General features: G+C 52.0%; 3 protein-coding genes across 3 annotated transcripts; 2 read left to right on the top strand and 1 right to left on the bottom strand.

Annotated features, from left to right (window-relative positions):
- Positions 1-14619: 14619 nt before the first annotated feature.
- LOC309684967 (olfactory receptor 14I1-like) lies at positions 14620-15555 on the top strand (the record flags this gene model as incomplete). Its single annotated transcript, XM_082500800.1, has 1 exon — positions 14620-15555. The coding sequence occupies one exon, from the start codon at positions 14620-14622 to the stop codon at positions 15553-15555; it is 936 nt and encodes a 311-aa protein (XP_082356926.1).
- A 6130-nt stretch (positions 15556-21685) lies between these two features.
- Positions 21686-34459, bottom strand: LOC309684966 (olfactory receptor 14J1-like; the record flags this gene model as incomplete). The annotated part of the gene is made up of 2 exons (XM_082500799.1): positions 21686-22293; positions 34141-34459. The coding sequence occupies 2 exons, from the start codon at positions 34457-34459 to the stop codon at positions 21686-21688; spliced, it is 927 nt and encodes a 308-aa protein (XP_082356925.1).
- A 26245-nt stretch (positions 34460-60704) lies between these two features.
- On the top strand, positions 60705-61640 carry LOC309684965 (olfactory receptor 14A16-like; the record flags this gene model as incomplete). The annotated part of the gene is made up of 1 exon (XM_082500798.1): positions 60705-61640. The coding sequence occupies one exon, from the start codon at positions 60705-60707 to the stop codon at positions 61638-61640; it is 936 nt and encodes a 311-aa protein (XP_082356924.1).
- Between the last annotated feature and the right edge of the window lie 9037 nt (positions 61641-70677).

The raw sequence follows: 70677 nt of genomic DNA, 5'->3' as shown, positions 1-70677 counted from the left end.
CCATTCTACCATCCTGGTTCCTCAGCACTGGGAGTGCAGACACTGAAAAGCCCTTCTGCGTTAGAAGTAGGTTCCTCTAAGTCAAGCGCCAGGACTGGCTCCTGCCCCCACCATGCCCACACACCCACTGCTGCAGGGCAGGGCTGACTCCTCAGCAGCCAACAGGCAGAGGCCCTGCTCCTCACAGCACACTCAACCAGCACCAACCAGAGCTGCAGGACCAGTGATGAAGGAAGGTCACCTGGAAAAGGAATGGGGTTTGTGTGTAGCCGTCAAGGGTCTAAGGAAAAAGGCTTTGATTTTCATCAAAAAAATCTCCCCTAACTCTTCATTGCCCGTTCCTCTAAGGATAGGACCACATGCCCAGAGGCAGCAAATGTCCAACAGCAGCTCCATCACCCACTTCATCCTCCTGGCATTCGCAGACACACAGGAGCTGCAGCTCTTGACCTTCGGGCTCTTCCTGGGCATCTACCTGGCTGCCCTCCTGGGAAACGGCCTCATCATCACCGCCATCGCCTGCGACCACTGCCTCCACACCCCCATGTACTTCTTCCTTCTCAACCTCTCTGTTCTTGACCTGGGCTCCATCTCCACCACTCTCCCCAAAGCCATGGCCAATTCCCTCTGGGACACCAGGGCCATCTCCTACTGGGGATGTGTTGTCCAGCTCTTTTTCTTTGTCTTCTTGATTGTAGGGGAGTATTGCCTTCTCACCGTCATGGCCTATGACCGCTACATTGCCATCTGCCAACCCCTGCACTACGGGACCCTCCTGGGCAGCAGAGCTTGTGTCCGCATGGCAGCAGCTGCCTGGGGCAGTGGGTTTCTCTATTCTCTCCTGCACACGGCCAATACATTTTCACTGCCCCTCTACCAGGGCAATGCCCTGCACCAGTTCTTCTGTGAAATCCCCCACATCCTCAAGCTCGCCTGCTCACATTCCAACCTCCAGAAGGCTGGGCTGCTTGTGTTTGGTTTTTCATTATCTTCAGTCTGTTTTGTTTTCATTGTGGTGTCCTACATGCAAATCTTCAGGGCTGTGCTGAGGATGCCCTCGGGGCAGGGACAGAACAAAGCCTTTTCCAGGTGCCTCCCTCACCTGGCTGTGGTCTCCATGGTTATCAGCAGTGCCACATTTGCCTACCTGAAGCCCCCCTCCATCTCTTCCCCATCCCTGCACCTAGTGGTGGCATTCCTCTATTTGGTGGTGCCTCCAGCAGTGAACCCCCTCATCTACAGCATGAGGAACCAGGAGCTCAGAGACGCACTGAAGAAACTTCTTCAATCACTTGTCTTTCAGCAGTGCAGCCCATGTCTCTTCAAAAGTGATTTTGAATTCCTATCAGCAACCTCCTGTGCTTTGGGCATTTTACCTGTGATAGTCCTGTTTGCCCAGGAGTGTCTACATCCACTCCACTTCTCCAGAGGCATGAACCCAGCCTGACCAGTCTGACTGAAAGGCCTTATACGTGTGTCTTTCATGATGGTAGAGTTTTTCTCCCATGGCACAGCTTTCTAATAAAAGTAGATTTTCTCAGTCCCAGTGTCTGGAGTTTGAGCTCTTCTTCCAAAGCTGAGGTCAGGAATAGGCTGAAGATTGCAGCCATGAGACCATGCTGCTGAGCTGGGGTTCGTCATGGCCTCAGGGGTGGATGGCACGGGCTGATGTGTTGGGGAATGAGTCTGTCCTGAGCCTTTACGTGTGGGCGCCCAGTTCCAATGGTAACGATGAACGACCAACAGGGACCTGCCTGGGACTGTCTCCTTGTGGCTTTTGGGCACCGCAGCCCACTCACCCTGCAGAAGAGCACTGCCAGCTCAGGGTCTTGTGGGGACCATGGGGATGGAGCTGGAGTGGCCAGCCAGGCCAACATGGACGCAGTCCCCCAGGAAAAGGGTCTCTGGGGACAGGGACATCCCTGGACACGAGCAAAGGAGCACCTCCATGCTTCCACAGGGGAGGTAAATGAAAAAAGAGACCTGTTTCTGCATGCATCAGCTCAGGGCAGTTTGCACTGTTGCTGGGGCCGCAGGAGAAGCCTGAGGAGCCCCTGGGTCAGGAGTCTTGTGGTGGGGAGAGGGGCTGGCTCAGTGGGGCTGCCAGCAGTTGGTGATAAGGGTCTCTTGGAGACAAATGCAGGGGACAGTGAGAGACACTGGCCTCTGTCTTCTTCTGCTATGGTTGGCCCTCAGCCCTGGGGCTGATGAGGAAGGCTGAGACCACCTCTCTCTGCTCCCCGGGACCTGCTGTGCTCTTCAGAGGGGCTGTGGCTGCGGGGTGAGTGCCCAGAGCTCTGCAGCACCCTGTGGTGGGGATTTCTGTAGGGCCGGCCCAGGCTGGACTTCTCTCCTGGGCTGGTCTGGGCAGGAAAGTGTCTGGGAGAGGAAAACACCTATGTAGAGCTCAGCGGTTGGGTGTGCAGGGGGAGGGCACCTAACAGGGTGCCCACAGGGCAGAGCCAGGTGACACGGTGAGGCAAACAAGTCAGCAAAGGTGCAGAAGAGAGGGGCCCGGTCTACGCCATGTTCCCTGGACACCCCGGGGAAGCTGCACGAGAGGCATTCTTTCTGACCACTCCACACACCGGGCTTTCCATCTCTGGCCGTACAGCCCAGCTCTGAGGAGGGACCTTTGCTTCATGGTCATCCCCATCCTTTGCAGCTTCGTGATACCCAAATACACTGCAATTATTAATAAAAAGGAAACCAGTTTCCTACTGACACTCATTACACACCAAATCCCAGAAGCTCTTGCCACTGCTGGTCCCTCAGCCAAGCCTGTTGTGAGACAGCTCTGGCTCCATCAGGTGCTCATGGCCTTGTCTCGAGAGATATTGCAAATCTACATTGTTGTAGACTCCGCCAAGTTGCCTGGGTCTGTGCTCCAGTGTATGGCTCTGAGAGATTGCTGAAAAAAAAAAAAACCCAAGCAATTCTCTCAGCCTTTCCTTGTATATAATGTGCTCCAGGCCTCGCCCATCTTTCTGGCCTTTGCAGGACTTGCTCCCGCCTGTCAGGGTCTTTCTTGTGCTGGGGAGCCCCAGACTGGACACAGCCGTCCTGATGTGGTGGTCCTGTGGTGGGTCAGCCTTGACCAGCTGCCAGACACCCACCCAGCTGCCCCTTCACACCCCAGACTCAAAAGGAGAAAAGGGGAAAATAAGATGCAATAGCTCACGAGTCAAGATAAAGACAAGAAGATCACTTATGAATTACTGTCAGGGGCAAAGAAGAGTTGACTTGGGGATGATCAGTTTAATTAATTGCCAATTAAAATGGATTTTGATAGTGATAAAATATAATATAATAAAAATATTAAAGACCATTCTCCTTCCCCACTCCTTTTTCCCAGGCTCAGATTACTCCATCATTCCCAATTCTTCTACCCACCCTGACTCTGAGACATGTGGGGGGTGGGGGTGGTGAATGGGGGGTTATGGTCAGCACAGAACCTCTGCATCTCCTTCCTCTTTACACTTTTACCCTTCCCGGCATGGGTCCTCTCCACAGGATCTCACCCTATTTCTGGTACAGGCTACGTGTTGTTAATTTCCTTCAGTCTTACTTCTCTCCTTTATACTCACAAAATCACAGAAATACGGAGTTTGGAAGAGACCTCTAGATATCACCGAGTCCAGCCCTCCAGCTGAGACAGGCTCAGCTAGATCAGCTTTTTCAGGGCTTGTCTAGGTGGGTTTGGATATTTCCACAGATGAAGACATGAAATACATGTTTCAGAAAGATGGGAAATTACAAAATAAGCACAATTAAAGAGTTTGCTAGTAACAGAATTAGACTACTGAAAGATAGGCCAGCTTTTAAGTGCCTGAAGCTCAAAGCCACAACTGGATTGTTGAGAGGTGTCTGAATGGTGAAAGAGGAAGGGGAAGGGAAATGTAGAGAGCAATCGCAAGTGCTTCTGTGCAGATGCACTGCTGGAAAGGTGCCTTCAGACATGGTCAGTTTAGTTAGGAAATATGAGAAAGATGAGGAAGATTAAATGCGGAGACTGAGAGAGGGAGTCCTGACAATGCAAGTACAGGGGAAGATCAATAGCTCTCCTCTTCCTATAAAATAAACTCATTTGATCGTATGGGAAAACACTGATATTTATTACAAGTATTCACTTATTAAGGTGATGAGGTCATGCTCATATGCATGTTAATATTTCTCAGGCTTCCAGGCAGCGCTCTGCTGCCTGACCATCAGTACCCAGTGGTGCCTCCAGAGGGCCCTGTGTCTCTGAAGCACCTGCCTGGGCCTGGCCGCTGTCCCAGAGGAGCTGCTGGATACCAGAGCCCCTGGGAAGCTGCAGCTGGAGCCTGGGCAGAGGGTCCCGGGCACCTACACTGGCACCGCGCTCCCGTGTCCCTGCCACTGCATCCCACCCCAATTTTATGATCACTTGCCTTTGCAAATAGAGGCAGCACACAAAATCGCTGAGAAATCACTTATTAAAACAAGACAAAACCAAGCAAAGAGAATAACAACACCAAAAATGTTTGAAGTTTAGAGTTGCAAGAGGAAGTCAACCAAAGCACAAATACAGGCTGGGTGCAGAATGGATAGAGAGAAGCCCTGAGGAGAAGGACTTGGAGGTGTTGGTGGATGAGAAGCTCAACATGAGCCAGAAATGTGTGCCTGCAGCCCAGAAAGCCAAGCACATCCTGAGCTTCATTAAAAGCAGCATGGCCAGCAGGTCGAGGGAGGTGATTCTTCCCCTCTACTCTGCTCTTGTGAGTCTCCACCTGGAGTACTGGATCCAGGTCTGGAGCCTCCAACAGAAAAAGGACATGGACCTGTTGGAGTGAGTCCAGAGGAGGGTCACAAAGATGATTAGAGGGCTGGAGCACCTCTCCTCTGAAGACAGGCTGAGAGAGTTGGGGTTGTTAAGCCTGCATAAGAAAAGGCTCTGGGAAGACCATATTGTAGCCTTCCATTACCTAAAGGGGGCCTACAGGAGAGCTGGAGAGGCACTGTTTTCAGGGAGTGTAGCGATAGGATGAGGGATAACGGTTTGAAACTGAAAGAGGAGAGATTGAGATTAGATATTAAGAACAAATTCATTACTCCAAGGGTGGTGAGACACTGGAACATGTTGCCCAGGGAAGTGGTGGATGCCCCGTCCCTGGAGGTGTTCAAGGCTAGGCTGGATGGGGCTTTGAGCAAGCTGGTCTAGTGGGAGGTGTCCTTGCCTATGCAGTAGGGTTGGAAGTAGATGGTTTTTAAATTCCCCTCTAACCTAAACCATTTTATGATTCCATGAAATATAGAGATGACATAAGCTCTCTGAGAGATCTCCTCCAGTGCTTGACTATCTTGATGGGGAGAAAGATTTTCTTCATGTTTTTCAGCTGATGCCCATTGGCCTTCCTCCTCCCATCATGCACAACAAGGAAGAGCCTGGCAGCCTTTTAATGCAAGAAGATACGGGGCAAGTCATGAAAGAGGATGAAGAGATTTGTCAAAGTGTTGGTGATGTTCCCCATTTGCAGGAGGGGAAACTGCATCAAGAAGGTTCGATTGTCCCCCTCCCCTTTCTTGGCCAGAAAGCCAAGGAGGGATAACATAGCAGACAGAGGAATTGGTAATGAGCCTGTCCAAGGCAGGTGAGATGAACCTCACTGGGGTGGTGGGGGTTGTTACAGGAGTCAGTCACACAAATGTCAGGGCTGTGAGGAGTCCCCACCTCATTTGGCCTCATGCACTCCTCGTACACACAGGGGTGTTTGGAGACACGAGTCCTTCCCTTCCACAGGCAGAGGCAGAGCATTGCAGCAGTCGTAGTGTCTCCCTGGCCTCCTGTTGCCAGTGCCAGAAGCTGGCCGGCACCTCAGCCCTGTGGTGTGTCCTCCTGCTCTTCACTCATCATTCCAGTGCTGAATTATGGGGGTTTCCGAGGGGACCTTACTCTCCAGGTGGAGTGACCTCAGGACACCGTCTGTCCCACAGTCCTTCATGGCACCCCTAAGAACAGCTGATGGCGTTTGTGCTCACTTGGGTTCATCTTACCACCCCCATGCAATGTGTAGGCTTCTGTCTCCTCTGTACAACGCAAACACGGTCTTCACACCTCGTCTTTCAATGTCCCTCTGTGGAGGGAAGAACAACCTCTCTGAGCTGGGCGAGAGGGCAGTGCTGGAAACGGTGCTTGTTAGTGGCTGCCCTGTGACGATTGCCCCGGGGCAGCTTCCCTGGGGTGTCCCATGAACAAAGGCAGAGACATCACCCTGCTCTGCTGCTCCTGTGTGTCCCTCCCAGGAGCCCGGGCTGTGTGAGGACACTGCTGTGTGCCCCTACCCTGCACGCTCACACACTTTAGCTGTACATTGGTGTTTCTTCCTCCCCAGCGTTTCCGAGCCCAGCCGTCCCAGCCCCTTCCCAGAAATCCCCACTCCTCTACCTTCTCCCCAGCCGAGCAGAGCAGCCCGGTCTGGTTGGGCCCTGCAGCAAGGAGGAAACGGAGATAAGTAGCAGTGTCTCTTCTGCTGTCATGTCCTGGAGATCCCATCCCAGGAAGCGTGCAGCCCCCGTTACCAGCAGCGCTCCCCAGGAAAGCACAGAGTCCTGGCCCCGGCGCTCCTCCGGCAGCTTCTGCTGTCCCAGCCGCAGGGCAACCTGGCCCAAGCTGGCACTCACAGCCAAGTGTTTCTCTTTCCATGTCTCCCCTGCACACACACCATTCCCAGCTCTTCTCCCAGGACATCCCACCTGCCCACAGAGCCTTTCCCAAGGTCAGCACGTCTGTGCTGGCTCAGCCAGTCATTGCTGCGCTCTGTCCCCATGGTCCCCACAGCCCTCGAGCTGGTGATGCTGCTCTGCAGAGCAAGTGAGCTGTGGTGCCCAGGACCAATGGGGTGATTCTGCTGGGCTGTGCTGGTCAGGCTGGGAGGCAGACCCAGCTGATGGTGGTCACTGCCACTGAGCACCTCCCACACAGGCTCTTATGTGGCCATGGAAGGTGCTCAGAGGTACCCTGCCTTACTCCAGTGCTGTGAGATGTGTTTGGGTGCTGCGCTGGATCCAGTCTGTGAAAGTTCACTGAGGGTAAAATGAATCACTTGCCAGACTCCTTTCCCTGTGCCAGCTGTCTCCCTCGTGGCTGCAGAGCTCTCATTTGCAGGCTTATATACAGACTTGGTGTGTTGTCTGTGGGTGACACCACAATGGACAGGCTCGTGCTCAGTCGGCACCATTCGCTGCTGACTCCCTGGCACACGCTGTCCCTGCAGATCCCTTGTGCTCTTCTGGCAGCTCCCAAGTCCCTCCAGAAAAACGCTGCTCTGCCATCAGCCCTATGAACTGCTGCAGAGCCCCAGGCAGGTTCGTTGGAGACCATTCACCGTCTGCATGGGCCCTGGCCACCAACAAGTAACACCTGAACCAGCCCTAAGTCCTTAGAAGGCCATCCTGGGACCACAGTCTCATCGCACTGAGCCCAAAGAGAACAAACAAAGCAACAAGGCTCTTTAGAGTCTATTCCTTGGGCATGTTCCTGAGAGCAACTTTGGAAGAAGACCGAAGCCTTCAAGCACTGTGCTGAGGACATCCCCTGTCATGATGGAGATGCCGTTATAGAGGTCAGCTGTGTCACAGAAGTGCTCATGGCCTGTCCCTGCCTGCAGTCACAGGACTACCACACAGCAGGACTGTGACCCCTGAGGCCTTACACCTACACAAGGGCTCCAAAGGAGAGCGTGGCAGTGGCAAGAGAGCAGCTCTGGCAAGACCGAGGCTGGTGCGCCCTGGCAGTGCTGCTGTGCTGGGACTCGTTCCCCTCCACCTCTGCACACAGGCACTGCCCTGTGTCTTTACAGAGGTCTCAGAGGAAGGATCTAAGACAAACAAGTCACTGCAGGGTCCTTTCTTTTGTTTGAATACACAGAGAGCACTGCATCTGAATTACACAGTCTGTGGGTCAAATTCTAGAGGTACACAATGAATTAGAAGTGGGAAGAATAATAAAATTTTGCTGAGCACAACATTATAACATGAAAAACAAAGAAACACACACCCAGCAAAAACCTGAGAAGACATTCTGGGCCTGTAATGAGTTACACTCTGAATGATGTGCAGAAGAAAACAGACACTCTATTGCTTCTGAAAAACATCCAACCATCATTTTTCTCAGAGCATCCTTGAGCTCCTGGTTCCTCATGCAGTAGATGAGGGGTTCACTGCTGGAGGCACCACCGAGTACAGCACTGACACCACCAGGTCAAGGGATAGGGAGGTGAGATAGACAGGGGCTTCAGGTGGGTAAACGCTGATGTGCTGACAAACAGAGGCCATGAGGAGGTGAAGGAGGAACATGGGAAAGACTTTGTGCTGCCCCTGCTCAGATGGTATCCTCAGCACAATCCTGAAGATCTGCACATAGGACACCACAATGAAAACAAAACATCCCAATGCTAAACAGATACTAACTACAATCAGCCCAACTTCCCTGAGGTAGGAGTGTGAGCAGGAGAGCTTGAGGATGTGGGGGATTTCACAGAAGAACTGGTCCACGGCATTGCCCTGGCAGAGGGGCAGTGAAAATGTGTTGGCCGTGTGCAGCACAGCATAGGGAAAAACACTGCCCCAGACAGCTGCTGCCATGTGGACACAAGCTCTGGTGCCCAGGAGGGTCCCGTAGTGCAGAGGCAGGCAGATGGCAATGTAGTGTTTGTAAGCCATGACAGTGAGAAGAGAAAGCTCTGCTGCAACACAGAAAAAGAAAAAAGAAAAACAAAAAAACAAACACCTGAAGAGCACATCCTGAGTAAGAGATGGCCCTTGTGTCCCACAGAGAATTGGCCATGGCTTTGGGGAGAGTGGTAGAGATGGAGCCCAGGTCAAGAACAGAGAGGTTGAGGAGGAAGAAGTACATGGGGGTGTGGAGGCGGTTGTCACAGGCGATGGCGATGATGATGAGGCCGTTTCCCAGGAGGGCAGCCAGGTAGATGCCCAGGAAGAGCCAGAAGGTCAAGAGCTGCAGCTCCCGAGAGTCTGCACATGCCAGAAGGAGGAACTGGGTGATGGAGCTGCTATTCAACAGCTACTCTGGGCATGGCGTACTGCTGAAAGAGGAGAAGACATTGACAAGTTAAGGGAGACATCTTTGAGCCATCCTGTGCTGTTTCCCAACAAATCCCCCGATAATGACTTCTTTTTCTTTGGCATACTTTCCTCCATTTCTGGGAGGACATGTGTTGAAGGACATGTGTCTGAAGGACATGTGTTAGGCACAAGGACTGAAGGACAGCAGTAAAATGATGAGGCTTCTGGGTCAATACTTCCTTCAGTGAAAACCCTGACACAGTGTCCCAGCTTTCCTTTCCATAAAACCCTCCCGGAGGGGATGATGGCCACAGGGCCATGGTCTCATTGAAATTACAGAGACATGGTGGGATAGCTCGCAGGACTGGAATGCTGTCAAGGACGGCTATGTACTGTTTCGGAAAGACAGGCCAGCAGGGTGAGGTGGTGGAGTTGCTCTCTATCGGACAACTGGAACTCATTGAGCTCTGCCTGCAGCTGGATGAAGAACGTGCTGAGAGCTTATCGTTAAGAATTAAGGGACAGGGAAATGTGGGAGACACTGCTGTGGGTGTTTACTACAGACCACCAGATCAGGAAGAGGAAGTTGATGAGGCCTTCTACAGACAGCTGGAAATAGCCTCATGGTCACAGGCCCTGGTTCTCACAGGGGACCTCAGCCACCCCGATATTTGCTGGAAACAACACAGCCAGGCACACACAGTCCCGGAGGTTTCTGCAGAGCATTGACGAGAACTTTCTGACACAGTTGGTGGGGAAACCAACAAGGAGAGGTGCACTGCTGGGCATTTTACTGACAAATAAAGAAGGACTAGTTGGGGATGTGAAGGCTGGGGGTAGCCTTGGCTGCAGTGACCATGAGATTGTGGAGTTCTGGATCCTGTGTGGATGAAGCAGGGCAAAAAGTAGAATTACAAGCCTGGATTTCAGGAGAGCTGACTTTGGCCTCTTCAAAGACATACTTGGAGGAATCCCATGGGCAAAGGCTTTGGCAGGAAGGGAGGTGCAGGAGAGTTGATTAATAGAAAAGGTCCACTTCCTCCAAGCTCAACATCAGTGCATGCCTATGAGTAATAAATCAGGCAGAGGAGGCAGGAAATCTGCATGGACAAGCAAGGACCTTCTGGAAAAACTCAGGTGCGAGAGAGAAGTTTACAGAATGTGGAAAAAGGGAGTGGCGACTTGGGAGGAGTATATAAACATTGCGAGAGTATGTAGGGATGCAACGAGGAAGGCTGAAGCCCACTTGGAATTAAACCTGGCCAGGGATGTCAAGGACAATAAGAAGGGTTCTCCAAGTGCATCAGTAGTAAAAGGCAGACCAGGGAAAATGTGGGCCTGCTACTGAATGAGGTGGGTGCCCTGGTGACGGAGGATGCAGAGAAGGCAGAATTACTGATACCTTCTTTATTTCAGTCTTTACTGCTAAGGCCGGCCCTCAGCAAACCCAGACCCAGGAGCGAAGAGAAAGAATCTGAGAAAATGAAGACTTTCCCTTGGTTGAGGAAGATCGGGTTAGAGATCATTTAGGCAAACTTGACACCCAGCGCCCTGATGGGTCACTCCCAGGAGTGTTGAGGGACCTGGCAGATGTTATTACAAAGGCGCTCTCCATCATCTTTGAAAGGTCAGGGGGACAGGAGAGGTGCCTGACGACTGGAGGAAAGCCAAAGTCACGCCAGTCTTCAAAAAGGGCAAGAAGGTGGACCGAGGAAACAGCAGGCCGGTCAGTGAGACCTGGAAAGGCTGGAGAGTTGGGTGGAGAGGAACATAATGAAGTTTAACGAGGGCAAGTGTAGGGTCCTACACCTGTGGAGGAAAAAACCCATGCACCAGTAAAGGTTGGGGGTTCACCTGCTGCAAAGCAGCTTTGCTGAGAGGGACCTGGGAGTCCTGGTGGACAATAAGTTGACCATAAACCAGCCCTGGTAGCCAAGAAGGCCTATGGTCTCCTGGGGTGGATTACAAAAGAGCGTGGCCAGCAGGTGGAGGAAGGTCATCCTTCCCCTCTGCTCTGCCCTGCTGAGGCCGAATCTGGAGTAGTGTGGCCAGTCCTAGGTACCCCAGTGCAAGAAACACAGGGAACTACTGGAGAGAGTCCAGTAGAGGGCTACAAAGATGTTCAGGGGACTGGAGCACCTCTCTTATGAGAAACAGCTGAGAGAGCTGCGTCTGTTGAGCCTGGAGAAGAGAAGGCTGAGAGGGGATCTCCTCAATGCTTATCAATATCTAAAGGGAGGGTGTCAAGAAGATGGGGCCAGACTCTTTTCTCTGCTGCCCAGCAACAGAATCAGGGGAAATGGGCACAATCTGGAACACAGGAAATTCCATTTGAACACAAGGATAAATGTCTTTACTTTGAGGGCACCAAAGCACTGGAAGAGGCTGTCCAGAGAGGCCGTGGAGTCTCCTTCTGTGGAGATATTCAAAAGCCACCTGGCTTCATTCCTGTCTAACCTGCTGAAGGTGACCCTACTTTGGCAGGGGGGTTGCACTAGATGATCTCCAACGGTTCCTTCCAACCCCTACCATTCTGTGATCCTGTCATTCCGTGGTCTTCTATGTTTTCTGTTGGCCAAAGGGATTCCCCACCAGCATCCAGGACAATGCCCGCAGATGCTGCCCTGTCTCTCACAATTGCTCCATTAGAGCTTGCAGTTCCCTGCAGGTGTCCTGAACCACCTCTGGCACCTCAGATGTCACCCGGTGTTTGCATTGGAAAAGCTCCCTCCTGGCCTCTGTCTCCATTGCTCACAGGGCACCTCAGAGGAGGAGCTCACAGCAATTTAGGGCAGCTGAGCTGAGGCAAGAGGAATCCCCCCTCTGGTGGGTCTGTGGGGTGCACTGGAGAAGCTGAATGTCCCTCCGGCCTCAAGAATACTGCTGAGGAACTCTGAACATTGATGCCTCCTGTAGGTCCACACACCCTGGCAGAGCAGAAATTCCTTCCCACTGCAGGAATCAGTCCGTCCAGGGTTCAGAGAGGGACAGTCAGTGATGACTTCATTCTGTTTCAAACTCTGCTCCCCAGGAGAGACCCCGCTGCCTTGGAGGAGCTGTCAGCCCTGGAGGCGCAGGGACACCTTGAGGGATTGGGGCAGTGCGGGGAGGAGGCAGAGAAAGTCCCAGCAGGTCCTCTGCTGCTGAGCTGGGCCGGGCTGCTGGGCCGGAGGGAGCTCCTGGCAAGCGGGCAGCGCTGCAGAGAGACAGCTCTGCCCAGGAGCAGCTCCTCTGCACAGCGCAGCAGGGCTGAGGGCACTGCCTGCAGGCAGCGAGGGCAGAGCAGGGAGGCGGAGAGAGGTTAAAGGCAGTCTGGAGAGGGAGGATGCTGAGGGCGAATGGGGGGAGAACTCTTCCCAAAGCAGAGCAGCTGCAGTAGCTGGAGAGATCTCCAAAAGCTGGCACCTCCCACAGCCCGTGGGATCTTTCAGGAGGACGCTCAGAACTTCTCTGCTGTGGAAGAAGAGGACATTCTCTAGATTGGGGCTTCCCTGCTGCACCATCAGAGGCACAGGGCATGACAGCTGCCTTCTCCCAGGAATGGTCAAAGGGCTGTGAAGGTGGGTGTGCAGGCAAGGGTGTGCAGGGCTGTCCTTGCCAGCAGGGTCCCTGCACTCCGGGGGCTGTGTGCCGGGCAGGGACTCTGCCACCTGCCAGGGTCAGCTCTCCGCCTGCCCAGAGAGCTCCCACGTAGCTTCTGTGGGGAGAAGCTGTGGGTGGAAGGAGCAACCCCTGGCAGGGCAGGGTCATTCTGCTTTGAAGAGGGTGCTGTGTGGGTCAGGGCTCTATACACCTCCAGATGACCTCTGGTCATTCCTGGAGGGACTTTTCAAGATGGAGTTCCCTTAATATGAAGGTAAATTTCTTTTGCTGTTTCTTCTCTTGGTTGGCTGGGTGGGCAGTGGCACATGTCCAAGAGGACTTTCAAATGAAAGATCAAAGGAGGGTTCATGTAGAGATAAGGAGCTTTCCTGAGTCTGTGTCTTTGGTTTCCAGCTCTGGGGGCTACAGACAGCACCAGCATCCCCTTTCCAGTCTCACCAGGGTCTGTGGGACCTGCCCTTTAGCCCCTGCACACACGCAGAGACTGCAGGGCAGAGCTGGGCACACGGGGGCTGCCATGGGGTCTGTGAGCACTGGCAGGGAAGAGATGTGGGGGCAGGGAAAGAGCTGCTGGCAGGGAGAGCTCCAGGCAGTGGAGATGGGCAGGGAAGGAGGGAGCTGCTCCTGGAAGCCCTGCTGCAGGGGAGATAGGGGCACCTCCAGCCACCCCTGCAGTGCAGATGCTTTCCCTGAGCCACCTAGCACTGCCCTCAGCCCTCACGGCCATGGGCTCTGGGGTGGGAGTCAGCTCTGTGCCCGGCAGAGCAGCAGGAGAGGCGAAGGGCATCCCTCCTGCCACGTGCCCCATTGCTGCTGCCCAGCGGTGGGGCTGAGGGCACCTGCCCTGCATGATCAGTGTCATGGCGGTGGTGTGCCCAGCAGGGTGAGTGTAATGCTGCCCTGAGTGCCCGGCTGCCTCTCCCCGTGCCTCTCCCAGCCAGACCCTCATGGGATTTCTTCTGGTTTCTCCACATGTCTCCTTTAAAGTTATCTTTTTATTGCTGTCAGCCTCCCTGGTGATGGGAATTTCAGCTGCAGAGTCCCACACTGATCTTCTTCCACTCCTGCCGGTGTGTCCATGGGAACCAGTGTCCCAGCTTTCCTCTGACCTGTGGGGCTGTGGGCAATGCAGGTTGTGGGGGTGGGGAAGGAGTCCATTTTCTCTCACTGAGATGCCAAAAACTGGGTATGTCCTTTGGGTGTCCATGGAAGCTGTGAGCTGCCCTCCAGGATGCCAACCTGTCCCATAGCACCTTTGTGTTATCGGAAAGCCCCACAGAGAAACACAGAGACTCTGTGACTGAGGAAATGCTGTTGGGTGGGTGAAATGAGCCGTGGGTGTCCTTGGCTAGAGGTGGGCTGCTGAGACTTGAGAAAGTGTGAGACATTTCATAGTCTGAGATGGATCCTTCTGCTCTCAGCAGTGTCTGATGGCATAATAGAAGAGGGTGATCCCCCTCCATCTCATGACAGTGCAAGATGGAGGGACAAACCATCTCCCCTGACTCTGCTCTCTGCCCCAGGCAATCCTCATGTCTCACAGCACTCACTCTGTTCTCCTGGAGTGCAGCAGAAATGCTGAGGGTTTCTGACATCCCAGAACAGTGCCCAGGGGAGGTGGGGGAGCTGTAAAATACCCAAAGCCTCTCCAACTGCCTTCTGCCATCCTGGTCCCTTAGCAGTGCATGTGCAGATGCTGACAAGCCCTTCTGCATTGTAGGTGTTTCCATCAGAACAGGTAGAACATCGGCACGGACCCCGGTCCTCACTCTTCCCAGGAACTCTTCCCTCCTCACAGCACAATCAGCAAGAGTAAACCAGAGCTCGAGTCAGGAAGCTGAGGAATGTCTCCTGGAAAAGGAAAAGGGCGTATTACAGGAGGGGCAAAGTCTATGGGAAATGGCTTTCATTTTCCTTAGGGAAATCTCTGGTAACAGACCTTGACCACGTCCCCCTGCCCAGAAGAAGCAAATGTCCAACAGCAGCTCCATCACACAGTTCCACCTCCTGGCATTCGCAGACACACGGGAGCTGCAGCTCTTGACCTTCGGGCTCTTCCTGGGCATCTACCTGACTGCCCTCCTGGGAAACGGCCTCATCATCACCGCCATCGCCTGCGACCACTGCCTCCACACCCCCATGTACTTCTTCCTCCTCAACCTCTCTGTTCTGGACCTGGGTTGCATCTCCACCACTCTCCCCAAAGCCATGGCCAATTCCCTCTTGGACAGCAGGGCCATCTCCTATGCAGGATGTGCTGCTCAAGTCTTTCTTTTTGGCTTCTTCATTTCAGCAGAATTTTCTCTTCTCACCATCATGGCCTATGACCGCTACATTGCCATCTGCCTGCCTCTGCACTACGGGACCCTCCTGGGCACCAGAGCTTGTGTCCACATGGCAGCAGCTGTCTGGGGCAGTGTTTTTCCCTATGCTGTGCTGCACACGGCCAACACATTTTCACTGCCCCTCTGCCAGGGCAATGCCGTGGACCAGTTCTTCTGTGAAATCCCCCACATCCTCAAGCTCTCCTGCTCACACTCCTACCTCAGGGAAGTTGGGCTTCTGGTGGTTAGTGTCTGTTTAGCCTTTGGGTGTTTTGTTTTCATTGTGGTGTCTTATGTGCAGATCTTGAGGGCTGTGCTGAGGGTCCCCTCTGAGCAGGGACGGCACAAAGCCTTTTCCACGTGCCTCCCTCACCTGGTGGTTGTCTCCCTCGTTATCAGCACTGGCATGTTTGCCTACATGAAGCCCCCCTCCATCTCCTCCCCATCCCTGGACCTGGTGGTATCATTTCTGTACTCGGTGGTGCCTCCAGCAGTGAACCCCCTCATCTACAGCATGAGGAACCAGGAGCTCAAGGATGCCCTATGGAAACAAGCCCAATGGATGCTGTTTCCCCGAAAATAACCTGCTACCCCTTCTCTGCACATTGCCCAGGGCTTATCTTAGATCATGAGCCTATTTTTTCTCTTGTCATAATCCTGCTTATTGATATTTTTCTGTGTTTATACTACTTGTTCTGAGGCTTGATCCTACTGGGTCTGACCCTTGCACAACACTGTGTCAGGTGTGGCTTGACAGATAACAGCTCCTAAATGAAACGGGATGTCTCAGGTAGAATAGCGAGAAAAGGGAAAAGCAGGGGAAAAAGAAAACATGGGCTGAGATAAATATTGTTTAATAGAACAGTAACAGAAAATAAAAGCAGTAGCAGTAACAATAATAATAATAGTAATAAAAATAGTAATAATAATAATAGTAACAATAATAATAATAATAATAATAATAATAAAGTATATCTAGAATAAAGTGATGCAAAACAAATTGCTGTCACCACACAATGATTATTTGCCCCTCCTGTCTGTAAAAGTAATCACCGATCCCTGCCCCCAAGCTGACTCACATTTACTTACTGAGCATGACGGCTATGGGATGGAACATTCCTTTGGCCAGCTTGTCTTGTCTGTGCCCCCCCACCCTCTATGGGAAGTTGAAAATGTCCGTGACTTAATATAAGCATCACTCAGCAACAACTAAAACAATATGTGTTAGCAATGTTATTCTCAAAGTCAATCCAAAACACAGCAGCTACCAGGAAGGATATTAACTCTATCCCAGGCAAAACCAGGACAGCGTCTGCCCCTTATTCTATACCATCTACCTCATGCCCAGGTCTTACACTTTTCCATAAATCACCACCATTTTCCTGTCTTTGATATATGTGTATATACACACAGATATCATTCCCTTAGTCCATGGCCCATCCCACTGAAATGTCCCTTGAGTTCATTTAGTCCATGACTTTGGGTTCCATCTGTTGTAACTGTCTTTCCTGGCAGGAGACGTGGTGTGTGGTGTTGAATTGTTGCGTGCTGCATCTGGAGCTCACAGCTGGTGTAGCCGGCATGCCCCATGCCCATCATCTGTGGGTTGAAGATGTCGATCTCAAGACAATTCCCGGGTGCCAGTTACTGCAGCCACTTCTGGTTCCATCACTTCTGCACTTTGCTCAGTTTCATCAAAGTTCATTCTTCATTAATTTAGGTCACTCTCACTGCAATGCCATAGATAGAGCATATAGCAACCATATCAGTGATGATATATAGTGGTAATTTAGCAATAAATATCATATCATTTGATTCATTGGCCATTCTCACCAAAATCAAATCCCCTTGAGGAACACATCGATCATCCCCATCCTCCCGCATCACCCACCAAGTGCACTCAGGGCCTTAAAAAAAGCAATCCCACAGAGAGTTTTGCCTTTGCTTGTGTCAGGAATAACCCAGACTGTCTTCCCGAACATATTCAGATCCTCAAATGTTCCCTAACCAGGTGGCCTTTGCTAAATGTGTATCCCGACTTTTGAAGGTCCCACCACCCATGGCTCTCAGTGTAGTTTATAGCAGTCCGTTGTATTGTTTCATTTTCCCAGAGGCTCGTGCATGGTAGGGGATGTGATACACCCGCCCAATGCCATGCTCTTTGGCCCAGGTGTCTATGAGGCTGTTTGGAAATGAGTCCCACTGTCTGACTCAGTTCTCTCTGGGGTGCCATGTCGCCATCAGACTTGCTGTTCAAGGCCCACGATAGTTGTTCAGGGTGGTGGCATGGGGCAGAGGGTGTGTTTCCAGCCGTCAGGTGTTTGCTTCCACCGTTGTGAGCACGTGGCGCTTGCCTTGGCAGGTTTGAGGGAGTGTGATAGAACCAATCTGCCAGGCCTCCCCATATTGATATTTCAGCCAACGTCCTCCATATCAAAGAAACTTTAACCGCTTGGCTTGCTTAAATGCAGCACACCTTTCACATTCGTGGATAACCTGTGCAATAGTGAACGTGATCAAGTCCAACCCCTGGTCACGAGCCCATCTATATGTCACATCTCTTCCTTGATGGCTTGAGGCGTCATGGGCCCACCAAGCTATGAATAGTTCACCCTTACGTTGCCAGTCCATGTCCACCTGAGCCACTTCAATCTTAGCAGCCTGATCCACCTGCTGGTTGTTTTGATGTTCCTCAGTGGCCTGACCCTTGGGTACGTGGTCATCTACATGATGTACTTTCACAACCAGATTCTCTATCCGGGCAGCAATGTCTTGCCACAGTTCAGCAGCCCAGATGGGTCTACCTCTGCACTGCCAGTTGCTCTGCTCCCACTGCTGTAACCACCCCCACAGAGCATTTGCCACCACCCATGAATCAATATGGAGGTAAAGCACCAGCTGCACGGGGGCTCACAGCCGGTCCCGGGTCACCCCTGCGCCTGTGATTTCACTTTGGGGCACATTCCAGAGCCACCAGACAGGCAGGGGTTGGGAGACGGTGTTGGAGGGAGGGCACGGACAAAGCGCTGTAGCACCTCCAGGAGAAGCACCTTCCACTGCCACAGGCTGTGACGTGGGCGATAGCTTGGCTCCCAGCGACACTCATCCTCACCCAGGGAGAGGAAGATGAGTGCTGTGCTTTGCACCGTCTTCAGTGAGCTTTGCCTGGAGGAGAGACTCTGCGATGTGGTTCTCAGCGTGGGTGGCATTGAGTTCAGTGATGAGAAGAACATCCTCTGTAGCTACAGTCAATAGTTCAGGTCAGTGCTTGGAACAAGATGGGATGGGGACACACAGCATTTCCCAGGCTGTGTCACGCTGCCTTAGTGTCTCTCCAGCGCTTCCCTCGGCACTGAACCTCTTTTCCAGCACTTCCCCACAGTCCTGGTGCCTTCCTGGACACCGGAATTCATCCCCAACCCAAGATCTCACAGCAGCGCTGGAAGCGGTGTCTGACGAACCCCCCGATGCGGTGCAGGGCTGGAGCTTGGCCAGCCGGGCTTGTCTGCCGTGGGGCGGGAGGTGTTCCTTCCCCACACAGCGCCATTCTCTGGTGGTCTTGTTGAAGCAAGGAGGGCACTGGCCCTGTGGCTCTCTGTGCACAGCTGGAGGCGGTGACTCCTTGTTAAAACAACCGGCTCGTAACACATGAATTAATAAACCCCACGGCCTCCCAGCGTGGCTACTGCGTGTGCCCAAATTGGTGCCCCAGGAAGGAGGCACAGGGGATAATAGGGTCTGGGTTTAATGCAGCAAAGATGCTTTTTCCCCCAGCACTGCTTTGCTTTTTTCAGGGCTTTGTTTTCCACCCGCTGCAGCAATGCCGGGAACGATGTCTATAAAATCCCCGGCACTTCACCTGAAATGATGCGGCTCATTACCAAGTACGCCTACACCGGCACAGTTCCGGTCAAGGCCATCAACGTTGAACGTTTGCTGATAGCGGCCGACCAGTTCAACGTCATGGGCATCGTCAGACTGTGCTGCGAGTTCTTAAAGTCCCAGCTGTGCTTGGAGAACTGCGTCGGCATCTGGAGATTCACCGAGTATTACTACTGCCTTTATTATTGACTTTATTATTGACCTGCGGGAAGCAGCCCAGGCGTTCATCCCCCATCACTTGGAAAGGGTGACCAGGGTGTCGAGAGAGTTTCTGGAGCTCTCCGTCAATGAGCTCCAGTGCGTCCTGCAGAAGGAGCAGCTCCGTGGGAAAGAAGAGGACATGTTCAAGGCTGTTCTGCAATGGATGGCTCACGACCCGCAGAACAGGAGGCAGCAGGTTGCAGTCTTGCTGGGCAAGGAAGAGTGGAAGGGGGGACAGAGGGCATTTATTTAAAGCAAAAATGTCTACGTTATTCTTAGCTTAGAAAAAATAAACTCAGCATTTTTGACAGTAAGGACTTTGCTTGAAACTTTTGAAATCCTGCCTTCACAAGGGTATAAATTTGTAGTTCATATTCACTGTACATACACGCCACTCACCCAAATCCCATTGCTTGTTAGCACGTGCATGGTTTCCGAAGGCACACACACTGACACTGACACTATGGAAATGATCAGGTATGTGTTGTCTATGAGTGCCCAGGCCACAGTTGTGTGAGGCATTGCACAAGCATCGGAAATCCTTGCCCAAAAGAGTTTGCAAACCACCCGTTCCTTTCGACTGGGCTCGAAAGGGGGACCATCTTGCATAGGGGAGGATGGCACATCGCTCTCATGTTCTTGAGGCAGTCCTATTCGAGTCATGGTTTCAGTCAGAGTCCTTCCTGAATGATCATTGCCTGGGAGGACAATTTGATTTCTTCCTCTAAGGCTGTCATACTGCCTGCCCTCATTAATGGCTTTTTCTAATTCTCTTGGCACATTTGCAGTATCCCTGATCATTGCCTGGGAGGACAGCACCATAAAGGCAGTCAAGTTCCTTCTGGGCCACCCCTGGGGACAATTCTCGGCCTTCGAGTATAACATCATGAAAACTGCAAATGGGATTGGGTCAAGGGCAGCTTTGGCTGCAGTGACCTTGAGGTGGCAGAGTCTGGGATCTTTAAGGTGGCTAGGAGAGCGCACAGTAAGCTCGCTATCCTGGACTTCAGGAGATAGACATTGGCCTCTTCAGGGATCTGCTTGGTGAACTACATTGGGACAAAGCCCTGGAAAGAAGAGGGGGCCATGAAAGTTGGCTAATATCCAAGCGCTACCTCTGCCAAGCTCAGGAGCAACACATCCCGGCAAAGAGGAAGTCAGGCAAAGACAGCAGGAGGCCTGCGTGGATGACCAAGGAGGTCCTGGTCAATCTCAAAAAGGAAAAGGAAGCCTACAGAGGGTGGAAGCAAGGACAGGTATCCTGGAAAGAATTGTCCGAGCAGCGAGAGATCAGGATAGGAAAGCTAAAGCCCAGGTAGAGGTAAATCTGGCCAGGGACATGAGGGGCAACAAGAAAGCCTTCTATAGGTATGTGGGTGACAAAAGGAAGACTAGGGAACACGTGGGCCCACTCGGGAAGGAACCAGGAGACATGGTAACCCAGGACATGGAGAAGGCTGAGATACTCAGTGACTTCTTTGCCTCAGTCTTCCCTGGAAAGGGCTCTAGTACTGGAATAGTCCTCTCCCAGTCACTTCCCAGCACTCCCCAGCCCCTGCACAGCTCTGCCCACCTCCCCTGCTCTCTCCCCAGGACAACCCAGCCCAGCAGCCCAGTCTGGACTGGCCCCACAGCACTGCCCGCCGCAGGCTGATGCAGAGCTCTGGGCACTCACCGCACAGCCCCAGCTCCTCCCAAGGGCACAGCAGCTCCTGGGGGGCAGACAAGGAGGTCAGCCTGCCCATCAGCCCCGGGGCTCGTGCTGGTGCTGAGGGAATGAGAAAAAAGAGGCTGGTCACTCTCTGCTTCTCTGGAATTCATATTGTGCCTCATTCCAAGCCCTGACTGAATTTGCCCCCTTCTCTCCCCAGTCAGCCCCATGCCCCAGGACAGCACAGCAGACCTGGCCCTGGGGTTCCCTCAGGCAGCTCCTGCGTCTCCCCACTCTCCCCTCCCTGTGCCTGATGAGTCCCTGCTGACTCCCTCGGCACTGCAGCGTCCTTGTGCGTGGACACATTGATTCAGTGCTTTATATTGGTGGACTTCACCTTGGAGGGTGTTTCACCTTCGGAGTCTCCATCCATTCTCGTCCAAGGGCAAGTGTTGAGTCCCTAATCCTGCACCTCCTCCCCCCTAAAAGATTCATTTCCAGAATGTCCTTTATATGCCATCAGTCCTGTCATACATGAAGAAGACTGAGGAGAGAATGGGAGCTCATGGACCGTCTCCCCTGCCATTGGGCACCAAGAAGAGCGCTTTTAAATCCAGAATATTTGGTGCAGTGGAACCCAATAGTACCATCAGCTTAGCTCCAGAAACATTGAAAACACAAGAAGAGACTCATTAAAATATTGATTCCTTGAACGTGTTCTTGGAAGGAACTTTGGAGGAACAGCCCATCCTTCAGGCACTGCACTTGGGAGATGCCCTTTTATTGAAGAGCTGTTATCTCTCAGGCCACACCTGACTCTGTGTTGTGCAAGGGTCAGACACAGTAGGATCAAGCCTAAAGACAAGCAGTGTAAACTCAGAAAAATATCTATAATCAGGATTATCACAAGAGAAAAAAGCAGACTCACAGCCTAAGATAAGCCTTGGGCAATGTGCGTGGAAGGGGCAGCAGGTTATTGTCAGTGAAACAGCGTCCATTGGGCCTGTTTGTGTAGGGCATCCTTGAGCTCCTGGTTCCTCATGCTGTAGATGAAGGGGTTCATTGCTGGAGGCACCACCGAGTACAGAAATGACACAACCAGGTCCAGAGATGGGGAGGAAATGGAGGGGGGCTTCAGGTGGGCAAACACTCCAGTGCTGAGAAAGAGGGAGACCACGGCCAGGTGAGGGAGGCACGTGGAAAAGGCTTTGTGCCGTCCCTGCTCAGAGGGGATCCTCAGCACCGCCTTCAAGATCTGCACATAGGACACCACAATGAAAACGAAACACCCAAAGGCTAAACAGGCACTAACCACAATCAGCCCAACTTCCCTGTCGTAGGAGTGTGAGCAGGCGAGCTTGAGGATGTGGGGGATTTCACAGAAGAACTGGTGCAGGGCATTGCCCTGGCAGAGGGGCAGTGAAAATGTATTGGCTGTGTGCAGGAGAGAATTGAGGAACCCACTGCCCCAGGCAGCTGCTGCCATGTGGACACAAGCTCTGCTGCCCAGGAGGGTCCCGTAGTGCAGGGGTTGGCAGATGGCAATGTAGCGATCATAGGCCATGACGGTGAGGAGAAAATACTCAGCTGAAATAAAAAAGAGAAAGAAAAAGAGCTGGACAGCACACCCTCCTTAGGAGATGGCCCTGGTGTTCCAGAGGGAATTGGCCATGGCTTTGGGGAGAGTGGTGGAGATGGATCCCAGGTCAAGAACAGAGAGGTTGAAGAGGAAGAAGTACATGGGGGTGTGGAGGCGGTGGTCGCAGGTGATGGCAGTGATGATGAGGCCGTTTCCCAGGAGGGCAGCCAGGTAGATGCCCAGGAAGAGCCCGAAGGTCAAGAGCTGTAGCTCTCGTGTTTCTGCAAACTCCATGAGGAGGAACTGTGTGATGGAACTGCCATTGGACATTTGCTGCTTCTGAGCAGGGGGACCTGTCCGAGGAGGAAAAGGTAGTGACAAACTGGGACAGACTTCTCTGAGGAAATCCCCATGCCATTCCTCACAGAAATCCCCCTCCCACAGCTGAATGAGGAATGACCCAGCTCATTCCCAACCCCACAAACTCAATGACACACTCCCTTATCAGGTAAAATACTACTTCGACACCTACTTTCCATGAGGACACGTCTGGGGCAGGACTCCCAGAGTCAGAGGCAGAAGAGAAGCTGACCCGCACCCCCTCCCCAACTCCTGAGATGCAGAGTTCAACAGACGGGTGGGGACATGAGGAGAAATGCGTCTGTGCTCTGAAAAAAGGAAGCGAGGAGAGGGAGTCAGGCAGGCGTGCAGTGAAGCCTTCTCCTCAGTGACAGTGTCTCCAGACAGCGACACTGCAGGGCACTTGCTTTTATGTTGTGCATCACTTGTAGGACACACTTACTTCTCCTGGACTGGAGATGCAGCTGCCGAGAAGGCATCTCAGGCTCCGGACCCTGTGGCTGTGGGGTGGGCGGGAGAGGAGAGCAGAGGCTTGCTGCGGAGAAGTTGTCTGAAGGTCAGGGGGCGGCAGGAGGTGCCGGGATCCCCCCTGCCTGAGCACTTCTGGCAGCAGCTCCCTCTCTGTCCCTGCCTGTGTCTGGGCTGCCAGGAGCTGCCCCTGCCTGGAGCTGCTTCTCTGCCCCCGGGTCTCCTCCCTGCCAGTGCCCCAGAGCCCATCCCACCTGCTGTGTGTTCAGCTCTGCCCTGCAGACCCCTCCTGGCAGCACAGCGCTGCCCGGGGGCATCTCTGGGTGTGTGGGGGCTCAGGAGCAGCTCAGGGAAGTGCTATCGAGAACGGGGGTCTTTGTGCCTTCTCCACAAAGGAGAATTCCATTCTCACCACCCACTGCCCACCCAGCAGCAAAGAGGAGAAATCCCACAGCACAGACTTGTTCTCTTTCAGGGGAAAGGTGCCTCGATATCCTTCTTCAAAAGGGCCCTCTGCAAATGTCCTGGGGGTGATGTGGATCTGGAGCAGCCCTGACCCACACAGGTCCATCTCAGCAACAGAAGGCATCTGCCTTGCTGGCAGTCACTCCTTCCACCCACACCTTCTCCCCACAGAAGATCCGTGGGAGCTCCCCGGGCAGGCGGAGAACTGACCCTGGCAGAGTCCTTGCCCCGGCACACAGCCCCGGGGTGCAGGGACCCTGCTGGCAAGGACAGCCCTGCCCACCCCTGCCTGCACACCCCTACGCACACCTCCACAACCATCCCCAGCAGAAGGCAGCCCTCGGGCCCAGTCCCTCTCACCGGGCAGCAGGGAAGCCCTGCTCTGGAGCACATCCTCCTCCTTTACAGCACAGAAACTGAGAGAGTCCTCCTGACAGAGCCCAGCAGCTCTCAGATGGACCAGCTTGAGGAGATCCCTCCAGGAACTGGAGCTGCATTGCCCGGCACCCTGAGACTTACCATGCAGAGGGCGGTGAAGATTTCTGCCCCAGTGAGGTCTCAGCACCCCCCACTCCCAACTGCCTTTAAGGTCTCTCTGCCTCACAGGTCTCCCCTCTCTGCCTGCAGGCAGTGCCCCCAGCCCTGCTCCTGGGCAGAGCCACCTCTCTGCAGCGCTGCCCGCTTGCCAGGAGCTCCCTCCATCCCAGACCCCTGGCCCAGCTCAGCAGCAGAGGACCAGCCCACGCTGGCACTGCCTCTGTCCCCTCTGGGCTCCCTGGAGGTGTCTCTGGGGCTCCAGGGGAACCGCCTGTGAAAAAAAATGATGCAATCTCTGATGTTCCCTCCGTCAGCTGGGGAGAGACACTTACTTCCAGCAGTGTTATTTCTCCCAGCAGAAGAAGAGCTGGCCATGAGTACCCCCTCTTCTTGTCCCATCAGTAGCACACACGGGGTCTTGGACTCTTAGTACCAGGAGTCCTTATGGCAAATCACTGCTTGCCTGGTGCCACAGCTGGGGGGCTTCAGCCCAAACGTGCAGCAATGATCTCAGCCAGGGGCACAGACAGGACGAGCTGGAGCAGTTTCTGTGGCAGACAGAGCTGTGACATGGTGGCAGAGCTCAGTCCATCTGGTCTTCAAGGACAGCCTCCTCCAAGCTCTGCTATAGTCCAGTTCGCAATTCAATCTAACCCCCAAAGGCAATTCAAGGGCACCAGAATGAGTGTTTACTCCTTCAGGAACAGTTTGAGAAGAAACAAAGCCACTGTGTGCCCACTTCTGAGTTTCAGAGAGCAGGTGGAGCTATATCGGAGATTCTCTACATCCTCTTTGCCTCACTCTGCCCCAGCAAGGTCTCCCAGGGCTCTGTGACTCGGGGCAGGAATCTAGAGGAACGCCACCAGCAGTGGATTGTTCCCAAGTCACCTTAACTAAGACAATCCTTACCAGTCTATGGGACAGGAGGGGTGGCAGCTGAGGGAGATGACAGGGTAAGCCAATGTGCCAGCGTGTTCAATGATACTCCGTAATCATTGAAAGGCCATGGAGGTTGAGGGAGGGAACATAGAGGTGCATAGACAGGCCAGAGGGATGGGCCAAAAGTAATATCATGATGTCCGATAAAGAGAACTCTGAAGTCCTGCCCTTGAGGTGCACTAACCCCGAGCAATGACAGAGGGCAGGGGCGGTGTGGCTGGGTGGCAGCTTTGCGGGAAAGGCTCTGCTGGTCCTTCAGTTTCATTAGGCAAAACAGCAGCCAGGGGCAAAGAAGGCCAACAGCATCCTTTGCTTCTCGTTCCATTCCCTGAAATCCCGAGTGCTTCTCTTTTATTCTCCTAATACCCTCCCAAAAGAACCGCCCACCTGTGCTGGTTTGAAATGAAACAGAACCCATTTTCTGTTCAGTAATTTGACTTTGCAGCCAAGCCTCCTTGAACTAACTGAACTCTCTGAAATTTAATGCATATTGTCCATAAGCTGTTGGCTCTCAGAGTGACAAAACCTGATTATCTATAATTGATGCCAAGGCATGGTATGCAGAGAGGCTCTTGCTTAGACTTTTTGCTATAACAACCAAGGGCAGCTCACTTTGTTATATGCCCCGTTGGAGGGTCGGAAGCGGTAAAGTGTAGAGGGGATGCACCTTTGGATAGGAGCAGACAGGACAGGTGACCCAAAACTGACTAACTTATCTAAACTGACAAGTCCTTTCTCTCTCTCCCTCCTCTCCTTGGAAAGAGAGGTGAGGGAGAGCATCTGTCGTTTGTCGCAGTGGCCAGGCCGGCCCAAACCACAACAAGAGTGAAGGAACTGCACTGTTGGACTGAAGGCAGTCCTTGCTCCTGCACACAGAATTCCAGCCACAAGTAGCTCTGTGCTCATTTAATATTTGGTTGGCTGCCTTGAGGAATTGCCCCTGACACACCCTTGGCTGGGCTCAAACAGCATTTTGTCTGGGAAGCTCTCCTAACAAACAGCCTCATCCCAACTTCACTGCGTGGTCTGTAAACGGAGAGGCAAGCCCTGCAGTCAAAGTGGAAGGTTTGTGGGTGACAGTGGTGACTGAAATGACCCACAATGCATCTTTGGTGTGGCTTTCTGGATGCTCAGAACCAATGGACCTCTGAAGGAAAGTCAATCTGGAATTGGAGCTTACAGAAAACACATTTAAAACTCTTTTCTACTGAGTCGCTTGGAGCAGCAAAATTCCTGTTAGTGTTTGCCTGTGTAGAGGCTGTATGGGAAGTGCACAGCATAAAACAGACCATGCAGCTTGAGCTAAAATATACGTTAAGGAGGAAAAGGATGTTACAAACTCAATAAGCAGGTGATTGAACCAGGGAAATGCCCTAGGAGATCCCACTGTCTTAAAGTAGCAGATCCCACTTCTCCAGCCTGTGAAGTTTACGTTAGTCATTGTAAAGTAAAAAAGGAAGCCGGTGCCATTGGAACCCTGTGGTGTGCCATGTATGATTCACAGGATCTCCTGAGAGAAATGGATGACGAGGTAAAGAATGTGAAAAAAAGACACCCGTAAATTGAAGGAGGAGGAATTTCCCCACATAAAGACAATCACCTTAATCAAAATTTGAGAGGAAGATCTCAGGGTAAACAGACATAGACCCTGGTTACAAATTAAACATCTGGACTTGGAAGTTGGACAAGCACAAGATTTAGAAACAGAACTAAAGGTTTTAGAAACTGAGCTACAGAAAGCTGGAACAGCAGCTCAGCTTTCGGCAGAGTAACATATAGTCATGAACAGAAGTCACAATCAATGCAGCGCACTTCCATCAGTCTGTGAATTCAAGAGTATGTCTAGGACAAGATCCATAGGGTCTACTGGGAAGGCCCAGGTTCTTGTGGGCTGGCACCAGGGATCCTGGAATGCTTGCCAGCAGATTCTCACACATCGGAAGTAGCCATTGGGAATAGGAGAAACTTGGCCCTATTATTAGTGGACACATGAGCATGCACGAACACTCTTCATGTATGGCAAACTCAGGCTGAATAACTCCAGAGTAAGACACTTGGAGTGGCTGTGAGAGAGCCCATCGTCTTGATCCAAGGTGGGAAAATGTCACCTTCCAACCTGGGCAATGGAAGGGATTAATGTGAAAAGACCCATCAGGTCAACCTGCATTGTAAGGGAAAGCAAATTTTCCTTTTCTAAAACAGACAGAAGCCCCCCCTTGCAAAACCAACATGGTGGCCACCACTGCCAATCTGCTGCATTAACTGCTCTACACCATAGAGTCTGATCTCAGCACTGACTTTATCACAAGAATTATGCATGAGCACTGCAAAGCCTAAACGTAAGATGTGCCACCCTGTCTCTGGCAACCCGTGCGGCAGAGGAGAGGGAAAAGCCAGTAACGGGGTTTGGATGTTGAAGGTGGGGTCCAGCAGAGATGAGGAGTCAAGGGAGTGGATGGGGAGAGATAGACAAAGGTGAGACAAGTTCTGATTTGATTGTGAGGCCACTACTGTTATAGGAGCATGACTGGCCAGCAGCTGGCCCCAGCAGTTTGGGGACAAGAGGTTTATCACAAAACCGCTCTTCCCAGCCAAGATAGGGTCAGAGGGAAAGAGGAGCGGCAGGCCAAGGGGAGATGGCTGGCATGGTGATGATTCTGAGGACACTTCCACAGCAGCAGCCTGGTTGGCCCTCAGGAGACATGCTGGCCAGCAGGCATGCTGAGGTCATCCAGCGCATCAGAGACCCCACCCAAGAGGAACTCCACCCTTGGGGAGGGGAGGGGGTGAGGCAGGTGGAAGAGGCCCACCTGGGTTCTGATCCTGGGGGCACCTCTGTTACATCAGCCTGACCAACCATGGCAGACAGAAGGGCAGGTGGGGCTCATGGCCACCTGGCTCAGGACAAGCCCTGACACTGGCAGAAAATCTTCTCCTTATCTCCAGGTTCAACATCCCCTCTTTCACCCAACACTTGTCTTTCATCCTCTTAATATGCACCAGAGGTGGAGAGCCTATCTCTGTATTTTTATGACCTCCTCCTAGGTTCTGACAGGCTGCAAGGAGGTCCCCGTAAGCCTTCTTTCTGCTCTTGACCTTCCTTGCAACCACTGGCTCAAGGGGAGCTTTGCCTTCCTAAAAAAAATGATGTCAACAGAGATAACTTTCTTCCTTGTCATGTCCTTGCTGTCACCTCCGGGCAGCTGCTTCATGGCCCCTGTCAGAGCCAGCCTCGTCCCTCTACTCACCCAGCCTCCCTGCCCCACAAATGCGTTATCATCACGGGAAGACCCATGGCGCATGAAGAGGTTTCTAGGGCAATCAAAACCACAGTCAGTGGAGAAAGGGAAACAAGGGTGGGCTCTTTGTGTGCTGTATTATGTTAGTGTAAGATATCTACCCATATAGACACACAGCAAAAACGGATCCTTCCAAGAGCTGGTCTGACACTTTCCATGTATCCAGAACCTGGCCCTGGGATCCCCTCGTCCCCCTGATCCCCCCCAGGCACAGACAAGCACACGCTCACGCAAATGGCTCTCTCTAGAACAGAGTCAAAGAATCATTGAGGCCAGGAGCAGGTCAGCGTCCACCTTCTCTGGGCTGCCCCTTCATGCTTCATTTTAGTCAGGACCTCCTTTCTCACCCATGCCAGGCTCCTGCCAGCTTTGACAGACTTCCTATATGATGGGGTGGACTGTTCTGGAGCTGCAAGAGTCCATCCTTGACTAGCAAAGAGCTTTCTGACCCCCTCTTCTCTGCAGGGCCATATCCCATGGGATTCTTCTGATCAGGTCCCTCAGAAGGCCAAAGCCTGCTCTCCTTAACTCCTGCTCTTGGCCTTGTTCCCTTCTTTCAGGAGCCTCATTTCTACCTTCTCACCCCTGACTGTGACATCCCTGACAGTGGGAGATGGGAAATTTTTTTTCTCCACTCTGGAGCACGTACGGAGACCCCAGTTCTCGTTAGCATTTGTCTGAGCCTCTTCTTATCCCCTTGGCATGCAGAGATGTCCCTGGGCAGTGCCCTGCTGCCAGGAGGGATCTGCAGGGCAGAGCTGAGCACACAGCGGGAGGGATGGGGTCAGTGAGCACTGGCAGGGAGGAGATGTTGGGACAGAGAAACAGCTCCCGGCAGGGACAGCTCCAGGCAGCCCAGACGTGGGCAGGGAGTCGGAGGGACCTGCTCCCACAAACACCTTGGGAGAGGGGACTTGGGCACCCTCCCTGCCATCCCCTGCAGTGCAGACACCCACTCTGAAGGAACGCCCTGGTCTCCTCTTCCACCCAGCAGAGCCCAACCCTCTGTCCCTCTCTTGCCTCCTCACAGCAACACTCCTGGCATTTCTCCACATTTCCCCTTTCTGCTGGTTTAGGGCAGCTTATCTTCTCTAGATGGGGACTTAAAAACATTGCCTTTTTATTTTGGGTGGCAGTATTTTGCTATGTTATCAGGTCTTTTTTAATGTTTCCATTTTCTGTCCCTTACGTAATGGCACCTTGCGAATTGCCGCGGTCAGACTCACCTTGGGACGGCGGGAGGCCTCTGTTGGACATTGTGTATAATTACACCTTGGGTTATATTATGGGCCATTTAGCAAGAGGGGGGATGTCTCTTGAGTTTTTGTATGTGCTGGTGGCATCAATAGCAACAGTTTTTGAAAGTCTGGAGTACCCTTGGAATGTTTTGGTTATTGTGCTTGGGTAATTAAATTTTGCTGGCTCTTTCTTCTTCATTGGTGTATCTGCAGTATAGGGAAGTATCCAGCGGCAACCCCATAGGCCCCCACAGCCAACATCATACCTGCACAGCCCCCTCCTGTCCCTGTGACAGACATTGCGCCTGCACAGACCCTGCCGTCCCCTGCGACACTCAGACCCTGCCAGCCCCCATGGCAGGCATCCATCCGATCCAGACTCCGCTGGCTTAGATCCCACTGGCTCCTATGTCAGGCACTGCACGGTATTTCTCCTGCACAGCACCCGCCAGCCCCCATGACGGACATTGCACCTCTCCAGTCCCTGCTGGCTACCATGACAGGACCCGCAGCTGCAACGAGTATTAGACAAGACATGCAATAGGACCAGATAACAACGGGCAGTCAGGGACATCACGCAATGAAGAAACAGAGGAAACCACTCCATCATTATCCCTAAGTGAGCTGCGGGACATACGTAAGGATTATGGCCATCAGGAAGGCAAGCAAGTGATTCCTTGGCTACTCGATTGCTGGGACACTGGAGCTGATAGTTTGGACTTAGATGGTAGAGAAGCCAAGCGGTTGGGACCATTGACTAGAAAATTGGGTATTGACAGGGTTTTTGGATGACCACCACAATCCCTTAGCCTCTGGAGATGACTCCTGTAAAGCGTGAGGAGCAAGTATCCCTATAGGGACGCTATCCCATACCACCCATCCAAGTGGACAACTATTGAGAGAGATGTTCAGAATCTGAGGGAAGTAGCTGTGCGGCAGATGATTTTTACTGATTTGGACAACCTGAAGACACCATTAGATCCAGATGCACTCAAAATTACCAGACCCACTTGGCGCATGTGGGTACGGAGAGCACCAGCGGCACATGCTCATGGATTGGTATTATTTTGCTGGAAAGAGGATGAGGCACCGACAGTGGGTCATGTGGATACTGACATGCAGCATTATGCACATAATCTTTTTCTGCCGCGCAGGACAGTGTTTCAGCATTGGACAGGTCACGTGACCAGGCCGCTGTCTCAGTTGAGGAAAAACCATAAATCTGCGGTAGCATGTGGCAGTGTATTGGACAACTGGTTAGATGATGTCCCTCGGCAGGTCAAAGCCTCAGCCATGGAAAAATTGTCTGAAAAAGCTAGGTGGGAACTTGATGAGATGTAAAACAGAACCAATTTTGTTCAGTAACTTCGCTTCTTAGCCGGGCTTCTTCTAACTACTGAAATTAACAGTATATTGTGCAGACAGTGTTCACTCTCTCAGAGTGATCAGACCTATGTTCACAGCGGATGCCCAGGCACGGTGTGCAGAGAGGCTCTTACTTATACTTATTGCTATAACACCCACGGCCAACCAACTTTGTGATTTGCCCCTTGGACGGTTGGAAGTGGAAAAGCATAGTGGGGTCCCACCTGCGGGGAGGAGTGGACAGGACAGGTGACCAACGGGGTATTCCATCCCATCTGCCTCATGCTCAGTATAAAAGCTGAGGGATCAAAGGGTCAGCGCTCTTCCTTCAATGGCCAACGTCTGAGGAGGACTCTGTATGTTCGTCTGCCTTTGATCCTGATCTTGAATCCTTATCTGGAATCCAGTTCCCATCCAGCACTGAGTCCAGTCTGGGACTGCCCCAGCGCCAGCCAGTGACGTGATCATCATCCTGGGAGCTTGATATGGTTTTGTATATATTTCATTATGGACTTTTTATTTTATTATTAATATTTCATTAACCTAGTTTAGGTCCTTCTAAACTCGTAAGTCCCTTTCTCTCTCTCCTGCCTCTCCTCGGTAGGGGAGAGCATCTGCCGTTCTGCCTGAGTGGCCAGTCCAGCCCAAACCTCAATACCTACACATTCACCCTCCATTTGGAGAGGTCCAGTTTCAATATCATTTGGAAATTGCTGATATCACTTAATGCGTAAGCAGATAAATGAAGAAAAGTGGAAGAAAAAGGAATCTCTTTTCTTTTCTTTTCTTTTCTTTTCTTTCATTTTTAAAATCATTTCACTTCTGAAATCTCTCAAATAAGAATTGTAAAGTGAAGAAAATTATGCTCAGAGCCTTGGCTTGTTAGGGCATTTTGCATGTTAATGAACTGGCCTCTTGAGAAGTAAAAGGCAGCAACAAAGCTCCAAGTTTCTGAGCATGTCAGTGGGCTGCACTGAGGGCCACCCCTGAAAAGACCTTGGAGGGAATGACCAGAAAAGGGACTGTCCCTGGAGGCTGGTGAAGCAGGAAGTCAGAGGCACTGCTTACAGGTTGAAAATCAAACATGGAAGTGGTTGTGAAAGCCCTTGACCTGTCTCATCAAGCGGGATGTCCAAGCACTGACCCCCACACCCTGGGAATGGGGATCCTTTCCCACATGGGAAGCTCAGGGCTCTTCCTGGGAGCAGTGAGATGAAGGGGTGTGTGATGCCAAGGGCAAGACACCTCTCAAGCCCTCTGGAGGGTGGGGTGGAGGCAACAAGGCCCCATTGATGTAAGTAACTGGAGTGCTCTCAGGGGCCTCAGTGGAAGAGACCACAACCATAGTCAAAAGGACAAGGATTTCAGTTCTGTTGGGGGGTCCCAGCCCCAACAAAGGGACCATACCCCCCACAGGCTGTTCGACACTTCCCTATGCCTGTGGCTGTTTCTCTGCAGATGTCAACCACCACCCCTGCTTCCCCACCCCACTCTGACCCCATGCTGTCCCAAGCTCTACTGATGACTCTGTCTTCACTATTTCTTCAAACACAAGGCTGTCATTTTCTGAGGTTTTCCTAATGGCTGTGAGTTCCCCATAACCTGTGCAGCTTCTTCCAAAGCCCTCCTAATGCTCCTCAGATGCCAAAGATGTCTCAGCTCATAGACTCATTTGAATCCTCTATTTAGCTCCATGTCATTGCACGGAACTGCATATCCTACTGCTGCTGCCTCAAAGACAAAACTAGATCTATTTCACTTCAGTATGACACCCTCCTGATATCCCAAATCTGGGTTTGTTACACGGTGTGCAAGCCAATAACACACAGAGCAGAGGTATTTCCAAGTTTATTCCATTAATGCACAGAAATGGGGTGCTCAGCCCAAAACGGGAGCAAAAATTAGCTTCAAAAGACTCCACTTCTATGCATTGATGTTTACATATTCAAACAATTCATATATATATTCACAGTTACTCATTGTTATTCTCTTCAAGGATTGGTTGAGATTTCTTTGCTTCCCATGTAAATTAGTGCACAGACTCTGTCTTCTTCTTCCATTGTTCTCTTTTGAGTAGGTGGAATCATTTGGGTGGGTGGTCAGTGAGTCAGTGGTCGCGATCTCCCCCTGGCAGAATTACCTTTTACCACTTCTCTGATCTTGGCAGTTCCAAGAGGTTTTCTGGGTTCGCTGACCCGCCCTACAGTTCATCACTCTCTTGACAGGAATCCCCTGCTTCTCAACAATGCTACATTGTCTGGTGGTAGTTCCTTAACTGAGTCATAGATAAATCTTTCTCTATTTTCATATTAGGTAAATTATTAAATAGAGTTGGGGCAGTACAGAGGACTTGAGCAGCAGCAGGTTTCCTTGGTTGCTTCAATTACAATGACATTTTACATTTCATTTTCCTAGTTTATGTCAATTTTCCTGCAACAGAGAGAGCTGCCCTGTTATTACAGAGATGCTCCTCAGGAAGGCAGTTCTGATGCTGTGATGACACAGTAACCGAAGGCCTCACTATTATCCAGCACAGTAGGGACAGCCTGTGAGGAGACATGGGCAGCTTACTGCTGCTGAAGGTGAACCCATTGAACCCCTTTCTTCAATGCTTCTTTGAGCTCCTGGTTCCTCATGCTGTAGATGAGGGGGTTCACTGCTGGGGGCACCACCGAGTACAACACTGCCACCACCAGGTCCAGGGATGATGAGGAGATGGAGGGGGGCTTCATGTAGGCAAACATGCCAGTGCTGATAAAGAGGGAGACCACAGCCAGGTGAGGGAGGCACGTTGAAAAGGCTTTGTGCCGTCCCTGCTCCGAGGGGATCCTCAGCACAGCCCTCAATATGTGCATGTAGGACACCACAATAAAAACAAAACACGCAAAGAAGAGACAGGCACTAACCACAATCAGTCCAACTTCCCTGAGGTATGAGTGTGAGCAGGAGAGCTTGAGGATGTGGGGGATTTCACAGAAGAACTGGTGCAGGGCATTGCCCTGGCAGAGGGGCAGTGAAAATGTATTGGCCGTGTGCAGGAGAGAATTGAGAAACCCACTGCCCCAGGCAGCTGCTGCCATGTGGACACAAGCTCTGCTGCCTAGGAGGGTCCCGTAGTGCAGGGGTTGGCAGATGGCAATGTAGCGGTCATAGGACATGGCTGTGAGAAGAGAAAAATCTGCACCAAACAAGAAGGAAAAAAAAAAGACCTGTGCAGCACATCCTGCATAGGAAATGTCCCTGGTGTCCAAGAGGGAATTGGCCATAGCTTTGGGGACGGTGGTGGAGATGCAACCCAGGTCAAGAACAGAGAGGTTGAGGAGGAAGAAGTACATGGGGGTGTGGAGGCGGTGGTCACAGGCGATGGCGGTGATGATGAGGCCGTTTCCCAGGAGGGCAGCCAGGTAGATGCCCAGGAAGAGCCCGAAGGTCAAGAGCTGCAGCTCCCGTGTGTCTGCAAATGCCAGGAGGAGGAAGTGGGTGATGGAGCTGCTGTTGTACATATCCTGCCTCTGGGTATCTGTTATTGTTACTTGTGGTTATCTGTTAAGGAGGAAAAGACAGTACTGAGTCAGAGCAGACTTCTCCTGGCAAAATGGATTGCATATGTCTTTGCAGCCCCACATTCAGACCCTCTTTTCAGGAGCACCTCTCTGCAGCTCCCTCACTTGAGCTCTGGCTTTTGCTGGCTGAGGCTGCCACTGGGAGCTGGGCAATGGGCTCCTGAGGAGTCCTCCTTGCTGTGCAGCACGAGGGAAGTAGGACAGCAGGGCTGTCTCCAATTAAATGTAATTGTGTTATATCAAAGAGCTTTTCAGCGTTGTTGTCGGCAATTTGCCCAACTGCACAGCAGAGGAGAGGGGATTTTGTTTTCTCTGTTTTGTTCTGGTTTTACCTGCCACATTTCGGAGCGGTTTGGGATGGCCGAAATCCCTGACATTTCTAATGCACTCCAGGTGAAGTCTTGTGGGTCCTGAGAGGCAAAGGGATGGTCCCTTAGTGCAGAGAGAGGAGAGCAGTTCTGCCCATCAGTCCTCTTCTCCGCTGCCCTGTGCTGGCAGCTTGCAACTGGAGGAGGATCCCTCTGAGGTGTTGCCATCAAAAGAAGCAGGACACTGCGGAGAAGAAAGGAATGCAGGTTCAAAGGGGAGATATACAGGCTCATTGCCTTTTCTCATCTCTCCCCTCCCAGACTGGAACCAGGAGGGATCATTGCAGCTGCCCACGTACAGCTGCCCAGCAGCATTTCCATGGCCTGAGCACCGAGATGTCTTCTCCATGTGGATCCGAGGGAGCACAGAGATACTATGGGAGAGCTGTGCCCTTCTGGAGAGCACCCTGCAGCCCCACAGGACTCCTCAGGGAAATAGTTGATGTCCTTAAGTTGCCTGGAGGAGTCCTGGGCACATTGCTCCCACAGACACGACTGCAGAGCAGGACCCAAAGGGTCGGCATCTGAACGGGAGCTGAATCTGCCACCTGCAACCCCCACCCCCCGCACTGACTCAGTTTATCCTCAGTTTATCCAACGGTGAGAACAAGGGCAGCTCAGGCAGGAGGGGACGGCAGTGAAATGCCACAACACTCCCGACAAGGGAGGAGGGACATGCTAGGCAGATGGCAATCCGGGGTTCGTCCTTTGCTGGGCTCTGGCTGCTGCAGGGTCAATGCGTGCCCGAGACCCCGTGGGCTGGAGAGCAGAGATGTACCCCGGTTGGGAACGGAGACCAGGCAGGAGCTGCCCAGGGGAAGGTGTCTGTGCTGCAGGGACAGCACGGACGGGCCCACATGCCCCTCGCCAGTGTTTCAGGCAGCAGCTCCCTCTCACTCCCTGCCCGTGTCTCTGCTGCCAGCAGCCCTCCCCCTGTCCCCGGCTCAGCTCCCGCTCAGTGCTCACAAACCCCGTCCCACTGCTTTGCGCCCACCTCTGCCTGCAAACACCTCCAGGGACGGGGCACTGCCCAGGGGCACCTCTGAGTGTGCGGGGGCTAAAGACCAGTTCACAGCGAACCTGATGTGGCTGCTAAGGGGAAGATGCTGCTGAGTTGGTGTGCTGCCCGAGAGGTCCTCTGAAAAATATCATGAGGTAGAGCTCACCTGTGCTGCTGCTGCACTCTCTTGAGAGCAGAAGCACCATGCCCTGACCTGCTCATCCCTACCCTACCATGCTGGGGTCACTCCTTCCACCCACAGCTTCTCCCCACAGAATCTCCGTGGGAGCTCCCCGGGCAGGCGCAGAGCTGACCCTGGCAGAGTCCCTGCACCAGCACACAGCCCCCGGGGTGCGGGGACCCTGCTGGCAAGGACAGCCCTGCCCACCCCTGCCTGCACACCGACCTGCAAACCCCGGAGCCATCCCTGGGAGAAGGCAGCTGTCCGTCATTGTCCCTCTGAAGGTGCAGCAGGACATCCATGCTCTGAAGCACATCCTCCTGCTCCACACCAGACAAGCCAGGAGAGCCGTCCTGACAGCTTCTATCAGCCATGGCATGTGCCAGCTCTAGGAGACACTGCCAGGAACTCATCTGCATTGCCCCACAGCCAGAGACTTACCATGTGAAAGGCTGCGAAGGTTTGTCCCCCGGTGAGCTCTCTCCTGTCCTCCCACCCCAGACTGCCTTTACCTCTCTCTTCTCTTCTCTTCTCTTCTCTTCTCTTCTCTTCTCTTCTCTTCTCTTCTCTTCTCTTCTCTTCTCTTCTCTTCTCTTCTCTTCTCTTCTCTTCTCTTCTCTTCTCTTCTCTTCTCTTCTCTTCTTCTCTCTTCTCTTCTCTCTTCTCTTCTCTCTTCTCTTCTCTCTTCTCCTCTCTTCTCTTCTCCTCTCTTCTCTTCTCCTCTCTTCTCTTCTCTTCTCTTCTCTTCTCTTCTCTTCTCTTCTCTTCTCTTCTCTTCTCTTCTCTTCTCTTCTCTTCTCTTCTCTTCTCTTCTCTTCTCTTCTCTTCTCTTCTCTTCTCTTCTCTTCTCTTCTCTTCTCTTCTCTTCTCTTCTCTTCTCTTCTCTTCTCTTCTCTTCCCTCGCTGCCTGCAGGCACTGCCCTCAGTCCTGCTTCTGGGCAGAGCTGTCTCTCTGCAGCGCTGCCCACTTGCCAGAAGCTCCCTCCGGCCCAGCAGCCCGGCCCAGCTCGGCAGCAGAGGACCAGCCCACGGTGGCACTCTCTCTGTCCCTTCTGGGCTCCCTCAGAGATGTCCCTGGGGCTCCAGGGGAACCACCTGGGAAACAAGCTGAAGTCATCACTGATACTTTTCTCCCTCTGCTGGGCAGAGAAACTTCTTCCCTGCAGTGCCATTTCCCCTTTCGGAGACAGAGTTATGTCCAAGAATCCCCTCTTCTTGCCCCACTAGGAGACAGCACACCCAGGCAGTGAAAGGCAGGAGTCTCCTGTACCTCCTGTACCCATGCAAAGCACAGGTGACACATGAGGTGCCAGAGGTGGCCTAAGACACGTGCTCGTAACTGATAGAAATATTAAGAGGGACAGGGCAGTGTCTGGAGTCATCATTTTGAGGCTGGTGGGGCATGGTGGTGACACTCTCTCTCCTCCACCAGCTGTCTTTACCCCATCTCCTTTGGCACCCATGGCCCGTTTCTCACAGACACCCCTACAGTGCCTTACCTTCTTCAGGGCAGCTGCTCCATTGGAAGGTGACCTACACCCTGTGGTGCCATGGGAGGTGCCAGGGCTCTCCTGCACAGCCGCATGCAGCCAGCAGGGACAGCACAAGACCTGCAGGAACACGATCGTCATTCAGAGCAGCCGTGTAACACACCCCAAGAGAACCTCTGGGACATTCAGTGCTTTTTTTGAGGCAGCTGCAGTGAAGCCAGTCCTGTTCCATCTCCATCCAGTAGACGTTGGCGCTGCTCCTCCAACAGCCTTTAGTCACCCCTTTTTGATGCAATCAAGGAATAGAGCAATGATTTTCCCAGTGTTCTTGGATCACGGGATGTCCATCGCTGAGGACATTTTCCAAAGCACCTTGTCTTTCCTGGAGATCAGCTTCCCTACACCACAGGCTCTGGAGGGCTGCAGAGACATCCCAGAGAGTAACGCCCTCTCCTGCCACGGCTGCACAGTCCAGCCTTGCGTCTCTCTGGTCATGAGGGTTTGCTCTCCTTCGGGTCACCTCATTTCATCTTTCCATTGCCATCTGCCATCCACTCCTGCATGCTCTGAAGAAAACTTTTTCCTTGCATGGGACCTTGGGCACTTGGTACTGCCTTTCTTTGTTACACATCTGAGCGTGGTTCTGGTGCTTAGCTGAGGTCCAGCATATCTGCTCTGATTTATTAATTAGGCAGGACATGATAGGATGAGGGGGAATGGCTTCACACTGGAAGAAGGTAGATTTAGATTAGTTTTTAGGGAGAAATTTTTCACTTTGAGAGTGATAAGGCACTGGAACAGGTTGCCCAGAGAAATTGTGGGAGGTCTTGCCAGCACATCCAGCAGCTCCTTCAATACCCTGGGATGAACCCCATCAGGCCCCATGGACTTGTGAACATTCAGCTGATACAGCTGTTCTCTGACAATTTCCGTCCCACAAATGGAAAGTCTTTGTTTCCACACTCGTGGTCCTCCGATTCAGGGGACCGGGCAGCCCAAGCTCTAGATGCATGATTAACGAGTGAGGCAAAAAAAAGCATTGCACACTGCTGGTTTTTCTTCATCCCTATCAGTCAGTTGACCACCTTCAACAACTATCGGTCCAGCGTTTTCTTTAGACCTCCTCTTGCTATTAATGTACTTAAAAAAGCACTTCTTGGTTTACAGAATGCTTTAGGTTGGAAGGGGCCTTGAAGATCATCAAGTTTCAACCCCCCTGCCATAGGCAGGGACATCTCCCACTAGACCAATTTGCTCAAAGCCCCATCCAGCCTGGTCTTAAACACCTCCAGGGATGGGACCTCAACAACTTCTCTGGGCAACCTCCGCCAGTGTCTTACCACCCTTAAAGTCAAAAATTTCTTCCTAATATTTAATCTAAATCCACCCACTTCCAGTTAAAAGCCATTCCCCTTCATCCTATCACTACATGCCCTAGTATAAAGTCCTTCCTCAGCTCCCCTGTAGGCACCCTTTAGGTACTGGAAGGGGCTATAAGGTCTCCCCGGAGCCTTCTCTTCTCCAGGCTAAACAACCCCAACTCTCTTAGCCTGTCCTCATAGGAGAGCTGCTCCAGACCGTTGATCATCTTCAGGGCCTCCTCTGAACCTGCCCTAACACATCCATGTTTTTCTTATGTTGAGGGTATCAGAGCTGGATGCAATATTCCAGGCGTGGTCTCACCAAAGCAGAGTAGAGGGACAGAATCACCTCCCTTGACCTGTTGGCCATGCTGCTTTTTATGGACACCAGGATCTGGTTGGCCTTCTGGGCTGCAGTCTCACATTGCTGGCTCATGTTGAGCTTCTCGTCAATCAGCACACCCAGGTCCTTCTCCTCAGGGCTGCTCTTCGGCCATTCCCCGCTGAGCCTGTATTTGTGCTTGGGATTGCCCTGACCCAGATGTAGGACCTTGCACTTGGCCTTGTTGAACTGCATGAGGTTGGCTTGGGCCCACCTCTCCAGGCTGTCCAGGTCCCTCTGGATGGCATCCCTCCCCTCCAGCGTGTCAACCTCGCCAAACAGCTTGGTTTCATCAGCAAACTTGCTGAGGGTGCACTCTACCCCACTCTCCATGTTGCTGACAAAGATGTTGTACAGCACCTGAGGAACGCCACTCATCACTGCTCTCCACTTGGACATGGAGCAATTGACCACAACACTTTGAGTGCGACCGTCCAGCCAGTTCTTTATCTATTGAGTGGTCCATCTGTCGAATCCATGTGTCTCCAATTTAGAGACCAGGATATTGTGCGGGACAATGACAAACGCTTTGCACAAGTCCAGGTAGATGACATCAGTTGCTCTTCCCTTGTCCACTGCCGCTGTAACACTTTTGTAGAAAGCCACAAAATTTGTCAGGCATGACTTGCCCTTGGTGAAGCCATGCTGGATGCTAGCTATCACCTCCTTATTTTCCATCTGCCTCAGCAGACTTTCCAGGAGGATCTGCTCCATGATCGGGCCAGGCACAGGGGTGAGACTGACTGGCCTGTAGTTCCCTGGGTTTTCATTGTTTTCCTTTTTGAAAATAGGGGTTATTTTTCCCATTTTTCCAGTCAGCAGGAACCTCACCAGAGTGCCATGACTTCTCAAATATGAGGGACAGTGGCTTAGCAACTTTGTCTGCCAGTTCCTTCAGGACCCGTGGATGTGTCTCATCAGGTCCCATGGACTTGTGCACCTTCAGGTTCCTCAGGTGGTCTTGTACTTGATCTTCACCTACAGTGGGCAATTCTTCATTTTCCCACTCCTTGCCTTTGCCCTCTGCATCATGGGCAGTGTGGGTGCAGTCTTTGCCAGTGAAGACTGAGGCAAAAAAGTCATTGAGGACCTCAGCTTTGTCTCTGTCCCAGGTGACCAGTTCTTGCATTTCCTTCCGGAGAGGGCCCACATCTTCCCTAGTCTTTCTTTTCTCGCTGACATACTTAAAGAAGGATTTTTTGTTTGTCTTGATGCCCCTGGCCAGATTTAGTTCAGTCTGGGCTTTAGCTTGCCTAACCTGATCCGGGGCTGCTTGAACAATTTCTCTGTATTCCTCCCAGGCTTCCCGCCCCTGTTTCCACCCCCTATAGGCCTCCTTTTCACTTGTGAGCATGTCCAGGAGCTCCTTGTTCATCCATGCAGGCCTCCTGGCTTTTCTGCCTGCCTTCTTCTTTGTAGGGATGCATGACTCCTGAGCTTGGAGAAGGTGAGCCTTGAATATTAACTGGCTTACTTGGGCCCTTCTTCCCTCCAGCGCTTCATCCCATGCCACTATACCAAGCAGATTCCTCAAGAAGACACAGTCAGCTCTGCTAAAACCCAGGGTGGTCAGCTTGCTGCGCACCTTCCTTGCTGCCTTGACAATCTCAGACTTGATCATTTCATGGTCATGGCAGCCCAGGCTGCCCTTGAGCTTGACACTGCCTACCAGCCCTTCTTGTTGGTAAGGACAAGGTCCAGCAGAGCTCCTCTCCTCGTTGGCTCCTCTACCACTGGGAGAAAGACGTTGGCAATACAATCCAAGAACCTCCTGGACTGCCTATGCCCTGCTGTGTTACCCTTCCAACAGATGTCAGCAAACTTGCTGAGGGTACACTCTGTGCCCTCATCCAGGACGTTAACATGTTGAACAAGACTGGCCAGTACTGACCCCTGGGGAGCACTGCTACTTACAGGCCTCCAACTAGACTTTGCGCCAAACACTATGCTATCAGCCTCATTCCCCACAGTATTCTTGTGTCCAGTTAGGACATTATGGTCTGATTGGGTGGATAAGTAGATGGGTAATAACTGAGATCAGTACTCGGGCTTGAAGGAACTTGGTGAACGCATAGTGTTCTGCCCAGAGGGATGTATCTAGTCGGGTTCCACCATGTTTCAAGGGCTTTTAATTACCCAAAGGAGATGAGAAAATGCTTTTTTCATAACTTTTGTAGCTGACACCTCAATGAGGAGAGCAGACACTATATTAGAGGGCAGAGTTGCCATCCCAAGGGACCTAGACAGGCTTGAAGGACAGGCCAACAGTAACATCATGTTATCCAACAAGGACAGATCTAAAGTTCTTTCGCTGAGGTTGACTAAGGGCCTGAAGTGACAGAGGGCAGGGACTGCCTAGGTTGGTATCAACACTGCAGGAAAGGCTCTGGTGGTCCTTCGGTTTCATTAGGCAAAATATGGAGCCGTCAGCAAAGGCCAAAAGCATCCTGGGTGGTAGGAACAGGAGCACAGCCAGTGGGAGTGGTTAACACCCTGGGCTCAGCACATCTGAGAACAGATCCAGAACACTCCCCCAGGTTCTGACCCCCTACAATGCCTGAGAGACATTGGTAAACTGGAGCCCGTTCAGTGGAGGGCCACCAAGGTGGTCAGGGTTGGAGCACTTGTGCTGTGAGAAGAAGCTGAAAAAGCTGGGCTTGTCCAGCTGGAAGGAAGGAAGATCTTGGGGGAACATGCAGCAGCATGTCCCAGTGGACAACAGGATGCCCATGAGCCAGCAATGTGTCTTGTTGGCCGAGAAGTCCAATTGCATCCTGGGGTGCATCAAGCAGAGTGTGGCCGGCAGGTCGAGGGAGGTCATCCTCCCCCTCTACTCTGCCCTGGTGAGGCCTCATCTGGAGTACTGTGTCCAGTGCTGGGCTCCCCAGTTCAAGAAGGACAGGGAACTGCTGGAGATGGTCCAGCAAAGGGCTACGAAGATGATGAGGGGATTGGAACATCTCTCTTGTGAGGAAAAGCTGAGGGACTTGGGGCTTTTTAGTCTGGAGAAAAGGAGACTAAGGGGGGACCCTATCTATGCTTATAAATACTTAAAGGGAGGGTGCCAGGGGGATGGGAATAGTCTTTTTTCAGTGGTGCCCAGTGATAGGACAAGAGATAACAGGCGCTAACTTGAACATAGGAAGTTCCATCTTAACATGAGGAGGAACTTCTTTCATTTTAGGGTGGCAGAGCACTGGCACAGGCTGCCCAGAGAGGTGGGGGAGTCTCCCACTCTGGAGACATTCCAAACCCGCCTGGACATGTCCTGTGCAACTGCTGTAGGTGACCCTGCTCTGGGAGGGGGCTTGGACTAGATGATCTCCAGAGGTCCCTTCCAACCCTGACCACTCTGTGATTCTGTGAAACTGGAGAGATGTGGATTTGAAGGGTGGATTGTTCGGTGGATGAGGAACTGGTTGGATGGTCCCATCCAGTAGTGGTCAACGGCCTCATGTCCAGATGGAGACTGGTGACAAGTGGTGAACCTCAGCAGTCTGTACTGGGACCAGTACTGTTCAATATCTTCATCAATGAAAAAGGCAGTGGGATCAAGTGCATCTTCATCAAGTATGCTGATGATACCACGCTGAGTGGTGCGGTTGACACTCCCAAGGGTCAGGATGTCATCCAGAGGGACCGGGACAGGCTCAAGAACTGAGCCCGTATGAACAGCATGAGGTTCAACAAGGCCATGTGAAGGATCCTGCACGTGGGTCGGGGCAATCCCTGATATCAATACAGCCTGGGGGATGAAGGGATGGAGAGCAGCCCTGCCGAGAAGGACTTGGGTATACTGGGGGATGAAAAGCTGGACATGAGCTGGCAATGTGCGCTCGCAGATCACAAAGCCAACGCTATCCTGGGCTGCATCAAAAGAAGCATCACCACAGGTCGAGGGAGGGCATTCTGCCCTTCTGCTCTGCTTTGGTGAGACCCCACCTGCAGTGCTGCTCCAGCTCTGGAGCCCTCAGCACAGGAGAGACATGGACCTATTGGAGTGGGTCCAGAGGAGGCCACAAAGATGCTCCGAGGGCTGGAGCACCTCTGCTGTGAGGAAAGGCTGAGAGAGTTGGGGTTGTTCAGCCTGGAGAAGAGAAGGCTCTGGGGAGACCTTATTGTGGCTTTCCAGTACCTAAAGGGGGCCTACAGGAGAGCTGGGGACAGAGTTTTTAGCAGGGCCTGTTGCGATAGGACAGAGGGTGAGGGCTTTAATCTAAAATGGGGGAAATTTACACTCGATATAAAGAAACTTTTAACAATGAGGATGGTGATACACCGGCCCAGGTTGCCCAGAGAGACAGGAGATGCCCCATCCCTGGAAACATTCCAGGCCAGGTTGGCCGGGGCTTGGAGACAGCTCATCCAGTTGAAGGTGTCCCTGCTCATGGCAGGGGGGTTGCACTAGATGACCTTTAATGGTCCCTTCCAACCCAGACCATTCCATGATGCTAAACAGAGCCCGTTTTTACTGGGAGGGGACCAAGTCTGTACTGGAAGGGTTTAATGAAATCCAGTTTGAAATGGTACAGTGCCCAGTCATACTGGGAGGGGATCAGAGGATGCAGTTTATACTGGGAGCGTGCTCAGCCTGTACTTGGAGGGGTTGAAGAGGACTAGTTTGTAGTGGGAGGGGCCAAGTTTGTACTGGCAGGGGTTAAAGCAACCCAGTTTGTACTGTGACAGAGCCCAGACTGTAGTGGGAAGGGGCCAGGGGCTCCAGTGTGGACTGGGAGGGTGGCCCAGTGTACCCTGGGAGGGTCTAAAGGGATAAAGTTTGTACTGGGACAGGGCCCAGTCTGTTTGTACTGAGACGAGGCCCGGACTCTGCTGGGATTGGGTCAGAGGATCCTGTTTCTACGTGGAGAGGGCCCAGTCTATACTGGGAGGAAACTGGGGGATCCAGTCTGTACTGAGATGAGGCCCAGTCTGTACAGGGCAGTGTTAAAGCGATCCATTTTGTACTGGTACACGGAGCAGTCTGCACTGGGAGCTGGGCTGGGATCCACTTTGGACTAGGAAGAGACTCTTTCTCCGCTGGGAGGAATTAAAGGGATTCTCTTCATACTGGGACAAGGCCCCTTCTGTACTGGGAGGGAATCAGGGGATGCAGTTTGGACTGGGACAGGGCCCAGTCTGTCCTGGCATAAGTTAGAGGATCCAGATTGTATTGGAGGTGGCCAGTTGGTAGTGGGTGGGGACCGGGGAGTCCATTTTGGACTTGGCATTGGCCCAGTCTGTACTGGGAGGGGTTAAAGGGATCCAGTTTCTATTTGGACGGAGTCCAGTCTTTACTGGCAGGTGTTTAAGGGATCCAGTTTATAAAGGGACAGAACCCAGTCTGTACTTGGAGGGGTTAAATGGAGTAATCTCTATTTGTTGACAGTCAGTTCTGTACTGGGAGGGGAGCACGGGATCCATTTTGTACCAGGAGGGGACCCAGTCTGTACTGGGAGGGGGCCACAGCATCTAGTTCGTACTGCCACGGGGACCAGTCTGTAGTGGGAGGGGTTAAGGGATTTGGTGTGTACTGGGAAGGGCGCAGTGTATACCGGGAGGGTTTAAAGAGGTAAAGTTTCTCATGGAATGGGGCCCAGGGGTTACAGGGAGGGGGCCATGGGATCCAGTTTGTACTGGCACCTGACCCAGTTTCTGTGTGGAGGGGATGAGGTGGTGGAGTTTGTACTGGGACAGGACCTAGTTTTTACTAAGAGGGGATCAAGTGATCCAGTTTGTACTAGGAGAGGGCCCCATCTGTACTGGCAGAGGTTGAGGGGATCCACTTCATACTGGGTCAGGGCCCAGTCTCTGCTGGGAGGGGTTGAGGAGATCCACTTTCTAGTGGGACAGGGGCCATCCCTTTAGGGATGCAGTTTATACTGGGAGAAGGCTCAGTCTGTACTGGGAGGGGATTGGGGATCCAGTTTGTACAGGGATGGGGCCCAATATTCTTGGGCTTGGTTCAAAGGGCCCCATTTTGGACTTGAAAGGGCCCAGTCTGTGCTGGGAGGTTGCCAGGAGATGCAGTTTGTACTTGGATGGTGCCCAGTCTGCATTCCGAGGGGATCAGGGGATCCCACTGCTACTGGGATGGGGCCCAGTCTATACTGGGACACGTTAAAATGATCCACTTTGTACTGGACAGGACCCAGTCTGTACTGGGAGGTGTTAAATAAAGGCCAAGAAGGCAGATGTCATGGTGGGAGTCTGCTATAGACCACCCAACCAGGATGAAGAGACAGATGAAATATTCTAGAAGCAGCTGGGACAAGTGTCAAGATAGTCAGCCCTTGTCCTCATGGGGGACTTCAACTTACTGGATGTCTGCTGGAAATGCAATAGAGTGGAGAGGAAACAACCCAGGAGGTTCCTGGAGTGTGTTGAGGGTAACTTCCTGACACAGGTGGGGAGGGAGCAGAGGAGGGAAGCACCCCGCTGGACCTGTTGTTTGCCAACAGAGAAGGGCTTGTGGGGGATGTGAGGATTGGAGGCCTTCTTGGGCATAGTGATCATGAAATGACAGAATTTTCAATTCTTGGTGAAGTAAGGAGGGGGGTCAGCAGAACTGCCACCTGGGACTTCCGGAGGGCGGGCTTTGGCCTGTTTAGGGGTCTGGTTAACAGAGTCCCTTGGGAGGAAGTCCTGAAGGGCAAAGGAGTCCAGGAAGGCTGGACATTCATCAAGAAGGAACTTTTAAAGGCACGGGAGTAGGCTGTCACCATGTGCCGAAAGACGAGCCATCAGGGAAGAAGACCTGGCTGAACAGAGAGCTTTGGCTGGAACTGAGGGGGAAAAAGGGGTTTATGACAGTTGGAAGAAGTGGCAGGCAACTCAGTTGGACTGCAAGGATGTCATGAGGTTATGCAGGGAGAAAAGTAGAAGGGCTAAAACCCAACTAGAAACTAATCTGGCCATGCCATAAAAGACAATGAAAAATGTTTCTGTAAATACATCATCAAGAAAAGGAGGGCCAAGAAGAATCTCCATCCTTTATTGGATGTGGAGGGAAACACAGTGACCAGGGATGAGGAAAAGGCTTACGAACTTAATGCCTTCTTTGCCTCAGTCTTTAAGAGTAAGACCAGTTGCTCTCTGGGTACCCAGACCCCTGAGCTGGAAGACAGGGTTGGGGAGCAGAATGAAGCCCCCACAATCCAAGGGGAAATGGTGAGGAACCTGCTACATCACTTAGAAATACACAAGTCTATGGCGCCGCTTGAGATCCACCTGAGGGTACTGAGGGAACTGGCGGGTGTGCTCAGCAAGCCACTTTCCATCATCTATCAGCATTCCTGGCTAACTGGGGTGGTCCCAGTTGACTGGAAGATAACAAACGTGGCGCCCATCTACAAGAAGGACCAGAAGGAGGACCTGGGGAATTACAGGCCTATCAGTCCGACCTCGGTGCTGGGGAAGGATATGGAGGAGATCATCCTGAGTTCCATCATGCAGCACATACAGGAGAACCAGGCGATCAGACCCAGCCAGCATGGGTTTATGAAAGGCAAGTCCTGCCTGAGAAACCTGACCTCCTATGACAAGGTGACCGGCTTAGTGGATGAGGAAAAGCCTGTGGATGTTGTTTACCTGCGCTTCATTAAAGCCTTTGACACTTTTTCCCACAGCGTTCTCCTGGGGAAACTGGCTGCTCATGGCTTGGACAGGTGTACACTCTGCTGGGTAAAACACTGGCTGGACGGCCGGGACCAGAGTGGTGCTGAATGGAGTTCAATCCATTTGGCGGCCGGTCACACGTGATGTTCCCCGGGGCTCAGTACTGGGAATGGTTCTCTTTAATATCTTTATCAACGATCTAGACAAGGGGGTGGAGTGCCCCCTCAGTAAGTTCGCAGATGACACCAATTAAGGTGGGAGTGTTGATCTGCCTGAGTGTCGGAAGGCTCTACAGAGGGATCTGGACAAGCTGGATCCATGGGCCCAGGCAAATGGTATGGGGTTCAACAAGGCCAAGAGCCGGGTCCTGCCCTTGGGTCACAACAACCTCACGCAGCGCTACAGGCTTGGGGCAGAGTGGCTGGAAAGATGCCCAGCAGAAAAGGACCTGGGGGTGTTGGTGGCTGAATATGAGCTGGCAGTGTGCCCAGGAGGCCATGAAGGCCCACAGCATCCAGGCTTGTACCAGTAATAGTGTGGTGAGCAGGACTAGGAAAGTGATCCTCCCCCTGTACTCTGCACTGGTGAGGCCCCACCTCGAGTACTGTGTTCAGTTCTCGGCCCCTCAGTACAACGAAGACATTGAGGTGTTGGAGCGTGTCCAGAGAAAGGCAATGAAGCTGGTGAGGGGTCTGGAGGACAAGTCTTGTGGGGAGCGGCTGAGGGAACTGGGATTGTTCAGACAGGAGAAGAGGAGGCTGAGGGGAGACTTACTCGCTCTCTACAGTTCCCTGAAAGGACGTTGTAGCGAGGTGGGGGTTGGTCTCTTCTCCCAAGTAATGAGAGAGAGGACTTGAGGAAATGGCCTCAAGTTTCTCCAGGGGAGATTTACGTTGCGTATTAGGAAAAATTTCTTCAGCTAAAGGGCTTTCGAGCATTGGAACAGGCGGCCCAGAGAAGTGGTTGAGTCACTGTCACTGGGAGTATTTAATGGATGTGCAGATTTGGCACACAGGGACATGGTTTAGTGGTGGACTCGGCAGTGTTAGGTTTACAGTTGGACTCTATGATCTTAAAGGTCTTTTGCAATTCTCAATGATTCTATGATTCTTTTGGGACTCTGGATTTTGTTCTGTCCTTGCCCCTTTTTGGGAGGGCAGGAGGTGTCACAGAATTTTCCTACACTCAGGCTCGCTCACCCTCACACCCCACGGCGACCAGGAAGAGCCCTGAGCCACCAGTGAGGGGCAGGACCTGCCTTCCCAGGGCCTGGGGGTCAGGGTTTGGCCTTTCTGCTGCATCAACCAAACCAAGGGGTTCCTCAGCATTACAGCCACCTGCACAGTGCCTTTGCCTACCTGCAGCCACAGCCTCCAGTTATCTCCTCTAACAAGTCCCTGGGGAGGCTTTGGCAGTAACGACCCTCAATGGGGCCAATCAAGGCTTCAAGGTACTTTGCTTCTGACTTGGACTTCTGGAGCACTTTGTTCAATCTTCTCTCAGTGCCTGAGGCTCATGGACTCAGCACCAAATACACCGTGGGGCTTATTAAAAGACAGAAAGCCCTAACAAGGTGTTCATCGTTCTTGTAATTTTCTTCAAATCTTCAAGACTTGTACAGCCAATTAGAGAGGTTTCAGAGTGTAGTTAAGGAGGAGATTTCAAAGCGCACCTAAGAAAAATGTCTTTTTTTATTTTAAAGGATATACTATATTGCTCCCGATTATCACTTATGATTAGGATAGAAGCATTCTCTGATTGTTCTGGATACAGGGTGTCCCTTCAGGGGGTCTGGACAGGGAGGAGAAGCAGTCCCTGGAGGTCTGACACTGTAGGACAGCTTTGCTCCTCACCTCCCCACCCTCCCCATTTCTGACATTGGCCACCTGGGACTGACACCCCTGGTCCTTGCATCAGACTTCTCCACTGAAGTCTGCAGCTGGATGTCACAGCTCCATTGCCCCATCTCCCACCTGCGCTCCTCAGAGCCCTGGCTGCACCCAGGCGCAGGAGAACTTTTCCTGTTTGTAAGAAAAGAAAAGTAAAGCATAATCAGATTTCCTAAACAATAACACACAGTCCGCAATCACACGCTCAGGACGAGCTACCTCTAATGAGGCTGCCTTTCTACAAGGGAGTTCTTATGAGAAAGAGTTTAGGAAGGTAGATAGACAAGACATATAAACACAATTAAGGAGTTGGCTGAGGAGACAATTAGATTGTTGAAAGACAGGCAAGCTTTGAACTCCTTGAAAGTCAAAGCAGCAGCACAGGTGAGAGGTATCTGAGTGAAGAAAGAGTAAGGGGAGGAGAAAACTGGCGAAGAATGGAAAGGGCCTTTGCCCAGAGAGTCTGCATCTGCAAAGATGACTTTAGAAATGAACATTGTCTCAGGAGAAGGGTAAGCATCTGAAAGATTAGAGAAAGTACACACAGTGTGTACCAGGGAGAAGAGTGGTAATGAGGTTACAGGGGAAGATCAATATTTCTTTGGAATATCCCTTTTGAAAGGTCATGGGATTGGCAGAGGTCTCTGGTGAGAGAGGACAAGCAAGTGTAGCACCTGTCTTTGAAAGAGTCCAAATGTGCAACCCAGGGAGCCAGTGGCTGTACAAGCTCACTTTGGTGAGGAGTGTTGTGCCATCAGTCAGAGCCCTCCGTGGTGACATTTCCGGGCACCAGCAGCAGAAGAATGTGTCCAAGAACCATCAGCATGGATTTCATAGAATAGAATCACAGAATCATAGAATTGTTGAGGTTGGAAGGGACCTTTAAGATCATCAAATCCAACCATTAACCTACCCTGGCAGAACCACTTCTAAACCATGTCCCCAAGTACCACATCTACCCTTTTTTTAAACACCTCCAGGCATGGCAAATCCATCACCTCCCTGGGCAGCCTATTCCAATGCTTGATAACCCTTTCAGTGAAAAAAAAAAAAAAATCCTAATATCCAATCTAAACCTTGCCTGGCATAACTTGAACCCATTTTCTCTTGTCCTATCACTTGTCACCAGGGAGAAGAGGTCAACCCCCACCTCTCTACAAGCTCCTTTCAGGGAACTATAGAGAGCAACAAGGTATCCCCTCAGCCTCCTTTTCTCCAGGCTAAACAACCCCAGGTCCCTCAGCCGCTCCTCATAAGATTTGTCCTCCATACCCCTTACCAGCTTCGTTGCCTTTCTCTGGACACGCTCCAACACCTCAATGTCCTTCTTGTAGTGAGGTGCCCAAAACGGAACACAGCACTCGAGGTGGGGCCTCACCAGTGCTGAGTACAGAGGGATGATCACTGCCCCAGTCCTGCTCACCACACTATTTCTGATACAAATCAGGATGTCATTGGCCTTCTTGGCCACCTGGGCACACTGCTGGCTCATATTCAGGCAGCTGTCAACCAACACCCCCAGGTCCTTCTCCCCCGGGCAGCTTTCCAGCCCCTCTGCCCCAAGCTTGTAGTGTCCATGGGGTTGTTGTGACCCAAGTGCAGGACCTGGCACTTGGCCTTGTTGAACCTGAAACCTTGTTGAACCTAAAGCCTTGTTGAACCTGTTCTTATGGAAATAAGCACAAATGAAGAGATGTCCTAAACCCAGAATTCAACAGACTACTGAAAGATAAATTTTAACTGCCTGAAGCTCAAAGCAGCAGTGGGATTGTTGAGAGGTGTCTGAATGATGAAAGAGGAAGGGGAAGGGGAATGTAGAGAGCAGTCGCAAGTGCTTCTGTTCACATGCATTGCTGGAAAGGTGCCTTCAGACATGGCCACTTCGTTTAGGAGAGGTGGAAATACATGAAAGATGAGGGGGATTAAATTCAGAGGCTGGGAGAGAGAGTCCTGACAATGCAAAGAGAGGGAAAGGTCAGTAGCTCTCGTCTTGCTGTCAATGGACATCCTGAAAACTCCTCATCTACATCTCATGGGAGAACACCAAATGTTTATTAAAATTATTCTCTTGTTTTAGCTGATGAGGTCATGCTCATACACATGTCAAAATGTCTCAGGCTTCCAGGCAGCGCTCCGCTGTCTGACCATCAGTACCCAGTGGTACCTCCAGAGGACCCTGTGTCTCTGAAGCACCTGCCTGGGCCTGGCCGCTGTCCCAGAGGAGCTGCTGGAGACCAGAGCCCCTGGGAAGCTGCAGCTGGAGCCTGAGCAGAAGGTCCCAGGCACCTACACTGGCACCGCGCTCCCGTGTCCCTCTCACTGCATCCCACCCCAATTTTATGATCACTTGCCTTTGCAAACAAAGGCAGCACACAAAATCGCTGAGAAATCACTTATTAAAACAAGACAAAACCAAGCAAAGAGAATAACAACACCAAAAATGTTTGAAGTTTAAAGTTGCAAGAGGAAATCAACCAAAGCACAAATACAGGCTGGGTGCAGAATGGATAGAGAAAAGCGCTGAGGAGAAGGACTTGGAGGTGTTGGTGGATGAGAAGCTCAACATGAGCCAGATATGTGTGCCTGCATCCCAGAAAGCCAAGCACATCCTGAGCTTCATTAAAAGCAGCATGGCCAGCAGGTCGAGGGAGGTGATTCTTCCCCTCTGCTCTTGTGAGTCTCCACCTGGAGTACTGCATCCAGCTCTGGAGCCTCCAACAGAAAAAGGACATGGACCTTCTGGAGTGAGTCCAGAGGAGGCTCACAAAGATGATTAGAGGGCTGGAGCACCTCTCCTCTGAAGACAGGCTGAGAGAGTTGGGGTTGTTCAGCCTGTATAAGAAAAGGCTCTGGGGAGACCTTATTTTAGCCTTCCAGTACCTAAAGGGGGCCTACAGGAGAAATGGGGAGGCACTGTTTTCAGGGAGTGTAGCGATAGGATGAGGGGTAATGATTTTAAACTGAAAGAGGGGAGATAGAGATTAGATATTAAGAACAAATTCATTACTCCAAGGGTGGTGAGACACTGGAACACGTTGCCCAGGGAAGTGGTGGATGCCCCATCCCTGGAAGTGTTCAAAGCCAGGCTGAATGGGGCTTTGAGCAACCTGGTGTGGTGGGAGGTGTCCCTGCCTATGGCAGTAGGGTTAGAAGTAGATGGTTTTTAAATTCCCCTCCAACCTAAACCATTCTATGATTCCATGAAATATGGAATAAGAAATATGAAATAAGAGACGACAAAAGCTCTCTGAGAGATCTCCTCCAGTGCTTGACTATCTTGATGGGGAGAAAGATTTTCTTCATGTTTTTCAGCTGACGTCCATTGGCCTTCCTCCTCCCGTCATGCACAACAAGGAAGAGCCTGGCAGCCTTTTAATGCAAGAAGATACGGGGCAACTCATGAAAGAGGATGAAGAGATTTGTCAAAGTCTTGGTGATGTTCCCCATTTGCAGGAGGGGAAACTGCATCAAGGAGGTTTGATTGTCCCCCTCCCCTTTCTTGGCCAGAAAGCCAAGGAGGGATAACATAGCAGACAGAGGAATTGGTAATGAGCCTGTCCAAGGCAGGTGAGATGAACCTCACTGGGATAGTGTGGGTTGTTCCTGGAGTCAGACACAAATGTCAGGGCTGTGAGGAGCCCCCACCTCATTTGGCCTCATGCACTCCTTCTACACACAGGGGTGTTTGGAGACACGAGTCCTTCCCTTCCACAGGCAGAGGCAGAGCATTGCAGCAGTCGTAGTGTCTCCCTGGCCTCCTGTTGCCAGTCCCAGAGGCTGGCCGGCACCTCAGCCCTGTGGTGTGTCCCCCTGCTCTTCACCCACCTGAGATGCCCCAAATCGTGAAGAATGAACAGGGGGACCTCAGTTCAAGGAAGCACATTCCAGTGCTTCATTAAGAGGGTTTCCCAGGGGACCATACTCTCCAGGTGGAGTGACCTCAGGACACCGTCTGTCCCACAGTCCTTCATGGCACCCCTAAGAACAGCTGATGGCGTTTGTGCTCACTTGGGTTCATCTTACCACCCGCACGCAATGTGTATACTTCTGTCTCCTCTGTACAACGCAAACACAGTCTTCACACCTCGTCTTTCAATGTCCCTCTGTGGAGGGAAGAACAACCTCTTTGAGCTGGGTAAGAGGGCAGTGCTGGAAACGGTGCTTGTTAGTGGCTGCCCTGTGACGATTGCCCCGGGGCAGCTTCCCTGGGGTGTCCCATGAACAAAGGCAGAGACATCACCCTGCTCTGCTGCTCCTGTGTGTCTCTCCCAGGAGCCTGGGCTGTGTGAGGACACTGCTGTGTGCCCCTACCCTGCACGCTCACACACTTTAGCTGTACATTGGTGTTTCTCCCTCCCCAGCGTTTCCGAGCCCAGCTGTCCCAGTCCTTCCCAGCTCTCCCCACTCCTCTACCTTCTCCCCAGCCGAGCAGAGCAGCCCGGTCTGGTTGGGCCCTGCAGCAAGGAGGAAACGGAGGTAAGTAGCAGTGTCTCTTCTGCTGTCATGTCCTGGAGATCCCATCCCAGGAAGCGCGCAGCCCCCGTTACCAGCAGCGCTCCCCAGGAAAGCACAGAGTCCTGGCCTCGGCGCTCCTCTGGCAGCTTCTGCTGTCCCAGCCGCAGGGCAACCTGGCCCAAGCTGGCACTCACAGCCAAGTGTTTCTCTTTCCATGTCTCCCCTGCACACACACCGTTCCCTGCTCTTCTCCCAGGACATCCCACCTGCCCACAGAGCCTTTTCCCAAGGTCAGCACGCCTGTGCTGGCTTAGCCAGTCATTGCTGCACCCTGTCCCCATGGTCCCCACAGCCCCTGAGCTGGTGATGCTGCTCTGCAGAGCAAGTGAGCTGTGGTGCCCAGGACCAATGGGCTGATTCTGCTGGGCTGTGCTGGTCAGGCTGGGAGGCAGACCCAGCTGATGGTGGTCACTGCCACTGAGCACCTCCCACACAAGCTCTTATGTGGCCATGGAAGGTGCTCAGAGGTACCCTGCCTTACTCCAGTGCTGTGAGATGTGTTTGGGTGCTGCGCTGGATCCAGTCTGCGAAAGTTCACTGAGGGTAAAATGAATCACTTGCCAGACTCCTTTCCCTGTGCCAGCTGTCTCCCTCGGGGTTGCAGAGCTCTCATTTGCAGGCTCATACACAGATTTGGTGTGTTGTCTGTGGGTGACACCACAATGGACAGGCTCATGCTCAGTTGGGACCATTCACTGCTGACTCCCTGGCACACGCTGTCCCTGCAGATCCCTTGTGCTCTTCTGGCAGCTCCCAAGTCCCTCCAGAAAAAACGCTGCTCTGCCATCAGCCCTATGAACTGCTGCAGAGCCCCAGGCAGGTTCGTTGGAGACCATTCACTGTCTGCATGGGCCCTGGCCACCAACAAGCAACACCTGAACCAGCCCTAAGTCCCTAGAAGGCCATCCTGGGACCACAGTCTCATGGCACTGAGCCCACAGAGAACAAACAAAGCAACAAGGCTCTTTAGAGTCTATTCCTTGGGCATGTTCTTGAGAGCAACTTTGGAAGAAGACCGAAGCTTTCAAGCACTGTGTTGAGGACATCCCCTGTCATAATGGAGATGCCGTTATAGAGGTCAGCTGTGTCACAGAAGTGCTCATGGCCTGTCCCTGCCTGCAGTCACAGGACTACCACACAGCAGGACTGTGACCCCTGAGGCCTTACACCTACACAAGGGCTCCAAATGAGAGCGTGGAAGTGGCAAGAGAGCAGGTCTGGCAAGACCGAGGCTGGTGCGCCCTGGCAGTGCTGCTGTGCTGGGACTCGTTCCCCTCCACCTCTGCACACAGGCACTGCCCTGTGTCTTTACAGAGGTCTCAGAGGAAGGATCTAAGACAAACAAGTCACTGCAGGGTCCTTTCTTTTGTTTGAATACACAGAGAGCACTGCACCTGAATTACACAGTCTGTGGGTCAAATTCTACAGGTACACAATGAATTAGAAGTGGGAAGAATAATAAAATTTTGCTGAGCACAACATTATAACAAGAAAAACAAAGAAACACACACACACACAGCAAAAACCTGAGAAGACAGGCTGGGCCTGTTTAAGAGTTACACTCTGAATGCTGTGCAGAAGAAAACAGACACTCTATTGCTTCTGAAAAACAAAAGATGAGGGGTTCTCTGCTGGAGGCACCACCGAGTACAGAAAGGACACCACCAGGTCAAGGGATAGGGTGGCGAGATAGACAGGGGCTTCAGGTGGGTAAACGCTGATGTGCTGACAAACAGAGGCCATGAGGAGGTGAGGGAGGAACATGGGAAAGACTTTGTGCTGCCCCTGCTCCGAGGGGATCCTCAGCACAGCCCTGAAGACCTGCACATAGGACAGCACAATGAAAACAAAACCGCCAAATCCAAAAACGATACTAATCACAAGTACTGCATCTTCCCTGAGGTAGGAGTGTGAGCAGGAGAGCTTGAGGATGTGGGGGATTTCACAGAAGAACTGGTGCAGGGCATTGCCCTGGCAGAGGGGCAGTGAAAATGTATTGGCTGTGTGCAGGAGAGAATTGAGAATCCCACTGCCCCAGACAGCTGCTGCCATGCGGACACAAGCTCTGCTGCCCAGGAGGGTCCCGTAGTGCAGGGGATGGCAGATGGCAACGTACTGTTTGTAAGCCATGACAGTGAGAAGAGAAAACTCTGCTGCAACACAGAAAAAAACAAAACAAAACAAAAACAAAAACAACCAAACACCTGCACAGCACATCCTGAGTAAGAGATGGCCCTTGTGTCCCACAGAGAATTGGCCATGGCTTTGGGGAGAGTGGTGATGGAGCCCAGGTCAAGAACAGAGAGGTTGAGGAGGAAGAAGTACATGGGGGTTTGGAGGCGGTGGTCACAGGTGAGGGCAGTGATGATGAGGCCGTTTCCCAGGAGGGCAGTCAGGAAGATGCCCAGGAAGAGCCAGAAGGTCAAGAGCTGCAGCTCCCGAGTGTCTGCACATGCCAGAAGGAGGAAGTGGGCATTGGAGCTGCTATTGAACAGCTACTCTGGGCATGGCGTACTGCTGAAAGAGAAGACAGTGACAAGATAAGGGAGACATCTTTGAGCCCATCCTATGCTGTTTCCCAACAAATCCCCTGATAATTTTTTCTTTGGCATACTTTCCTCCATTTCTGGGAGGAGATGTGTTGAAGGACATGTGTCTGAGCAACATGTGTTGGGCACAAGGACTGAAGGATAGCAGTAAAATGATGAGGCTTCTGGGTCAATACTTCCTTCAGTGAAAACCCTGACACAGTGTCCCAGCCTTCCTTTCCACAAAACCCTTCCAGAGGGGATGATGGCCACAGGGCCATGGTCTCATTGAAATTACAGAGACATGGTGGGATAGCTCGCAGGACTGGAATGCTATCACGGACGGCTATGTACTGTTTCGGAAAGACAGGCCAGCAGGGTGAGGTGGTGGAGTTGCTTTCTACAAGACAGAGCAACTGGAATGTCTTGAGCTCTGCCTGCAGCTGGATGAAGAACGTGTTGAGAGCTTATCGTTAAGAATTAAGGGACAGGCGATGTGGGAGACACTGCTGTGGGTGTTTACTACAGACCACCAGATCAGGAAGAGGAAGTTGATGAGGCCTTCTACAGACAGCTGGAAATAGCCTCCTGGTCACAGGCCCTGGTTCTCACAGGGGACCTCAGCCACCCCGATATTTGCAGGAAAAGACACAGCCAGGCACACACAGTCCCGGAAGTTTCTGTAGAGCATTGATGAGAACTTTCTGACACAGTTGGTGGGGAAACCAACAAGGAGAGGTGCACTGCTGGGCATTTTACTGACAAATAAAGAAGGACTAGTTGGGGATGTGAAGGCTGGGGGTAGCCTTGCTGCAGTGACCATGAGATTGTGGAGTTCTGGATCCTGTGTGGAAGAAGCAGGGCAAAAAGTAGAATTACAAGCCTGGATTTCAGGAGAGCTGAATTTGGCCTCTTCAAAGACATACTTGGAGGAATCCCATGAGCAAAGGCTCTAGCAGGAAGGGGGGTGGAGGAGAGCAGATTAATAGAAAAGCTCCACTTCCTCCAAGCTCAACATCAGTGCATGCCTATGAGTAATAAATCAGGCAGAGGAGGCAGGAAATCTGCATGGACAAGCAAGGACCTTCTGAAAAAACTCAGGTGCGAGAGGGAAGTTTACAGAATGTGGAAAAAGGGAGTGGCCACTTGGGAGGAGTATATAAACATTGCGAGAGTACATAGGGATGTAACGAGGAAGGCTGAGGCGCACGTGGAAATAAACCTGGCCAGGGATGTCAAGGACAATAAGAAAGGCTTCTCCAAGTACATCAGTAGTAAAAGGCAGACCAGGGAAAATGTGGGCCTCCTACTGAATGAGGTGGGTGCCCTGGTGACGGAAGATGCAAAGAAGTTGCAGTTACTGAATGCCTTCTTTGCTTCAGGCTTTACTGCTAAGGCCGGCCCTCAGCAATCCCAGACCCAGGAGCGAAGAGAAAGAGTCTGGAAAAAGGAGGACTTTCCCTTGGTCGAGGAGGATCGGGTTAGAGATCATTTAGGCAAACTTGACACCCACCGCCCTGATGGGATGAACCCAGGGGTGTTGAGGGACCAGGCAGATGTTATTGCAAAGGTGCTCTCCATCATCTTTGAATGGTCACGAGGGACAGGAGAGGTGCCTGAGGACTGGAGGAGAGCCAAAGTCATGACAGTCTTCAAAAAGGGCAGGAAGGAGGACCCAGGAAACAGCAGGCCGGTCAGTGAGACCTGGAAAGGCTGAAGAGTTGGATGGAGAGGAACATAATGAAATTGAACGAGGGCAAATGTAGAGTCCTGCACCCTGGGAGGAAAAATGCCATGCACCAGTAAAGGTTGGGGGTTCACCTGCTGCAAAGCAGCTTTGCTAAGAGGGACCTGGGAGGCCTGGTGGACAATAAGTTGACCATAAGCCAGCAATGTGCCCTGGTGGGCAAGAAGGCCTATGGTCTCCTGGGGTGCATTACAAGAGTGTGGCCAGCAGGTGGAGGGAGGCCATCCTTCCCCTCTGCTCTGCCCTGGTGAAGCCACATCTGGAGTACTGTTTCCAGTTCAAGAAACACAGGGAACCACTGGAAAGAGTCCAGTAGAGGGCTACAAAGATGTTCAGGGGACTGGAGCACCTCTCTTATAAAAATCAGCTGAGAGAGGTGGGTACGTTTAGCCTGGAGAAGAGAAGGCTGAGAGGGGATCTCCTCAATGCTTATCAGTTTCTAAAGGACGGGTGTCAAGAGGATGGGGCCAGACTCTTTTCTGTGCTGCCCAGCAACAAGACAAGGGGAAACGGGCACAAACTGGAACACAGGATATTCCATCTGAACACAAGGAAAAACGTCTTTACTTTGAGGGCACCAAAGATCTGGAAGAGGCTGTCCAGAGAGGCTGTGGAGTCTCCTTCCGTGGAGATATTCAAAAGCTGCCTGGCTGCATTGCTGTCCAACCTGCTGTAGGGGACCCTGCTTTCGCAAGGGGGTTGCACTAGACAACCTCCAAGGGTTCCTTCCAACCTGTACCATTCTGTGATTCTGTGATCCTGTGATTCTGTGATCTTCTATGATTTCTGTTGGCCAAAGGGATTCCCCACCAGTGCCCACCGATGCTGCCCTGTCTCTCAAAAGTGCTCCATTAGAGCTTGCAGTTCTCTGTACATGTCCTGAACCACCTCTGGCACCTCAAATGCCACCAGGTGTTTGCATGGGAAAAGCTCCCTCCTGGCCTCTGTCTCCATTACTCACAGGGCAGCTCAGAGAAGGAGCTCACACTGATTAAGGGCAGCTGAGCTGAGGCAAGAGGAATCCTCCCTCCGGTGGGTCTGTGGGGTGCACCGGGGAAGATGAATGTCCCTCCGGCCTCAGGAACACTGCTGAGAGCTGAGATGCCTCATTGACTTGGCTCAATCCCTGCCCTGCACTGGTGGAAATGATCCCTGGCCTGTCACTGCCTCCGTGCCCTGCCTGGCAATGGGGCAGGAATGGGGGTTTCCAGAGGGGAACATGGACACCTCCTGTAGGTCCGCACACCCTGGCAAACAATTCCACCTGCAGGAATCAGTCCATTCAGGGTTCAGAAAGAGACAGTTAGTGATGACTTCATTGTGCTTCAAACTCTGCTCCCCAGGAGAGACCCCGCTGCCTTGGAGGAGCTGTCAGCCCTGGAGGCGCAGGGACACCTCGAGGGATTGGGGCAGTGTGGGGAGGAGGCAGAGAAAGCCACAGCTGGTCCTCTGCTGCTGAGCTGGGCCGGGCTGCTGGGCCGGAGGGAGCTCCTGGCAAGCGGGCAGCGCTGCAGAGAGACAGCTCTGCCCAGGAGCAGCTCCTCTGCACAGCGCAGCAGGGCTGAGGGCACTGCCTGCAGGCAGCGAGGGCAGAGCAGGGAGGCAGAGAGAGGTTGAAGGCAGTCTGGAGAGGGAGGATGCTGAGGGTGAGTGGGGGGAGAAGTCTTCCCAAAGCAGAGCAGCTGCAGTAGCTGGAGAGATCTCCAACAGCTGGCACCTCCCACAGCCCGTGGGATCTTTCAGGAGGACGCTCACACTTCTCTGCTGTGGAAGAAGAGGACATTCTCTAGATTGGGGCTTCCCTGCTGCACCATCAGAGGATCAGGGCATGACGGCTGCCTTCTCCCAGGAATGGTTGAAGGGCTGTGAAGGTGGGTGTGCAGGCAGGGGTGTGCAGGGCTGTCCTTGCCAGCAGGGTCCCTGCAGCCTGGGGGCCGTGTGCCGGGCAGGCTGGGCAATGTCCTTCTGCTGTGAAGAGGGCGCTGTGTGAGTCAGGGCTCTTTACACCTCCAGATGACCTCTGGTCATTCCTGGAGGGACTTTTCAAGATGTTCCCTTAATGAGTTCCCTTAATGTGAAGGTAAATTTCTTTTGCTGTTTCTTCTCTTGGTTGGCTGGGTGGGCAGTGGCACATGACCAAGAGGACTTTCAAATGAAAGATCAAAGGAGGGACCCTGTAGAGATAAGGAACTTTCCTGAGTCTGTGTCTTTGGTTTCCAGCTCTGGGGGCTACAGACAGCACCAGCATCCCTGTTCCAGTCTCAGCGGGATCTGTGGCACCTGCTCTTTAGCCCCTGCTAAATCTCTCACTGAGATCCCCAAAATTGGGTAAGTCCTTTGGGTGTTCATGGAAGCTGTGAGTGCCCTCCAGGATGCCAACCTGTCCCATAGCACCTTTGTGTTATCGCAAAGCCCCACAGAGAAACAGAGACTCTGTGACTGAGGAAATGCTGTTGGGTGGGTGAAATGAGCCGTGGGTGTCCTTGGCTAAAGGTGGGCTGCTGAGACCTTGAGAAAGGGTGAGACATTTCATAGTCTGAAATGGATCCTTCTGCTCTCAGCAGTGTCTGATTGCATAATAGAAGAGGGTAATCCCCCTCCATCTCATGACGGTGCAAGATGGAGGGACAAACCATCTGCCCTGACTCTGCTCTCTGCCCCAGGCAATCCTCATGTCTCACAGCACTCACTCTGTTCTCCTGGAGTGCAGCACAAATGCTGAGGGTTTCTGACATCCCAGAACAGTGCCCAGGGGAGGTGGGGGAGCTGTAAAATACCCAAAGCCTCTCCAACTGCCTTCTGTATCCTGGTCCCTTAGCAGTGCATGTGCAGATGCTGACAAGACCTTCTGCATTGTAGGTGGTTCCATCAGAACAGGTAGAACATCGGCACGGACCCCGGTCCTCACTCTTCCCAGGAACTCTTCCCTCCTCACAGCACAATCAGCAAGAGTAAACCAGAGCTCGAGTCAGGAAGCGGAGGAATGTCTCCTGGAAAAGGAAAAGGGCGTATTACAGGAGGGGCAAAGTCTATGGGAAATGGCTTTCATTTTCCTTAGGGAAATCTCTGGTAACAGACCTCGACCACGTCCCCCTGCCCAGAAGCAGCAAATGTCCAACAGCAGCTCCATCACACAGTTCCACCTCCTGGCATTCGCAGACACACGGGAGCTGCAGCTCTTGACCTTCTTGCTCTTCCTGGGCATCTACCTGGCTGCCCTCCTGGGAAACGGCCTCATCATCACCACCATCGCCTGCGACCACCGCCTCCACACCCCCATGTACTTCTTCCTCCTCAACCTCTCTGTTCTGGACCTGGGATCCATCTCCACCATTCTCCCCAAAGCCATGGCCAATTCCCTCTGGGACACCAGGGCCATCTCCTATGCAGGGTGTGCTGCTCAAGTCTTTCTGTTTGGCTTCTTCATTTCAGCAGAATTTTCTCTTCTCACCATCATGGCCTATGACCGCTACGTTGCCATCTGCCATCCCCTGCACTACGGGACCCTCCTGGGCAGCAGAGCTTGTGTCCTCATGGCAGCAGCTGCCTGGGCCAGTGGGTTTCTCAATTCTTTCCTGCACATGGCCAATATATTTTCACTGCCCCTCTGCCAGGGCAATGCCTTGGCACAGTTCTTCTGTGAAATCCCCCACATCCTCAAGCTCTCCTGCTCACACTCCTACCTCAGGGAAGTTGGGCTGATTGTGGTTAGTGTCTGTTTAGCCTTTGGTTGTTTTGTTTTCATTGTGGTGTCTTACGTGCAGATATTGAGGGCTGTGCTGAGGATCCCCTCTGAGCAGGGACGGCACAAAGCCTTTTCCACGTGCCTCCCTCACCTAGTGGTTGTCTCCCTCGTTATCAGCACTGGCATGTGTGCCTACATGAAGCCCCCCTCCATCTCCTCCCCATCTCTCGACCTGGTGGTATCATTGCTGTACTCGGTGGTGCCTCCAGCAGTGAACCCCCTCATCTACAGCATGAGGAACCAGGAGCTCAAGGATGCCCTATGGAAACTGACCCAATGGACGCTGTTTCACCGAAAATAACCTGCTACCCCTTCTCTGCATATTGCCCAGGGCTTATCTTAGATCATGAGCCTAATTTTTCTCTTGTCATAACCCTGCTGATTGATATTTTTCTGGGTTTATACTACTTGTTCTAAGGCTTGATCCTACTGGGTCTGACCCTTGCACAACACTGAGTCAGATGTGGCCGGTCAGGTAACAGCTCTTAAATGAAATGCGATGTCTCAGGTAGAATATCGAGAAAAGGGAAAAACAGGGAGAAACAAAACATGGGCGGAGATAAATATTTTTTAATAGAACAGTAACAGAAAGTAAAAGCAGTAGCAGTAACAACAACAATAATAATAATAAGTATATATAGAATAAAGTGATGCAAAATATATTACTGTCATCACCCAATGATCATTTGCCCCGCCTGTCTGGAGAAGTGATCACCGATTCCTTCCCCCAAGCCAACTCCCATTTATATACTGAGCATGACGTCTATGAGATGGAACATTCCTTTGGCCAGCTTGTCTTCTCTGTGCCCCCCCACCTTCTATGGGAAGTTGAAAGAGTCCGTGACTTAATATAAGCATCACTCAGCAACAACTAAAACAATATGTGTTAACAATGTTATTCTCATAGTCAATCCAAAACAGAGCAGCTACCAGGAAGAATATTAACTCTATCCCAGGCAAAACCAGGACAGCGTCCGCCCCTTATTCTATACCATCTACCTCATGCCCAGGTCTTACACTTTTCCATAAATCACCACCATTTTCCTGTCTTTCATATATGTATATATGCACACAGATATCATTCCCTTAGTCCATGGCCCATCCCACTGAAATGTCCCTTGAGTTCATTTAGTCCATGACTTTGGGCTCCATCTGTTGTAACTGTCTTTCCCGGCAGGAGACGTGGTGTGTGATGTTGAATTGTTGCGTGCTGCATCTGGAGCTCACAGCTGGTGTAGCCGGCATGGCCCATGCCCATCATCTGTGGGTTGAAGATGTCGATCTCAAGACAATTCCCAAGTGCCAGTTGCTGCAGCCAATTCTGGTTCCATCACTTCTGCACTTTGCTCAGTTTCATCAAAGTTCATTCTTCATTAATTTAGGTCACTCTCACTGTAATACCGTAGGTAGAGCATATAGTGGTAATTTAGCAATAAATATCATATCATTTGATTCATTGGCCATTCTCACCAAAATCAAATCCCCTTGAGGAACACATTGGTCACCCCCATCCTCCTGCATCACCCACCAAGTGCACTCAGGGCCTTAAAATAAAGAAATCCAACAGATAATTTTGCCTTTGCTTGTGTCAGGAATAAACCACACTGTCTTCGCGAACATATTCAGATCCTCAAATGTTACCTAACCAGGTGGCCTTTGCTAAATGTGTATCCCGACTTTTGAAGGTCCCACCACCCATGGCTCTCAGTGTAGTTTATAGCAGTCCGTTGTATTGTTTCATTTTCCCAGAGGCTTGTGCATGGTAGGGGATGTGATACACCCGCCCAATGCCATGCTCTTTGGCCCACGTGTCTATGAGGCTGTTTGGAAATGAGTCCCACTGTCTGACTCAATTCTCTCTGGGGTGCCATGTCGCCATCAGACTTGCTTTTCAAGGGCCAGGATAGTTTTTCAGGGCGGTGGTATGGGGCAGAGGGTGTGTTTCCAGCCGTCCGGTGTTTGCTTCCACCGTTGTGAGCATGTGGTGCTTGCCTTAGCAGGTTTGAGGGAGTGTGATAGAACCAATCTGCCAGGCCTCCCCGTATTGATATTTCAGCCAACGTCCTCCAGATCAAAGAAGCTTTAACCGCTTGGCTTGCTTAAATGCAGCACACGTTTCACATTCGTGGATAACCTGTGCAATAGTGAACGTGGTCAAGTCCACCCCCTGGTCACGAGCCCATCTATATGTCGCAGCTCTTCCTTGATGGCTTGATGCGTCATGGGCCCACCAAGCTATGAATAGTTCACCCTTACGTTGCCAGTCCATGTCCACCTGAGCCACTTCAACCTTAGCAGCCTGATCCACCTGCTGGTTGTTTTGATGTTCCTCAGTGGCCTGACCCTTGGGTACGTGGTCATCTACATGATGTACTTTCACAACCAGATTCTCTATCCGGGCAGCAATGTCCTGCCACAGTTCAGCAACCCAGATGGGTCTACCTCTGCACTGCCAGTTGCTCTGCTCCCACTGCTGTAACCACCCCCACAGAGCATTTGCCACCACCCATGAATCAATATAGAGGTAAAGCACCAGCTGCAAGGGGGCTCACAGCCGGTCCCGGGTCACCCCTGCGCCTGTGATTTCACTTTGGGGCACATTCCAGAGCCACCAGACAGGCAGGGGTTGGGAGATGGTGTTGGAGGGAGGGCACAGACAAAGCGCTGTAGCACCTCCAGGAGAAGCACCTTCCACTGCCACAGGCTGTGACGTGGGCGATAGCTTGGCTCCCAGCGACACATCCTCACCCAGGGAGAGGAAGATGAGTGCTGTGCTTTGCATCACCTTCAGTGAGCTTTGCCTGGAGGAGAGACTCTGTGATGGGTGGCATTGAGTTCAGTGGTCACAAGAACATCCTCTGTAGCTGCAGTCAATACTTCAGGTCAGTGCTTGGAACAAGAGGGGATGGGGACACACAGCATTTCCCAGGCTGTGTCACGCTGCCTTAGTGTCTCTCCAGCGCTTCCCTTGGCACTGAACCTCTTTTCCAGCACTTCCCCACAGTACTGGTGCCTCCCTGGACACCGGAATTCATCCCCAACCCAAGATATCACAGCAGCACGGGAAGCGGTGTCTGACGAACCCCCCGATGCGGTGCAGGGCTGGAGCGTGGCCAGCCAGGCTTGTCTGCCGTGGGGCGGGAGGTGTTCCTTCTCCACACAGCGCCATTCTCTGGTGGTCTTGTTGAAGCAAGGGAAGCACTGGCCCTGTGGTTCTCTGTGCACAGCCAGAGGTGGTGACTCCTTGTTAAAACAACCGACTCGTAACACATGAATTAATAAACCCCACAGCCTCCCAGCGTGGCTACTGCGTGTGCCCAAATTGGTGCCCCAGGAAGGAGGCACAGGGGATAACAGGGTCCGGGTCTAACGCAGGAAAGCTGCTTTTCCCCCAGCACTGCTTTGCTTTTTTCAGGACTTTGTTTTCCACCCGCTGGAGCAATGCCGGGAACGTTGTCTATAAAATCCCCGGCACTTCACCTGAAATGATGCGGCTCATTATCGAGTACGCCTACACCGGCACAGTACCGGTCACGGCCGACAACGTTGAACATTTGCTGATAGCGGCCGACCAGTTCAACGTCATGGGCATCGTCAGACTGTGCTGCGAGTTCTTAAAGTCCCAGCTGTGCTTGGAGAACTGCGTCGGCATCTGGAGATTCACCGAGTATTACTACTGCCTTTATTATTGACTTTATTATTGACCTGCGAGAAGACGCCCATGCTTTCATCCTCCATCACTTGGAGGGGGTGACCAGGGTGTCGAGAGAGTTTCTGGAGCTCTCCGTCAATGAGCTCCAGCGCGTCCTGCAGAAGGAGCAGCTCTGTGGGAAAGAAGGGGCCATGTTCAAGGCCGTTCTGCAATGGATGGCTCAGGGCCCGCAGAACAGGAGGCAGCAGGTTGCAGTCTTGCTGGGCAAGGAAGAGTGGAAGGGGGGACAGAGGGCATTTATTTAAAACAAAGAAAGTCTAGGTTATTCTTAGCTTAGAAAAAATAAACTCAGCATTTTTGACAGTAAGGACTTTGCTTGAAACTTTTGAAATTCTGCCTTCACAATGGTATAAATTTGTAGTTCGTATTCACCGTACATACACGCCACTCACCCAAATCCCATTGCTTGTTAGCACGTGCATGGTTTCCGAAGGCACACACACTGACACTGACACTATGGAAATGATCAGGTATGTGTTGTCTATGAGTGCCCAGGCCACAGTTGTGTGAGGCATTGCACAAGCATCGGAAATCCTTGCCCAAAAGAGTTTGCAAACCACCCGTTCCTTTCGACTGGGCTCGAAAGGGGGAGCATCTTGCATAGGGGAGGATGGCACATCGCTCTCATGTTCTTGAGGCAGTCCTATTCGAGTCATGGTTTCAGTCAGAGTCCTTCCTGAACGATCATTGCCTGGGAGGACAGCACCATAAAGGCAGTCAAATGCCTTCTGGGCCACCCCTGGGGACAATTCTTGGAGGATAACATCATGAAAACTTTCCAACTGCCCATGCTGTCCCATGAGAGAGACTGGGACACAAAGTATGGAATTACACGAGTGATTCTCTGTTCACGAGCACGAGTGGTCCCAGTCAAATTGGGACACCCCAAATGCAGTTTCACACATGGTTCTTATACCTTTAGAGCATTCAGGTACAACACAATTTGAGTGATCGCTACTTAACACGCACACGCAGGCTACTGTTTGGCAAAGCAACTCTCATGCTGTGGCATCATCATCCACCTGCTGCTCTCCTAATGGAGACGTCCCTGGAGTCGGTCTTGCTGCAGTTCCTTATCTCTGATGCCAGATCAGGGGAGGGTTTCACAGGGGTGTCAGAGGGGCTGGGAGGCTGGTGTCATCCGCGCAGTGCTGGAGCATCCTTTCTTCTTCAGGCTGGGGGCTGTCTTCTCCTCCCGACAATGAGCTGGGTCCTGTAGTCATGCTGACTGAACCATGGCTATGCAGTACGCAATAGAAACGCTGTATATCTTAAGAAAGTTCATACAGTTTCGTACTCTAAAAAGTAATTGTTACAATAGTTCTGGAATGAGATTTTCCTAACAGTCCCTCCTTTTCCTTTCACCGTCAGGGTCACACTATACTCTTCATTATTTAAGTCGTAAGTCAAGTTCATAAGGTAATATTACACTGTAAACACACCCATCTAATTAGAAAGCAAAACAAGAGAGTGAATACAACAACCCAAATCCTTTCAGTTCACAGTCCTGTTCTTAAATCTGGGAGCCAAGAGGTTAGCTACCCAAAGAGATTTAGGGGAGATCCCTGCCCTATTTTGTGTAATATTTTTAAATGAGTCTTTCTCTTGTTTCTCTCAGTTTTGTTTTTCTGGTCTTGACTGACATAAAAACCCCAGCAGCTCTTATTCAAGAACGCACCTACTCTGTCCTGTACTTCTAAAGGGTGCTCTAGAGCTAAGCCATTCTATATTACCATTTTTGATAATAATTTGATTTCTTCCTCTAAGGCTGTCATACTGCCTGCCCTCATTAATGGCTTTTTCTAATTCTCTTGGCACATTTGCAGTAGCCCTTTCTAGTTTTGCGGTCCTTCGCTGTGGGATAAAATCTGATACAGACAGGTGGAACTCAGTGCCACATTATCAAAGGCATTTATGAAAGGCAGGTCCTGCTTGACTAACCTGATCTCCTTCTACAACGTGGTCACGCGCTCAGTGGATGAGGGAAAGACTGTGGATGTTGTCTATCTGGACTTTAGTAAAGCCTTTGACACTGTTTCCCACAGCATTCTCCTGGAGAAACTGGCTGCTCATGGCTCGGATGGGCACACACTTTGCTGGGTAAAAAACTGTCTGGAAGGCCGTGCCCAGAGAGTGGTGGTAAACGGAGTTAATTGCAGTTGGAGGGCGGTCAGGAGTGGTGTCCCCCAGGGCTCAGTGCTGGGGATAGTCCTGTTTAACATCTTTATCAATGATCGGGATGAGGGGATGGAGTGCTCCCTCAGTCAGTTTGCGGATGACACCAAGCTGGGTGGGAATGTTGATCTGCCTGAGGGTAGGGAGGCTCTGCAGAGGGATTCGGACAGACTGGACCCGTGGGCCAAGGCAGACTGTAGGAGTTTCAATGAGGCCAAGTGCTGCATCTCACACTTTGGCCACAACAACCCCCGCCAATGCTACAGGCTTGGGGAGGAGTGTCTGAAAAGCTGCTCACAGAGAGGGACCTCTGTTGTTGGTTGATAGCAGCTGAACATGAGCCAGCAGTGTGCCCAGGTGGCCAGGAAGCCCAATGGCATCCTGGAGTGTATCAGGACTAGTGTAGCCAGTAGGACCAGGGATGTGATTTTCCCCCTGTACTGGGCACTGGGGAGGCCACATCTTGAGTACTGTATTCACTTTCGGCCCCCTCACCACAAAAAGGACATTGAGGCGCTGGAGCGTGTCCAGAGAAGGGCAACAAAACGGGTGAGTGGTCAGGAGCACATGTCTTATGAGGAGCAGCTGAGGGAACTGGGGTTGTTTACCCTGGAGAAAAGGAGGCAGAGGGGAGACCTTATCGCTCTCTAAAACGATCTGAAAGGAGGTGGCAGAGAGGTGGGGGTCCACCTGTTCTGTCAGGTAACAGGTGTTAGAACAAGAGGAAATGGTTCAATTTGCACCAAGGGAAGTTTCAACTGGATATTAGGAATAATATCTTTATTGAAAGGGTCATCAGGCATTGAAATGCGTTACCCAGGGCGGTGGTGGAGCCCTCATAACTGGAGGTGTTTAAGGGTTGTGTAGATATAGTGCTGAGGGACATGGTTTAGTGATGAGCTTGTCAGTGTTAGGTTAATGATTGGACTATGTGATCTTACAGGACTTTTCCAATCTAGGAGTTTCTGTGATACTGTGATTCTGTGATGATGGCCCTGGGGCAACCTCGCCGGGGTGTCCAGTGAGCACAGGCACAGCCCAGACCCTGCTCTGCTGGTCCATCATGTCTCTCGCAGGAGCCCGGCTGTGCCAGGACACTGCTGTGTGTCCCCACCCTGCACACTCCCACACTTCAGCTCTTCCCTGAGGTATTCCTCTCTGGGGCACTTGCCAGCCCCGCCAGCCCACACCCTCCCTGAATCTGGACACCTCCTGCTCTCTCCCAGCACAGACCAGCAGAGCAGCCCCATTGAGACTGGTCCAGCCAGCCTTCATGCTGAGGAGATACCCACCCCAGGCAGCTTGCAGCCCACCCCTGCCAAACGTCCTTCCCAGGATGGCATGAGAGAATTGGCCCAGGGCACCCTCAGGAAGGCCCTTTGGCCCCACGGACAGGGTAACCTGCCTCGAGCTGCCCCACCGCAGCAAAGGGTTCCTCTTGCCATGGCTGCCCTGCACACACACAGTGCCCTGCACTTCTCCCGCCACAGCCCATCTCCCCTCAGAGCCTTTTCCCGAGAGAGCTCATCCGTGCTGGCCTGGCCAGCCGTTCCTGCACCCCCTCCCCAGGTGTCCCACAGCCCCCGAGCTGGTGGTGCAGCTCTGCAGAGCCGGGGGCTGTGGTGCCCAGGGCCATGCTGGTCAGGCTGGGAGGCAGACCCAGCTCAGATGGCTCCTGCCCCCTCCACCTCAGCACACAGACACGGCCCCTGCATCTATAGAGAAGTTCTCGGAGAAGGGATCTCAGACAAACAAGTCAGTGCAGGGTCCTTTATTTTGTTTAAACACACAGAGAGAGAGCAGCTCTATATTTACTGAAGGTCTCTGGCTCACAAAGACAGGCAGATGCTGGCATAGAAATAGGATGAAGGATGGCTCTGTTCTTTTGTTGACAGCATTCATACAACCATGAAAAGCTAAAACCCAAAGAAACGAAAGGTTAAAAACTAGTCAAGAAAGTTTGGGCCTGTAATGAGTTACATTACGAGTGATATGTAGAAGGAAATGGGCAGTTCATTGCTGCTTCTGAGAAGAAACCAGTGATCCATTTCCTTAGGGCATCCTTGAGCTCCTGGTTCCTCATGCTGTAGATGAGGGGGTTCACTGCTGGAGGTATCACTGAGTACAGAAAGGACACCAACAGGTTCAGGGAAGGGGAGGAGATGGAGAGGGGCTTCAGGTGGGAAAAAATGGCAGTGGTGAAAAACAGGGAGACCACAGTCAGGTGAGGGAGGCACGTGGAAAAGGCTTTGTGCCGTCCCTGCTCAGAGGGCATCGTCAGCACAGTCTGCAAGATTTTCACGTACGAAAAAAGAATGAAAGCAAAACAAATGAATCCTAGTAAGATGCTAACTACCAGAAGCCCAACTTCCCTGAGGTAGTCTGAATGTGAGCAGGAGAGCTTGAGGATGTGGGGGATTTCACAGAAGAACTGTGCCAGGGCATTGCCCTGGCAGAGGGGCAGTGAAAATGTATTGGCCGTGTGCAGGAGAGAATTGAGAAACCCACTGGCCCAGGCAGCTGCTGCCATGCGGACACAAGCTCTGCTGCCCAGGAGGGTCCCGTAGTGCAGGGGATGGCAGATGGCAACGTAGCGGTCATAGGCCATGATGGTGAGAAGAGAAAATTCTGCTGAAATGAAGAAGCCAAACAGAAAGACTTGAGCAGCACACCCTGCATAGGAGATGACCCTGGTGCCCCAGAGGGAATTGGCCATGGCTTTGGGAACAGTGGTAGAGATGGAGCCCAGGTCCAGAACAGAGAGGTTGAGGAGGAAGAAGTACATGGGAGTGTGGAGGCGGTGGTCGCAGGCGATGGCAGTGATGATGAGGCCGTTTCCCAGGAGGGCAGCCAGGTAGATGGCCAGGAAGAGCCAGAAGGTCAAGAGCTGCAGCTCCTGTGTTTCTGCCAATGCCAGGAGGAGGAAGTGGGTGATGGAGCTGCTGTTGGATATTTGCTGTGTCTGGGCAGGGGGACCTGTCCAAGGAGGAAAAGGCAGTGACAAACTGGGAGAGACCTCTCTGAGGAAATCCCAATGCCATTCCTCACAGAAATCCCCCTCCCACAGCTGAATGAGGAATGACCCAGCTCTTTCCCAACCCCACAAACTCAAAGACACCCTCCCTTATCAGGCAAAATACTGCTTCGACACCTACTTTCCACGAGGACAGCTCTGGGGCAGGACTCCCAGAGTCAGAGGCAGAAGAGAAGCTGACCCGCACCCCCTCCCCAACTCCTTAGATGCAGAGTTCAACAGAGGGGTGGGGAAACGAGGAGAAATGCGCCTGTGCTCTGAAAAAAGGAAGCAGGGAGAGGGAGTCAGACAGGCGTGCAGTGAAGCCTTCTCCTCAGTGACAGTGTCTCCAGACAGAGACACTGCAGGGCACTTGCTTTTATGTTGTGCATCACTTGTAGGACACACTCACTTCTGGACTGGAGGTGCAGCTGCTGA

This window comes from Vanellus vanellus (genome assembly GCF_965231255.1).
Source record: "Vanellus vanellus genome assembly, contig: HAP1_SCAFFOLD_110, whole genome shotgun sequence".
Classification (NCBI taxonomy): Eukaryota; Metazoa; Chordata; class Aves; order Charadriiformes; family Charadriidae; genus Vanellus; species Vanellus vanellus.
Note: the sequence above shows the minus strand (reverse complement) of the source record. Positions and strands in the feature narration are given on the sequence as shown.